This window comes from Bufo bufo, chromosome 8 (genome assembly GCF_905171765.1).
Source record: "Bufo bufo chromosome 8, aBufBuf1.1, whole genome shotgun sequence".
NCBI lineage: Eukaryota > Metazoa > Chordata > Amphibia > Anura > Bufonidae > Bufo > Bufo bufo.
In genome coordinates this window covers 11364736-11433477 of record NC_053396.1, presented here as the reverse complement: position 1 = coordinate 11433477, position 68742 = coordinate 11364736, and the positions used below count along the sequence as shown (strand labels likewise).

At 44.5% G+C, this 68742-nt stretch overlaps 2 protein-coding genes across 2 annotated transcripts; both read left to right on the top strand.

Annotated features, from left to right (window-relative positions):
• The first annotated feature begins 9792 nt into the window (after positions 1–9792).
• On the top strand, positions 9793–16967 carry CDK20 (cyclin dependent kinase 20). The gene is made up of 8 exons (XM_040442564.1): positions 9793–10009; positions 10745–10858; positions 13736–13924; positions 14003–14124; positions 14340–14402; positions 14478–14601; positions 14945–15100; positions 16497–16967. The coding sequence occupies exons 1-8, from the start codon at positions 9845–9847 to the stop codon at positions 16674–16676; spliced, it is 1113 nt and encodes a 370-aa protein (XP_040298498.1). The 5' UTR covers positions 9793–9844; the 3' UTR covers positions 16677–16967.
• Positions 16968–21106: 4139 nt separating this feature from the next.
• On the top strand, positions 21107–53864 carry GATA1 (GATA binding protein 1). Its single transcript, XM_040405751.1, has 6 exons — positions 21107–21239; positions 33432–33619; positions 47861–48211; positions 49491–49636; positions 49948–50073; positions 53084–53864. The coding sequence occupies exons 2-6, from the start codon at positions 33442–33444 to the stop codon at positions 53393–53395; spliced, it is 1113 nt and encodes a 370-aa protein (XP_040261685.1). The 5' UTR covers positions 21107–21239; positions 33432–33441; the 3' UTR covers positions 53396–53864.
• The last annotated feature ends 14878 nt before the right edge of the window (positions 53865–68742 follow it).

Here is a 68742-nt window from a genome sequence, read left to right as displayed (position 1 = left end):
TTACACCCCCCACATCCCCACACCCGCTTCCCTTCTCTGCCCCCTCCTTGCAAACTCCGCAAATTACTCTGCTGGGAGTTTGACTTGTTACGTTTCCCACTAGTTATGCTGCATGTTATAACATGAGTTGATTTTATGGAGGCGATGTGTTTTTGCTGCCTACACCCCAGAAGGGTCGCGATCCTAACCTTCCAGCCGTAGGTAGCTCTTACGATTCTACTTCCCATGTTCAATATTTTACGGTATTTGCAATACCTGGTTTGTTAATATCTTGTTTGTGAAAACTCAACAATAATACTAAATAACAAAATATATTTGATAAAAAAAATAAAAAAATAAATGCCAGTTGCTCCGGGGTTAGCAATATTCACGTAATCTGACCTTAAATTGTCTGCTCGCACTACCCACGTACATAACATCACAGGTGATACATTTGATCACATAAATAACACCCGCACTATTACAGTTAATGTAACTTTTTATGGAGAAACATTCTGTGTGATTTGAGTTGTCAAAATTTGTAGTGGGATAAGCATATCTGCATGTTTGGCAGGGATGACCCCCGCATTTGCTAAACCCCAGATACTTCATCCAGGTATTCTGCTGTATATAATGGTGATGTGGTTTTCCATAGAAACAGCTCTAGACGCATCTCTTAGAAATGCTCCATTAATGGTTAATAACATGCAGTACTGCCAAATGCGAATGGGGCCTTAGAGGGATTCAAAAATTGATGGACCTTTAAAGCGTGTTTGTTTTTCTGTCCTGCTCCCTCCCATTCGGCTCAGACAAGACAAACATTCCTTACTCCTTAATTTCTCTCTCCTTACTTTGTCTGAATTAGGACTTGACAACTGGGAATTTATAAAAGTGCAATCTGCCTGCAGAACCTAAATGAGCAAGAGCAGCGTAAGGCAAATTCTCTACACGGGTATTTCTCCGGGGACTGAGACGGTTCTAAGGGGCAAGGAAGCTTCATGGTCCTCAAACCAGGCTTTTATCTCACTTCATATATAGAGGTTCATCTCCTGTATATAGTGTAAGAAGGTACAAGGAATCATCGTGGATGATAGGTACGTGTCACCCAGGTTCCTGGCCTCGGTGGAGTAAGAGCCGGTTTTTATGTGTCAGCAGCAGTTGCTGTTTGACACCTTGATACTTAGTATGGCTGTAATAGCTGATCCAGGACGGCTCTTACTGGGAGTAGTCAAAGGTCTGGGTGGGTGACTACTCCCCACGTTCCAGGCCGGGTTTTGCCAGGCAAAAAAAAACTGCCAGCACTGCCAGGTGAGGAGGATTACCTCCGTCTGACAGTGGAGTTCAGGTCTGTGTGCTGTGATCTGAGGGCTGTGTTGGGACCTGCAGCTTGAGACAGGCTGGCCGGCTCAGACCCCTGTGAGGGCGAACAAGCCGCCTAACGCCTGCCTGTGGACATGACAAAGCAGAACTTCCAACAGGGTGTGAAGTAACACCCAGGAGAAAAGGTGACTGTTTTGTATATGAACTTTTCATGTGTGTGAACGATCACCAAGCAACTTGTGTTTTTGTTTTGCTTTCACGTGTGAATAAACACTGATGTTTTGAACCAAGAACTCTCTGTGCTGCACCAGCTAATCCTAACTACCAGAGCGAATGACCACAATAATTATATATGTACAGCTGGTATAAGTTATACATCTTCTTGTATATAGTGATATGGAGCATGCTGGTATAACCTGGGTATCTCCTGTATATAATTATATATGTACAGCTGGTATAACCTGGGTATCTCCTGTATATAATTATATATGTACAGCTGGTATAACCTGGGCATCTCCTGTATATAATTATATATGTACAGCTGGTATAACCTGGGTGTCTCCTGTATATAATTATATATGTACAGCTGGTATAACCTGGGCATCTCCTGTATATAATTATATATGTACAGCTGGTATACGTTATACATCTTCTGTATATAGTGATATGGAGCATGCTGGTATAACCTGGGTATCTCCTGTATATAATTATATATGTACAGCTGGTATAAGTTATACGTCGTCTTGTGTATATAGTGATATGGACCATGCTGGTATAACCCGGGCATCTCCTGTATATAATTATATATGTACAGCTGGTATAAGTTATACATCTTCTTGTATATAGTGATATGGAGCATGCTGGTATAACCTGGGTATCTCCTGTATATAATTATATATGTACAGCTGGTATAACCTGGGTATCTCCTGTATATAATTATATATGTACAGCTGGTATAACCTGGGCATCTCCTGTATATAATTATATATGTACAGCTGGTATAACCTGGGCATCTCCTGTATATAATTATATATGTACAGCTGGTATACGTTATACATCTTCTGTATATAGTGATATGGAGCATGCTGGTATAACCTGGGTATCTCCTGTATATAATTATATATGTACAGCTGGTATAAGTTATACGTCGTCTTGTGTATATAGTGATATGGACCATGCTGGTATAACCCGGGCATCTCCTGTATATAATTATATATGTACAGCTGGTATAAGTTATACATCTTCTTGTATATAGTGATATGGACCATGCTGGTATAACCTGGGTATCTCCTGTATATAATTATGTATGTATAGCTGGTATAAGTTATACATCTTCTTGTATATAGTGATATGGACCATGCTGGTATAACCTGGGCATCTCCTGTATATAATTATATATGTATCGATTGGCACATCGGTGATACACCTTGCAGCAGGTTGTCCTATTAAATGTACACACTTTGGGTGATTTTCTTTTTCATAGAGAAGCCGGTGAAGAAAGATTTCACCGCACTTTAAAAACACGTCAAGCCTCCCATGAAAGGCATTTCCTTGTTTGCACTTTAGACTGTGTTAATTGGATGCTTGAAATGTGAGAAATACCTTTTTTGCAATGAATTTATTTTAATCGAGGACTCTTAATGAAGGACAATGACTTGTAGCAGCCGATGAGATCATTGCCTCCTCAGATGTGCTGCCCGGTCCTCACCCTGTGGTTTTAAAAGGAGGAAGGCAGCTTATTAGCTGAATCTATAGATTATCCACCCATAGACTATCTATGGTTTCTGTGGGGTAATCCCAGGTTAGGATGACCTTAACTCCCAAAGGCAAATCTGAATTTATTTTCACCTATCCATTCACGCATCCTATAGCATTTCACACTCAATCACCTATACAGTGCTTTGCTCAGCAGGGGGCCACAGTGAGCACAGGATGGAACATACAGAATACAAAAAAAGATATTTCCTCATGATATATAGTAATTTAGGATAATGCAGTCTATTGTGATTTATTACCGAGAAAGCGTATTATTATTCCTAATATTCGGACGCAGTAATAAATGAGTTAAGTGTTTTGACGTCTGGTTCCTGCCTCCTTCGCACCTTGCCCTGCGTGGGATCTTTGTTAGTGACGCGCATCTTTAAGTGTTCCTAGTCTGTCACCGCTGTTCTGCCATGTCTCTCCGGTCACCAGTTTTGTTTTAGTTTTCTCTCCTTTTATTTTAGGCCATTTCCGGATACAGTGATATCCACTTGGTCTTTTCTGCAATCTTTAGCAACTCCCATTCCGTGCAAGCAGAGGCATAATACCGAAAGTCAGGTAAAGTAATGGAAAATACCCCTGTACCTGGGCAATCCCATAGCAGAAGATACAGATACGTAATTTCATGCTAATCCACCGTGGGACTCATTTGGATGTCCACACCATCAGCCTTAAAGGGGACATAACCCCTTCTTTACCCATTCAGCCCGTACGAGTGGAGTATTTCATGCTCCGATGCTCCCCCTTGCACACTGCTAGGCAGAGGCTTCCACCTAGCAGTAATCCCGGCACAAATGGCCAGTCTTATAGTGCTGCCCTAGGCTGTTTTACAGGCCGTCCATTAGTGCCGGTGGTGTGATTGGGATCACTGCTAGGCGAAAGCCTCTGCCTAGCATTGCCATACAGAGACCCAATACGTCACCGGGTCTAAAGAAAAAGCCCTTGCCCTGCGCGATACAGCGCACGGAAAGGGTGAGCATCGGAGCAAGAAATGCGCCAATGCTCTACTCATACGGGCTGAAGAAGGGGTTATGTCCGGGTTCAGCTCTCAACCCGGACAACCCCTTTAAAAGAGTGCAGGGTCCACCAAAGTACCAGAAAGTATTGATTTGATGCTATCCCATCACCCATATTTTAACTGACGATGACAAGGACAGTCCTAAACCCATATTTACCAACACTGTAGCTGGTAAATTTTGGATATGTAATCCCCATCCTCGGGATGGCTTAAACCCAGCTGGGCATGCCAATTTATGGGTAAGGCTTACATAAGCCCCGCTCATTTTCAGTCTGGAATAGCCCAGCTGTATCTGAAAATTAGGGATAACTTTTATTTCTTGATATTACACTTTATGACACCAGATATTCCTTGCTAAATACGTATGTCCAAAATTCATCCTTTTATTCTACAATTTTCAAATCATTGGCCTCCAAACAACATCATGCATTGGTCACAGCAGGTGATTTCAACATGATACTAGATTCCACCGTAGACAGATCCCGTAGATTTCCCTTGAGGCTACCTGCACACGGGTGTGGGTTGTCTTGCAGAAATTCTGCACGAATTTCCATGCAGATTTTGGCGCGTTTCCACACCAAAAACCCACGTGTGTTACTTGCAGTTTTTGGTGCGGATTTGTTGTTGCTTTGCAGCGGCGCTCACCCTTTGGCATTGAAGAAGCCAAAATACACACAAAGAATTGACAAAATCCACACAGTGGGTCAACTTCGGAATGGAACGAGAAAGCAAAGTGAACGCGAGAGTTGTCTAATCTCGTACACTTTGCTGGTACTGTATTACGCTGCAGGTTTACCGCACAGAAAAACCATGCGTAATCCGCTACGTGTGCAGGCGGCCAACTGTCTCTATGTGATCCATGGCATCTTTTAACTACAACATCCAGACAATACATGTTCTTTTCCGCAGTGCATAATTCCTTTTTGAGAATGGATAACTTTTTAATACCTTCTTCAATGTTTCTTCTAATATCTCAGATTATGCAATCAGTTGACCTGCATTCTAGTTCCAAATTGGACAGGAACTGGCGTTTTCAAACATTCTTTGCAGACTCGGATGACTTTAGACAGTTTTTGACTCAGAAATGTGCCGATTAGGTAGATGACAACCTTGCGCACATAAATGATGTTAGCCTAAAACAATCTGAAAAGTACACTAACGCAATCTTAGTGAGTCACATTTACATTACCTCAGCGCCAACTCTCTCTGGAAGCTAAACATACACATATAGAAGCATGACACATTGGTGGGTCAAGTGCAATGGACTGTAGACTCTACAGGGTGACTTTTGGCCAACCTCGCTACTTTGCTCAATACTTCGGTCTTCCTCCACCACCTCATTTATGTCCACCACAGAGGACATCTCCAAAACTTTCACAAACTATTACTCCGCATTACATATGGCGGCACCTCGTAACTCACAAGAATCTTGGTCTTTCCTACATAAGGTCAACCCTCCCAAATTAAGTTCCGATCAAAAATAATTTCTCTCTGCCCTTATAATCGAAGATGAACTTCTCTTGGTGATTAAAAAGGTAAAACTCCTGGTCCAGATGGTCTGTCTGGGGAACACTTTAAAATTCTTCAACAATCTATTACTCATCCACACTTTTCTTTATACAACACTATATATATATATAGATATAGAGACAGCCTACACATTCATGATTTTTTGTGAATCCTGCACAATCTTCCCAAAGTAGACAAAGAAAGATAAAACTTTAGTGCAAATTTACTACCGACCCATCTCCCTCCTCAATCAAGATTACAAAATATTAACTAAAATAATTGCTAATCGATTGCAAACCTAACTCTTCCCTTCATTGCTCACTTACTTTCAACTGGGTTTCATTCGTAAGAGCTACTCTACACGGGGAATTAGACCCCATAGCGGAAACATGGAAGGCACAATCTAAAGGATGCCCTCAAACTCCGCTTCTAGGCTTAGACATTGATAAAACCTTTGACGCTGTTTCATGACCATACCTTAATATGGATATGTTAGACAGACACTTTGGAGACATCTTCCTACACTTCTGGACTTGCTTTACAGTGAATGGCTTAAATTTGGACCACCATCTCCTTGTTTCGTGGGGTGCCCTCTCTCGCCCTCAGTCTTTAATCTTTCGTTAGAACCTCTACATAGGCTCATACACTCAGACCTTCATTTCCAGGGTATCCGTTTTGGGTCTCAGGAGGTTCGGATGTCCACTTTCACAGAACTCTTTATTTCGAACCCTCGTCAAACACCAGGACAGCTTTGCAGTTAATAACTAAATATGGGACTTACTCTTGCTAGATCTAGAACGTGAGTCAATGATTTTGAAGGAACCCTCAGTTCCCATTTAGGTGGGAGATCATCCCATCAAGTTGGTAAACACATCGCTTAAATACTTGTCACAAGAAATTCACAAAAACTATATACCACTAAGGCTACTTTCACACTGGCGTTTTGGCTTTCCGTTTGTAAGATCCGTTCAGGGCTCTCACAATCGGTCAAAAACGGATCAGTTTTGCCCTAATGCATTCTGAATGGAAAAGGATCCGCTCAGAAGGCATCAGTTTCCCTCCGTTCAGTCACCATTCCGCTCTGGAGGCCGCTTGCAGCGTCTTTATGTCCGCCATGTGGTGCGGAGCAAGACGGATCCGTTCTGACACACAATGTAAGTCAATGGGGACGGAACCGTTTTCTCTGACACAATAGAAAACGTATCCGCCCCCATTGACTTTTTCAATGGTGTTCATGACAGATCCATCATGGCTATAGAAGACATAATACAACCGGATCCGTTCACGACGGATGCAAGCGTTTTTGCAGATCCATGACGAATCCGCAAAAAACGCTAATTTGAAAGTAGCCTAACATAAAAGACCACCTCTGACAACTGACTGCACTAATACTTTCTTATTCAGGTAGAGCAAATTTAAAAATGGTCGCCTTTCCGAAATTACTCTATTTAATGCAGGCTCTTTCGCTATATACACTCCCCTAAAGAATTATTAGGAACACCTGTTCTATTTCTCATTAATGCAATTATCTAGTCAACCAATCACATGGCAGTTGCTTCAATGCATTTAGGGGGGTGCTCCTGGTCAAGACAATCTCCTGAACTCCAAACTGAATGTCAGAATGGGAAAGAAAGGTGATTTAAGCCATTTTGAGCGTGGCTTGGTTGTTGGTGCCAGACGGGTCGGTCTGAGTATTTCACAATCTGCTCAGTTACTGGGATTTTCACGCACAACCATTTCTAGGGTTTACAAAGAATGGTGTGAAAAGGGAAAAACATCCAGTATGCGGCAGTCCTGTGGGCGAAAATGCCTTGTGGATGCTGGAGGTCAGAGGAGAATGGGCCGACTGATTCAAGCTGATAGAAGAGCAACGTGGACTGAAATAACCACTCGTTACAACTGAGGTCTGCAGCAAAGCATTTGTGAAGCCACAACACGCACAACCTTGAGGCGGATGGGCTACAACAGCAGAAGACCCCACCGGGCACCACTCATCTCCACTACAAATAGGAAAAAGAGGCTACAATTTGCACGAGCTCACCAAAATTGGACTGTTGAAGACTGGAAAAATGTTGCCTGGTCTGATGAGTCTCGATTTCTGTTGAGACATTCAAATGGTAGAGTCCGAATTTGGCGTAAACAGAATGAGAACATGTATCCATCCTCTGATGGCTACTTCCAGCAGGATAATGCACCATGTCACAAAGCTCCAATCATTTCACATTGGTTTCTTGAACATGACATTGAGTTCACTGTACTAAAATGGCCCCACAGTCACCAGATCTCAACCCAATAGAGCATCTTTGGGATGTGGTGGAACGGGAGCTTCGTGCCCTGGATGTGCATCCCTCAAATCTCCATCAACTACAAGATGCTATCCTATCAATATGGGCCAACATTTCTAAAGAATGCCATCAGCACCTTGTGGCATCAATGCCACGTAGAATTAAGGCAGTTCTGAAGGCAAAAGGGGGTCCAACACCGTATTAGTATGGGGGCACTAATAATTCTTTAGGTGAGTGTATATTGATATATCGCATTATAAGGAATTTAAGTTGCCAAAAAAAAAAAAAAAAAAAAAAAAAAAAAATTTGGTGGGGTGACAGAAGCCCTTTAAGCCAGCCAGGCCCAGACTAGAGACTGTGAGACAGACAGTGTGTGGCGTGGCCCTACCGATACCGAACAGACTGGACTGAGACTGACTGAGCCAGTTAAATGAAAGTGCAGAACCTCTTTAAAGTTACTGTCAGTGCAGCCTGGATGATCGCAGTGTTTACTACTTTACCGTATAGAGAAATCATGTTCAAATGTGAGCGGTGGGAGGGTGATCTGTGGATGTCATGAGTCATTACACTGTTATAGGGGGGAGGGATCTGTGGATGATACTCTTATAGTGTTATAGGGAGGGGGGGTCTGTGGATGTCATGACACTGTTACGTGGGGGGGGATCTGTAGATGACACGGTTATGGGGGGGGGGGATCTGTGCCACTCTGTGGATGACACTGTTAGGCTCCATTCAGACGTCTGTAACAGCGGCAATGTGCGGGTCCGCATTTTATTTTTTTCGGGAACAGAATTGCGGACCCGGAAGTGCGGGTCCGCATTTCCGTATAAAGCAGCACGTCGTGCTGCCCTATAGAAATGAATGGGTCCGCAATTCCGTTACGCAAGTTTCGGATGTGTGAATGGGGCCTTATAGGGAGAGGGATCCCGGTATGACACTGATATGGGGTGGATCTGTGGATGACACATAGCATAAGATGCTATATACGGCATGTGTCATCCACAGATCCCCAGGCAGCTAGGACATGTTGAAATCTGAGTGATTGGGGTTTTTCTTCCCCGTTGCGGTTTTAGGTATTGGGTAAAGTATCGCAGCATTTGTAAGCGTACTTGTGTAAATGTATCGTTGTTATAGCTGCCCCCCCTACTTTTGTCCTGGGCCCCCCCCCCCCCCCATCCCCCCAAAATTTGAAAGCTAGAGACGCCACTGTGGGTATGTGAACGGAAAAATAAAAAAGTTATGGCTCCGGAAACAAAAATTAAAAAACCTCCGGTATCCTAAGTGTATATTTTCCATGGACACTAAGGGTACTTTCACACTTGCGGCAGGACGGATCCGACATGCTGTTCACCATGTCGGATCCGTCCTGCGGCTATTTCGCCGTGCCCCCGCTCCGTCCCCATTGACTATAATGGGGACGGGGGTAGAGCTCCGGCGCAGCACGGAGAAAGCCACCGGACTAAAAAACCTGACATGCGGTAATTTTAGTCCGGCGGCTTTCGCCGTGCACCGCCGTGCTGCGCCCCCGTCCCCATTATAGTCAATGGGGACGGAGCGGCGGCCCGGCGAAATAGCCGCAGGACGGATCCGACATGGTGAACAGCATGTCGGATCCGTCCTGCCGCAAGTGTGAAACTAGCCTAAGGCTGGTAATATTCACAGGGGCCTCCTGTTGGGGTGCAGTTTGTGGGAGCATGCTTTTCATTGGGCCCCAACTTTCTGAGGTATTTATGAAATGATGTAGTAGGCACCATTTTAGTATTGATATATCATGATGAGAAGCCAATGGCGTCATTGTATTTAATACCAGCAGACTCTGACCAAGAACATGGCACCCCGAGAGGAAGATGGAGGAGCGGACAAAAGCCGCCTCAGCTCCGTCCTGTCAGCGCCGCGGCAGCGCTTTGTTTTTCCCGCCTCCCCACTCTGCACAGGGAAAAGGGGCGTTCCGGCCGCGGTCACGTGATGTTCGATGATCCGCTCTCCTGTTGCCAGGCAACACGTAGAAGCGTTCCGACCTCCTGCTGCTGCACCCTGGGCCCTGTATGTTGGGATCGGGCGGATGGAGCAGTACAGCTTGCTCGGTCGGATCGGAGAAGGGGCTCACGGCATCGTGTTCAAAGCCAAACACATCGAGGTAGGCGGCCATGTCATAGGGAAGGTGAAATGGGGTGTGTCGCCAATTTAAATGGGCCCCCCCAGTCACGTGATAGGGGTATGTATGACATAGTAGGGGGCGCACATACAAATATGGACTGTGGCAGCTGATGATCAAACCACCCTAACATCTTACTGCTAGGCTGAGATAGGGCTTCTTAATGGTACAGGCCCAAAGCCTGCGGCTGCACCACTGACACATTCTGATGACATCACTTCTCCTGATTCCTGCAGTGTTGTCATGGGAACCACTAAATAAATCCACAGGGTAATGGTGAGGCCTTGTGCACTGGAGCATTTTTTGCAATACTGTGCTCACACTGCAACCCCCATTAATTTCTATGCTACCACCGCTACACTGCGATTCTTGGGCACAATCAAGATTGCAGTGCAGCCACAAACAGAGTGTGAACAGGGGGCTGTGTGCGGATATTGATCTACAGAGGTCAGGGATTTGGATCCACACAAGGTCTTCTTTGGATTTGTTTTCTAATGTGTTGTAGTAACTGATATTCACCAGCATGTGGCGCCAGAGCTCCACAGGACCTCAATGGGAGATAAAACACTGCATGCCATCATTGTAAACCCAATATTGTGCAGCAAACAGAGGGTTAATTTCTGAGGGATCTGTTCATACTTCTGTGCTGTCTCTCATGGCGGCTTCTTTTTCATATATTTTGGGTCGTCTGATATTTTACATATCTGATATTCTCAGACCGGGGAAGCTGTTGCCCTTAAGAAAGTGGCCCTGCGGAAACTAGAGGAGGGCATCCCGAACCAGGCCCTGCGGGAGATCAAGGCCCTGCGTGAGATTGAAGACAATCCATACGTGAGTATGAAGATATCAGCAGCATGGTGGCTCAGTGGTTGGCACTGGTGGCTCAGTGGGTTGCACTGGTGCCTTGCAGCTCTGGGGTCCTGGGTTGGAATCCGATCAAGGACAACATCTGCATGGAGTTAGTATGTTCTCCCTGTGTTTGCGTGGGTTTTCTCCGGTTTCCTCCCACACTCCAAAGACAGACTGATAGGGACCTTAGATGGTGAGCCCGTGTGATCACTATGAACCTACTTCTCTGCTCGTCTTATCCACTTCATATCACGCTATTGCTTTCTTCTCTTGTCCTTCTAGTGTTCCTCTTCTGATCTCTAACATTGTCCTTATTTCCTCTCCCATTCGCTTAGTGTTACCTCTGTCACCTCCTTCTTCTGCCCTCTAGTGTTACTTCTGTTGCTTCCTTCTTCTGCCCTCTTGTCTTAGCTCTGTTGCCTTCTTCTGGCCTGTAGTGTTTCCTCAGTTGCCTCCTTCTGCCCTCTAGTTTTATCTATGTTGACTTCTTCTGCCCTCTTGTCTTAGCTCTGTTGCCTTCTTCTGCTCTGTAGTGTTACCTCTGTTGTCCTCCTTCTTCTGACCTCTAGTGTTACTTCTGTTGCCTTTTTCTTCTGCCTTCTAGTGTTAGCTCCGTTGCCTTCTTCTTCTGCCCTGTAGTGTTGGCTCTGTCACCTTCTTTTCTTCTGCCCTTTAGTATTACCTCTGTTGCCTCCATCCCTCTTATCTTAGCTCTGTTGCCTTCTTCTGCCCTCTAGTCTTAGCTCTGTTGCCCCCTTCTTCTCACCTCTGATGTTGATTGTTTCTTTTCCCTCTTCTTTCCCCCTTGTGTCACCTGTCTAGCTTCCTTCTGCTGCCCTCTAGTCTTAGCTCTGTTGCCTTCTTCTTCTTCCCTCTAGTCTTACCTCTGTCACTTCCTCCTTCTTCTGCCCTCTAGTGTTACCTCTGTTGCTTCCTTCTTCTGCCCTCTTGTCTTAGCTCTGTTGCCTTCTTCTGGCCTGTAGTGTTTCCTCAGTTGCCTCCTTCTGCCCTCTAGTTTTATCTATGTTGACTTCTTCTGCCCTCTTGTCTTAGCTCTGTTGCCTTCTTCTGCTCTGTAGTGTTACCTCTGTTGTCCTCCTTCTTCTGACCTCTAGTGTTACTTCTGTTGCCTTTTTCTTCTGCCTTCTAGTGTTAGCTCCGTTGCCTTCTTCTTCTGCCCTGTAGTGTTGGCTCTGTCACCTTCTTTTCTTCTGCCCTTTAGTATTACCTCTGTTGCCTCCATCCCTCTTATCTTAGCTCTGTTGCCTTCTTCTGCCCTCTAGTCTTAGCTCTGTTGCCCCCTTCTTCTCACCTCTGATGTTGATTGTTTCTTTTCCCTCTTCTTTCCCCCTTGTGTCACCTGTCTAGCTTCCTTCTGCTGCCCTCTAGTCTTAGCTCTGTTGCCTTCTTCTTCTTCCCTCTAGTCTTACCTCTGTCACTTCCTCCTTCTTCTGCCCTCTAGTGTTACCTCTGTTGCTTCCTTCTTCTGCCCTCTTGTCTTAGCTCTGTTGCCTTCTTCTGGCCTGTAGTGTTTCCTCAGTTGCTTCCTTCTGCCCTCTAGTTTTATCTATGTTGACTTCTTCTGCCCTCTTGTCTTAGCTCTGTTGCCTTCTTCTGCTCTGTAGTGTTACCTCTGTTGTCCTCCTTCTTCTGACCTCTAGTGTTACTTCTGTTGCCTTCTTCTTCTGCCCTCTAGTCTTAGCTCTGTTGCCCCCTTCTTCTCACCTCTGATGTTGATTGTTTCTTTTCCCTCTTCTTTCCCCCTTGTGTCACCTGTCTAGCTTCCTTCTGCTGCCCTCTAGTCTTAGCTCTGTTGCCTTCCTCTTCTGCCCTCTAGTCTTTCCTCTGTCACCTCCTTCCTCTTCTGCCCTCTAGTCTTTCCTCTGTCACCTCCTTCCTCTTCTGCCCTCTAGTCTTTCCTCTGTCACCTCCTTCCTCTTCTGCCCTCTAGTCTTACCTCTGTCACCTCCTCCTTCTTCTGCCCTCTAGTCTTTCCTCTGTCACCTACTTCCTCTTCTGCCCTCTAGTCTTCCTCTTCTGCCCTCTAGTCTTTCCTCTGTCACCTCCTTCCTCTTCTGCCCTCTAGTCTTTCCTCTGTCACCTCCTTCCTCTTCTGCCCTCTAGTCTTTCCTCTGTCACCTCCTTCCTCTTCTGCCCTCTAGTCTTTCCTCTGTCACCTCCTTCCTCTTCTGCCCTCTAGTCTTTCCTCTGTCACCTCCTTCCTCTTCTGCCCTCTAGTCTTTCCTCTGTCACCTCCTTCCTCTTCTGCCCTCTAGTCTTTCCTCTGTCACCTCCTTCCTCTTCTGCCCTCTAGTCTTAGCTCTGTTGCCTTCTTCTTCTCACCTCTGGTGTTGACTGTTTCTTTTTCAATCTTCTTCCTCCCTTGTGTCACCTGTCTAGCCTCCTTCTTCTGCGCCCTAGTGGTTGTGTCTCTTTACATTCCCTATTCCGATAATATCTGAGTTATTCCTCTACTGCCCCCTACTGTTGGCTTTACTGCCTTCTTCTGCCGCCCCCTAGTCATTGAGTCACACCTTTTGTATGCTTGGTGGTGGCATTATTCCTTTTGTGTCCTGCCCCCTCAGTGTTGGCATCTGAATAATGGCACCATGCTCAGTAGTTTGGGCATATTTCTGTATCTTCACCACTTTCCTTATGATTCATTGGTACCATTGTCATACTGGTAACACCTGAATCGGTCATAGACAGTCCGTGTGTCGTAGGTCCTTACTTCCTTGGTCTTTGCAGTGATCTGCCACCTTTCATGGCTGTGCAGTCCTCATGTAGCTGTGCTTTTATATACTGGAGTCCTTGCCTGGCCGCTGGCGGGATCATTACTTTCCTTCTTTGTATCTGCAGGTAGTTAAACTGAGGGAGGTGTTCCCACATGGCACAGGGTTTGTCCTCGTCTTTGAGTACATGCTCTCGGATCTCTCAGAAGTGATCAGGAACTCTGACCAACCCCTGACCGAGGCGCAGGTCAAGGGCTACATGATGATGTTGTTGAAAGGAGTCAAGTTCTGCCATGAAAATTCCATCATGCATCGGGTAAGTGAACATGACCACCGCTGTACACGCCAATACCTGAGGACTACTCATTCAGCATCCTCTGCTCCATTTTAACAGGATCTCAAACCGGCAAATCTTCTTATCAGCTCCACCGGGCTTCTCAAGATTGCAGACTTTGGCCTGGCACGAGTCTTTTCTAATGACAGGGGGCGTCTGTACAGCCATCAAGTAGCCACCAGGTTGGTTAATCGGCAGTACTCAACCTCTCCAACTGTTGCAAGGCCGCCAGAGCATGCTGGGAGTTGTCATTTTCTTAATAGCTGGAAAAACACAGATGACTCTCCTTTCAGTATTATGGAGCTGTCCCTTTGAAGGAATCTTTTAGGGGTATACAGACCTCTTTTTTTTTTTAGTTCTGGTTTACATTTTATTTGTATCTCCGGGTGACTTGCAGATGGTACCGAGCCCCAGAGCTGCTGTATGGAGCCCGCAAATATGATGAGGGAGTGGATCTATGGTGAGTTCCTTGTGCCTGACTCTGCAAGCAGTAGTAGAAGAAGTACGGGTTTGGTAACACTGTTCTTATCTCTAGGGCCGTGGGCTGCATTTTTGGGGAACTTCTCAACAGCTCGCCCCTCTTCCCTGGAGAAAATGACATTGAACAGCTGTGCTGTGTGCTTCGAACACTGGGGACACCTAATGTAAAGACATGGCCGGTGAGTGGTTTACTGTGGACGCAGCAATGAAAATGAAAGATCCAACCATCAAAGATAAGGGCTTTTCGAGCCCGCTGATTTCCGTCTGTACTGTGTTATGCTTCATTTGCCCTGTGGTGGCGCTGCAGGTTGATCAAATACTTCCTGGCAGGTTCCCTCAGAGATTACAGCTGGTTACCGGGGGTCCCAGTAGCAGGACACCCTGTAATACTCTTCTAACTATGTACCTTTGCCGCCAGTGTAAATCTGATCGTATCTGGTTTAGGTCTCATTTTATAAAGCGGCGTCTATTGCTGATTAGATGATACCGTGAAATCATGTCAGTTCTCTTTTTACACTTCAGGAAATCACAGAACTCCCAGATTATAATAAAATTTCTTTCAAAGAGCACCATCCTCTCCCTCCTGAGTGCATCGTGCCTGACACCTCTCCGGAGGCTCTGCAGCTCCTTATGTGCTTCCTGGTGTATCCGTCCAGCCAGAGGATTCGAGCAGCGGAGGTGAGTCCATGAAAGGCCCCTTTCAGACGAGCGAGTATGCAGCAGCACCCCTCCTGACCTCCTAGCACTGAAGGGGTTGATGCTATGTAACCTTTGGAGGTCTGGAATGTATTGGATAACACTGACATGATGCTGTCAATGTTATCCAATACATTCCAGAACTGTAAGGGTTACATAGCATCATAAATCAATATGCTATGTGACCCCCGTCAGTGCTGGGAGGTCAGGACGGGAGCTGCTGCATACTCACGATGCGAGTCCGATGCATGGAACTAGCTCATCTCAAAGAGGCCTAATACTGACCTTCCCATCAGTCCATAAATCTTACACCGGGCATCCAGCAAATAAAGGGGTATTCCCATCTGGAACATTTATGGCATATCGCTAGGTTATGCCATAAATGTCCGAGAGGTGCCATAAAGAGCCTTTATTCTACAGCACCAATATTTTGCAGCACTGTAAAATAAAAGTTACATGGGTGTCCCATGCGGCTCTGGAGTCGTTGCTCGGCTGTCGAATGACCTCCGATCCTGACTGTTTAACTGTTTTCTATGGTCAGGAGTGACCGTGGCATGATCAATGGGAGCTCCCCCTTCAATTGTGTCACTGGGTTTCCTGGTGACATAATTGGGAACTGGGTGAGGCCAGTGCAGTCAGTCCTGATAACTTAGAAAGGACCCTGGGGCTGTCTGTTCTCTAAGTGCTTCTACAAAAGAAAATACATTATAAATGTAGCAAGAAGAAATAAAATAAGTGATACTTACCTGACTGATCTCCTGCTCTGACGCTTTCAGGTCCATGCTAGTCTCTACTACATGGCCCAAACAGGCCTAGTCATTAAGGGGTTATCCGGGCTACAGATATTGATAACCTATCCTAGGTTATCAATATCAGATTGCTGGGGGTCCGGCATCCTCCGCCATTAGCTGTTTTAGGCAGAGGAGACTATACATTTTCACAGAGCGCCATGCCGGGTACTGCCGCTCAGATCAAGTGAATTGACTCTGAACTGCAGTACACCAGTGCAGGATACTTCATAGTGTATGGAGCCTTCTGCTTCTCTTCCTGTATAGTTTCCATTGCCACAGCTGATGGTGGGGGGTGTCAGACCCCAACCAGTTTGATATTGTTGACCTATCCTTAGGATAGGTCATTGTTAAATGTAGCCGAGACAAAGCTAAAATATCCCAGGCTGGTCAGATTGGGGCCTGACATGGGCAGCTTGAAGCTGACCATCTTACGAATAGTCAGTGAGATGGCTCAGACCGCCCAGTGTTGAGTGTGATCTCCCCTTCTATAGGAGAACCTATATGTGTAAAACCCCAAGATATAGTATACACCGCTGAGGGGGTTTGCTCAGAGGACCCTCTCACATTCACTTCATGTTCTCTTACAGGCTCTTCTCCATCCATATTTCTTTCGGGAGCCTCTTCCTGCTCATCATTCAGAGCTGCCTATTCCCCAACGGGGTGGAAGAAGAAACCGACAACTTCAGATAGAGTTTCATACAGAAGAACCTGTATCTGACAGCCTGCTAGACCCCGGACTCTTGAGTGACTATCTTTATGGTCTCTGACCACAGTTTAGGACTTTCCGGCAGGTTCTGGGTCTTATATTGAAGACTTTATTTTGGGTAGGAGATCCTATACACATAATAGCGGTAGATTACCCCCGAGCAAAGCCAGATCATGGGATTAATGGAGACTCTGACTCGACTGGTCTATGGATCCTACCGCTGTAGTGCACTGGCAGAGACCCTGTATCTGCAGTGGGGTCATGGGTCCGTCCACCCTAGCTCCGCCATGGTCACTTGTACATAGTACTGGACGGTATTTTACAATATAAACTTCTATATATTTATATATCAGGGAGTTGTGGTGTTCTTTAGTGGCTGGGTTCAGTTCCGCACTCTTCTCCCTCTCCATGTGTTGAGGGTTAGTGAGTGGGATGGGGCAGGGATGGGCGCTGCACAGTGGGTTATCTGTGCGCCAGAGATAAGGATTGCTAGTCAGTCACTCTGGGCTCAGGGGTGTGTGGAGAGCCTAATGTCTCAGCACTTTGTGTGACAGCCAAAAACTTGACGGGGACATGGGATGTACAACAGCACTTAACTCTTACCCTGCCAGAGAGCTAGATGCTGAGTTCATCACTTTCCCATTAACCACATGCGAGCTGACAAATGTCTGGCTGTGCACATGTATAACTCTGCAGAGACGTCTCTGAATGCCTCTGAAGAGTCTGCAGCTGCAGAAGAGGGGAGCTGGACTCCCCACAGAGAAGACGGAGATGGTTTATTGCCGTCTCTGTATACAGGGCGCTCTGTGAGGCGTTATACCATTTACCGATGCATGTGATCGCTGGGTACCATGTAGGTGCAGTAGCTGCTGGGTGTGTATTTCCACTGCTTGCCGGAGTTCATTGGGGCACGTTTACGGAGGCCGGCTTTTTACGCCAGTCTTAGTTTCCCCCTCTGCACTGCCGCCATGACGAGGTGTGCGCCTCATCATAAATTAGGTGCATCTGTGGCAGTCTGTGTGCCTGGAGTAAATACTACGCCAGGGCAAAAACTGTCAGACGGCTGGATAGAAAAGGGAACTTGCGACACTTTTTACGTCTAAAGGTCTCGCAAGTCCATTAGTAACTGTGCCCCATTGTATCTGGCATAGCCGGAAAGGACCAAAGCCACCCCAGTTCCCTTAGACTATAATGGGACCGAGTGGGGATCTGGCCTGTTTCCGACATCAGTGCCAGGAATCAAACGGTGCTTGCAGCAGTTTTTGTTTGGCTGAATCCCAGCTTCAATGCCAGAAATAGGCCCGATCCCCCGCTTGGTCCCATTATGGTCTGTGGGCTCCGGCGGTGCAGGTAGTATCCGGCAGGCTGTTCCTCTGCCGGAAGATTTTAATGCTAGCGTGAAACTAGCACAGGGGCTAATATGGAAGCTTCATATACAGGGACAACCAGCAATAAAAACAGAATACCATGTTCTCTAAGGATACGTCTGCACTTATCGGATTGCCTGTCCAAATTTGCTTGCAGAGGAGTATACTAGCAGCTAATCCCATCCACACGCTGCAGCAATTCACCTGTGGTATGGATTTCCAAGTTCTGTAGAGAATTGGTCATGGATTTGTTGTGGCTTTTCAGTTCAATGAGGAAGTCAAAACCTGCAACAAACCCAAGTATTGTGCGTCCTGCCGCGGATCGCCTGCCCATAACCATTTAAATGAGAAAAAAACAAACAGTATGCTCGCCAACCCATGGAGCGCTCATGCCGGCGTCTCCACGGTCAACCGCTGCTTCCTGAAGTCCAGTGATGGCTCATTGACACATGACTGTTACAGGGACGACAGGTCCTCGTTGGAGGCAGAGATTGTCGGAGAGCACCTGACCCATGTAGAAGTACCCTTAGGGCATGTTCTAACAGAGGGAAATAAGCAATGGTCCGCTTTTTAACCCTTTCGTCAATGGCTTCAATTCTAAAGACCCCATGTCCAGTAGTTGATTGACGCCCAAACGTGGCAAGAACGGCAGGTTTCGATCATGTCGGGGGAGAGGAGAATCGAGCGAAATAAATATTTTTGTCCTCCCAGGAGATAAGCATCCATCAGGAAGTGGCTTTCTCACCTCTCCCTATTGACAACACATGCATACTCAACCGAACTGAAATTGTAGGTGTATGATGGGGGTCTGAGTGCTGAGACCCCCCACTGATCTATAGAACGAGAGGCGAGAAGCACACGCATGTCGCGCGCTCTCTCCTGGCTGCACGATGCTGGAGCAAGACAGGCCTGACTTTCTATTGAGTCCATCTTGCTTCCTGAGAGAGCGCGGTATGCGTGTGCTTCTCTCCCCTCATTCTAGAGATCAGTGGGGGTCTTAGCGCTCAGACCTCCACCGCTCTAAACTTTTGACACGTCCCTATCGCATATCAAAAGTCTGTTCAAACCACAGCGCCTCTTTAAGAGATGTTGGTGCCGCTTCACCTCGTAGATAATTATCAGAATGTGTTAGGCTGAGACCACACGGGCAACCATTGGGTATGGCTTGGCCATGTGCGTGCATCAGTATGTCAGTTCCGTAGCCCCGCAAACAAAATAGAACATGTCCTATTCTTGTCCGTTTTAGGCATTTTTACAATGGATCCGCAAAAAAAAAAAAACGGATGGCATACGGATGTCATCCGTTTTTTTTTTTGTTTTTTTTTTGCGGATCTGCAATTTGCGGACCGCAAAACACATACGGTCGTGTGCATGTAGCCCAAGTCTGTATTTTAAATCCCCGGTCAATATTAATGGCTCAGGACAGAACACGGTCCTTTGGTGGTTTATTCCTGGTCACCGCTTATCTCCTTTCCTTCATGGAAGTAATATGCTCTCCTGGCCCGGCTGGGTAACACCTTGCAGATCTAGGGGATGAGTTAGTCTGTGCACCCACTAACTACGGTGTATATTAGGGCGCTATACAAGCTTCAGTTCCCCGAAGCGGCAGCTTTGCAGAGGCTATTTTATAATAGTCCCCTGCCCCACAGCCTGTAGTCTGCTGACGGACGCGCAGGATAACAGCTGTACGTCAGGGAATTGCTGTATAGGCAATAGGTAACATGTCATCCTGACTGTGTAAATGCAATGTTAGATGAAGACCTGCCGCCTGGACTTGTGCAGTAAGCAGGCAATCATTTCTCACTTTTGCCTAAAGCCTTGCAGAACGTACGCGGCCATGGTCACACAGCGGTGCTTAAAGGGCCAGGACACCAAGAGTGCAGCAGCAGTTAGGAGAGGAGCTGTTCACATCATTCACACCTGTGTATCTACTACTGATGCCTGGATAAAGGGGGAAGGGGTTTTTGTGGAACACCACCATAGCCTCTGCTGAGCCTGAAATGGCTGATAACAGAAAACAATAGATTGCATTAAACTGCATGGCAGACATAGATCGGTATGGTAAGAATTGCCGTCATAAGTAGTACAGCCCTGCATCCCCCACCGTAATGGATGGGGGGGGGGGGGTCTCCTGTTTGCACATTTTTCGGTTTAGCAAGGAGAAGGTTAATTGTGATGCAGCAGTAGCAGTGCAGAGCGGCCGGGGCTGTCCTCTGTGGCTAGGCTGGTGGCTGGTCCCTTCTCCTCCCTGTTGGCTGCTCGGAGGTGATAAGATGCTATCTGTTTGTTAAGAGACAAGTTTGGCACAGACTGACATCAGTTACACAGAGGAGGGAGTTGTGGTGATGTGAGGAGGGAGCCGCGGGTGAACTCGCACACAGCTGGACAATAGGGAGAGAGCAGAAGAAGACGGGGCGGCACTGCCAGCCTAATGTGTGCCCCCCGCTGTACCCCCTACCATCACAGCATATCCATAACTCATCGTCCTATATTACTCTTCCCATTATTATATATCCATATACTACTCTTCCCATTATTATACATCCTTAACCTTTGCACTGCTGCATTCCTGTGTATGAGACCCCTCATTGCATCCACAATTGAAGGGGGGGGGGTGTTGAGGATTGACCCCCATAAAGCCCAGCAGCTTAAAAAATGCACTTTCCAAAAAGCATCCAAACTGCTTTTTTTTTTTGCAAAATGTGTGCTATAAGTCCAGCCCTGGGTTAATGGGCAGTCAGCCTGAATTTATATGGAAAATCCCTTAGCGTTTGCTTCATCCATTAGAGGTGATAGTCAGCTCCTCGGACAAATCTACCTGCTCCGTTTCTCATCAGATCTCGCAGAAGTGATAAAACCCATCTCGTCATTCCCAGATAATATTAGTTAACCCCTTCCACACTGCAGAGGAGAATGGCAGAATGTGACCTTCTTTGATGTACCCTCACCATATGCTAATAAATAAATATATATATATATATACTGTATATAATAAATTCAGAGGCCGCCTATGACCCTATATTATTTCGGTGGGTGCCTCCCCACCCTCAAATAGTGGCAAAGGCGGGGCAACGGGAGGGACCTGCTTGTGTCATAGGACTAGTGACTATAAGGGTGTCAGGGAGAGAGGAGGTGTAGTGTCTGCACTATTAGTGACAAGTATTACGCACGGAAAGGATTATCGGTTAAAGGGGTGACGGTACACCGGGGGGGGGGGTGAAGAGAGAAACTTAACGCGTCTTGTTGTCCAGCACGAGGTGAGTTCCTTCACACATCTATACCTAAAAGGAAATCTAGAAGCACGACAGATGTAGCAGTGCTGAAATTGTCATCTCACTTGCTGGGCCCATATGCACTCCATAGCGATATCGCCATGCACTGCCCCTAATGACAAATCCTGCTCTGCTACATCTATAGATATGCAAGATAAGTGGACACTGATGTTACTGCTCCTTCCGTTATAGACCAGCCGCCCAAAAAGTTTCATTCGGAGACCCCTCCCTACAGGTGGAATAATGGAATATCGATATCATTGTCACTTACCCGCCTTAGGACCTTTTCTACTCCACACTGGATCGGTCGGTCCATAGACTACGGATTTGTATGGATTGCACCTGGCCAATTAACCCCTTACACACCGAGCCAGTTGTGTCTATGTAGCCGTATGCAGGAAAGGTTGTATTTCAATATAATGTAATGATAAACTTTCAAAAAATTTATATATATATATTTGTGGGGTGGAATGGCAAGAGAGAAACCCCGCAGTTCTGCAAATTATTTTTGTGGGTTTTTATTACACTGACTGTGCAGCAAAAATGACGCGTTAACTTTATTCTGCGCATCAGTACGATTACAGAGATACCACATTTATATGGTTTTTTTATGTTTTACTACTTTTAAAAAATTTTAAAACTTTTTGGTAAAAAAAAATAAAAAAATCTTTTTTACACAGGCTCATATTTTTTGCAGAGCTGCAGTTTGCATTGGCACTGCTTTGAGTTGCATATGACTTTTTGAAACATTTTTATTCTATTTTTTTTTGGTGGGGGGGGGGGGGATGCATAAAAATATTTTTTTCCCCCAGTGTTCAAATTGTAAGCAGTCTATGACATACCGAGGTCTGGCTTATCCTAGTGATTGGTGGTGAAGGGGGAAAACAGTATAGCAGTAACTGATCTCTTACTAAGGCTACATGCACACGAGCGTTGTGTGTTTTGCGGTCCGCAAATCGTGGATCCGCAAAAGACGGATGGTGTCTGTGTGCGTTCCGCAATCTGTACAGAACTCGGTAATTTTTACAAAGTATCATCTTGACAGAAACTGATATAATAATCTGTTGAGGGTACAACTAAGGCTACTTTCACACTTGCGTTTCTATTTTCCGGTATTGAGATCCGTCATAGGGTCTCAATTAGGGTTGTTTCGATACCATAAAAAAGTACTGCGATACTCGATACCACACAAAAAAAAATAAAACGCCCAAAAAAGCAGCATGCATTCCGCATTTTGTGGAACGTCCGGCCCATAATAGAACAGTCCTATGCTATTTTTTTGGGGGGAAAAAATGGCGAATCGCATAGTTTTCATAAATATTTTTTTTCTGTTACGGTGCTCACCGCATAGGACATTTTTTAAAATATTTTAATAGTTTGGACTTTTCAGACGTGGCGATATGTAATATGTTTATTTCTTTTTGTTTATATATTTTATATGTAAAATTGGGAAAGGGGGTGATTTATACTTAATATTATACATAATATTTTGATGTGTTTTTTTTTTTTTACTTTTTATTTAATAACTATTATCCCCCTTAGGGGCTAGAACCTGGAATCTTTTTATCCCTTGTCCTATTCACCCTGATAGATCTCTAATAGAGTGAATAGGACCTCACACTCTCCCTGCTGCCCTGTGCATAGTGCACACAGCAGCAGGGAGATTACCATGGAGGCCTTCAGTAGCGTCCTGGCTGCCATGGTAACTGATTGGAGCCCCAGGATTACACAGCTGGAGCTCCAATCGGAACTGCCACCAATGAGGAGGGGGGGAGGGGACCCTGTGGCCACTGCCACCAATGATTTTAATATTGGAGAGGTTGAGGGGAGCGCACTGCACCACCAGCGATCACTATTCTGCTGGTGCAGTCACTGTATACATACTTTACATTACTTATCCTGTACTGATCCTGAGTTACATCCTGCATTATACTCCAGAGCTGCACTCACTATTCTGCTGGTGCAGTCACTGTATACATACTTTACATTACTTATCCTGTACTGATCCTGAGTTACATCCTGTATTATACTCCAGAGCTGCACTCACTATTCTGCTGGTGCAGTCATCGTGTACATACATTACTTATCCTGTACTGATCCTGAGTTACATCCTGTATTATACTCCAGAGCTGCACTCACTATTCTGCTGGTGCAGTCACTGTATACATACTTTACATTACTTATCCTGTACTGATCCTGAGTTACATCCTGCATTATACTCCAGAGCTGCACTCACTATTCTGCTGGTGCAGTCACTGTATACATACTTTACATTACTTATCCTGTACTGATCCTGAGTTACATCCTGTATTATACTCCAGAGCTGCACTCACTATTCTGCTGGTGCAGTCATCGTGTACATACATTACTTATCCTGTACTGATCCTGAGTTACATCCTGTATTATACTCCAGAGCTGCACTCGCTATTCTGCTGGTACAGTCACTGTGTACATACATTACTTATACTATACTGATGCTGAGTTACATCCTGTATTATACTCCAGAGCTGCACTCACTATTCTGCTGGTGCAGTCATCGTGTACATACATTACTTATCCTGTACTGATCCTGAGTTACATCCTGTATTATACTCCAGAGCTGCACTCACTATTCTGCTGGTGCAGTCACTGTGTACATACATTACTTATACTATACTGATGCTGAGTTACATCCTGTATTATATTCCAGAGCTGCACTCACTATTCTGCTGGTGCAGTCACTGTGTACATACCGTACATTACTTATCCTGTACTGATCCTGAGTTACATCCTGTATCATACTCCAGAGCTGCACCCACTATTCTGTTGGTGCAGTCACTGTGTACATACATTACTTATCCTGTACTGATCCTGAGTTACATCCTGCATTATACTCCAGAGCTGCACTCACTATTCTGCTGGTGCAGTCACTGTATACATACTTTACATTACTTATCCTGTACTGATCCTGAGTTACATCCTGTATTATACTCCAGAGCTGCACTCACTATTCTGCTGGTGCAGTCATCGTGTACATACATTACTTATCCTGTACTGATCCTGAGTTACATCCTGTATTATACTCCAGAGCTGCACTCGCTATTCTGCTGGTACAGTCACTGTGTACATACATTACTTATACTATACTGATGCTGAGTTACATCCTGTATTATACTCCAGAGCTGCACTCACTATTCTGCTGGTGCAGTCATCGTGTACATACATTACTTATCCTGTACTGATCCTGAGTTACATCCTGTATTATACTCCAGAGCTGCACTCACTATTCTGCTGGTGCAGTCACTGTGTACATACATTACTTATACTATACTGATGCTGAGTTACATCCTGTATTATATTCCAGAGCTGCACTCACTATTCTGCTGGTGCAGTCACTGTGTACATACCGTACATTACTTATCCTGTACTGATCCTGAGTTACATCCTGTATCATACTCCAGAGCTGCACCCACTATTCTGTTGGTGCAGTCACTGTGTACATACATTACATTACTTATCCTGTACTGATCCGGAGTTACATCCTGTATTATACTCCAGAGCTGCACTCACTATTCTGCTGGTGCAGTCACTGTGTACATACATTACTTATCCTGTATTGATCCTGAGTTACATCCTGTATCATACTCCAGAGCTGCACTCACTATTCTGCTGGTGCAGTCACTGTGTACATACATTACTTATCCTGTGCTTATCCTCAGTTACATCCTGTATTATACTCCAGAGCTGCACTCACTATTCTGCTGGTGCAGTCACTGTGTACATACATTACTTATCCTGTACTGATCCTGAGTTACATCCTGCATTATACTCTAGAGCTGCACTCACTATTCTGCTGGTGCAGTCACTGTGTGCATACATTACTTATCCTGTGCTGATCCTCAGTTACATCCTGTATTATACTCCAGAGCTGCACTCACTATTCTGCTGGTGCAGTCACTGTATACATACTTTACATTACTTATCCTGTACTGATCCTGAGTTACATCCTGTATTATACTCCAGAGCTGCACTCACTATTCTGCTGGTGCAGTCATCGTGTACATACATAACTTATCCTGTACTGATCCTGAGTTACATCCTGTATTATACTCCAGAGCTGCACTCGCTATTCTGCTGGTACAGTCACTGTGTACATACATTACTTATACTATACTGATGCTGAGTTACATCCTGTATTATACTCCAGAGCTGCACTCACTATTCTGCTGGTGCAGTCATCGTGTACATACATTACTTATCCTGTACTGATCCTGAGTTACATCCTGTATTATACTCCAGAGCTGCACTCACTATTCTGCTGGTGCAGTCACTGTGTACATACATTACTTATACTATACTGATGCTGAGTTACATCCTGTATTATATTCCAGAGCTGCACTCACTATTCTGCTGGTGCAGTCACTGTGTACATACCGTACATTACTTATCCTGTACTGATGCTGAGTTACATCCTGTATTATACTCCAGAGCTGCACTCACTATTCTGCTGGTGCAGTCACTGTGTACATACATTACTTATACTATACTGATGCTGAGTTACATCCTGTATTATATTCCAGAGCTGCACTCACTATTCTGCTGGTGCAGTCACTGTGTACATACCGTACATTACTTATCCTGTACTGATCCTGAGTTACATCCTGTATCATACTCCAGAGCTGCACCCACTATTCTGTTGGTGCAGTCACTGTGTACATACATTACTTATCCTGTACTGATCCTGAGTTACATCCTGCATTATACTCCAGAGCTGCACTCACTATTCTGCTGGTGCAGTCACTGTATACATACTTTACATTACTTATCCTGTACTGATCCTGAGTTACATCCTGTATTATACTCCAGAGCTGCACTCACTATTCTGCTGGTGCAGTCATCGTGTACATACATTACTTATCCTGTACTGATCCTGAGTTACATCCTGTATTATACTCCAGAGCTGCACTCGCTATTCTGCTGGTACAGTCACTGTGTACATACATTACTTATACTATACTGATGCTGAGTTACATCCTGTATTATACTCCAGAGCTGCACTCACTATTCTGCTGGTGCAGTCATCGTGTACATACATTACTTATCCTGTACTGATCCTGAGTTACATCCTGTATTATACTCCAGAGCTGCACTCACTATTCTGCTGGTGCAGTCACTGTGTACATACATTACTTATACTATACTGATGCTGAGTTACATCCTGTATTATATTCCAGAGCTGCACTCACTATTCTGCTGGTGCAGTCACTGTGTACATACCGTACATTACTTATCCTGTACTGATCCTGAGTTACATCCTGTATCATACTCCAGAGCTGCACCCACTATTCTGTTGGTGCAGTCACTGTGTACATACATTACATTACTTATCCTGTACTGATCCGGAGTTACATCCTGTATTATACTCCAGAGCTGCACTCACTATTCTGCTGGTGCAGTCACTGTGTACATACATTACTTATCCTGTATTGATCCTGAGTTACATCCTGTATCATACTCCAGAGCTGCACTCACTATTCTGCTGGTGCAGTCACTGTGTACATACATTACTTATCCTGTGCTTATCCTCAGTTACATCCTGTATTATACTCCAGAGCTGCACTCACTATTCTGCTGGTGCAGTCACTGTGTACATACATTACTTATCCTGTACTGATCCTGAGTTACATCCTGCATTATACTCTAGAGCTGCACTCACTATTCTGCTGGTGCAGTCACTGTGTGCATACATTACTTATCCTGTGCTGATCCTCAGTTACATCCTGTATTATACTCCAGAGCTGCACTCACTATTCTGCTGGTGCAGTCACTGTATACATACTTTACATTACTTATCCTGTACTGATCCTGAGTTACATCCTGTATTATACTCCAGAGCTGCACTCACTATTCTGCTGGTGCAGTCATCGTGTACATACATAACTTATCCTGTACTGATCCTGAGTTACATCCTGTATTATACTCCAGAGCTGCACTCGCTATTCTGCTGGTACAGTCACTGTGTACATACATTACTTATACTATACTGATGCTGAGTTACATCCTGTATTATACTCCAGAGCTGCACTCACTATTCTGCTGGTGCAGTCATCGTGTACATACATTACTTATCCTGTACTGATCCTGAGTTACATCCTGTATTATACTCCAGAGCTGCACTCACTATTCTGCTGGTGCAGTCACTGTGTACATACATTACTTATACTATACTGATGCTGAGTTACATCCTGTATTATATTCCAGAGCTGCACTCACTATTCTGCTGGTGCAGTCACTGTGTACATACCGTACATTACTTATCCTGTACTGATGCTGAGTTACATCCTGTATTATACTCCAGAGCTGCACTCACTATTCTGCTGGTGCAGTCATCGTGTACATACATTACTTATCCTGTACTGATCCTGAGTTACATCCTGTATTATACTCCAGAGCTGCACTCACTATTCTGCTGGTGCAGTCACTGTGTACATACATTACTTATACTATACTGATGCTGAGTTACATCCTGTATTATATTCCAGAGCTGCACTCACTATTCTGCTGGTGCAGTCACTGTGTACATACCGTACATTACTTATCCTGTACTGATCCTGAGTTACATCCTGTATCATACTCCAGAGCTGCACCCACTATTCTGTTGGTGCAGTCACTGTGTACATACATTACATTACTTATCCTGTACTGATCCGGAGTTACATCCTGTATTATACTCCAGAGCTGCACTCACTATTCTGCTGGTGCAGTCACTGTGTACATACATTACTTATCCTGTATTGATCCTGAGTTACATCCTGTATCATACTCCAGAGCTGCACTCACTATTCTGCTGGTGCAGTCACTGTGTACATACATTACTTATCCTGTACTGATCCTGAGTTACATCCTGCATTATACTCTAGAGCTGCACTCACTATTCTGCTGGTGCAGTCACTGTGTGCATACATTACTTATCCTGTGCTGATCCTCAGTTACATCCTGTATTATACTCCAGAGCTGCACTCACTATTCTGCTTGTGCAGTCACTGTGTACATACATTACTTATCCTGTGCTGATCCTCAGTTACATCCTGTATCATACTCCAGAGCTGCACTCACTATTCTGCTGGTGCAGTCACTGTGTACATACATTACTTATCCTGTACTGATCCTGAGTTACATCCTGCATTATACTCTAGAGCTGCACTCACTATTCTGCTGGTGCAGTCACTGTGTACATACATTACTTATCCTGTACTGGTCCTGAGTTACATCCTGTATTATACTCCAGAGCTGCACTCACTATTCTGCTGGTGCAGTCACTGTGTACATACATTACTTATCCTGTACTGATCCTGAGTTACATCCTCTATTATACTCCAGAGCTGCACTCACTATTCTGCTGGTGGAGTCACTGTGTACATACATTACTTATCCTGTACTGATCCTCAGTTACATCCTGTATTATAGTCCAGGGCTCAGGATCAGTACCGTTGAACATTTTTCCATGGATTTTGGATCATCCAGATGTCTAACCACATTGACCAGGCTTCTTCTATATTTTCTGTTCAAAATGGAGACCTGTGCAATTGTGGAGTTCTGAAGTTTGGTGCACCCTAGTGGTCATTCTCAGGAAGGCTGGGGCTAGGGCGAAATTTGCCAAAGGGTTCTTCTGTTATTTGGGTAAATGGCGCCCTTTATTTGGGGTTGGGGATATTCTGCTTTGGGGCCCGGTACCCCAGTGTATATATCTAATTATCAGGCAGTAACATAAGGCCCGTTTTATATTGATACCGGCCTTGTAATCTTCTTTACTGCCGTGCTTCCAGGACCTTAAAGGTGTGTGTATAGTTGTCTCCTATCGAAAGCACAGGTAAAAAGTGTCCGGTTGATGAGGGTCTGACCACTAGGACCTCCGCCGATTATGAGAACGGGGGTCCCGAGTACCCCGAATGAATGGAGTGGCGGTCGAGCATGCCCACTACTGTTCCATTTATCTCTATCAGGTTGCCGGAGATCGCTAAGCGCTGTAATTGGCTATAGAGAATGAATAGAGTGGAGGTGTGCATGCTCAACCATCACCCATTCATTTGGGGAACTCGGGACCCTAATCTTTTAATGGGTGGGGGTCCTATGGAGAGGGAATACGTTTATATTTTAGGACAACCCCTTTAAAAGGGTTGTCCACGAGTTTTATTTAAATCTCTGTTCTGGTCCCTCGGCCTCCACACGGACAGGGTCACTTGCATTGCTGCAGCCAATGAGTGCATTCTGTGGTGACGTGTCCTCAAGAAGCAAACACTACTGGGTCATGTGCCGATTGGGGACACATAACCACTGGGTCAGTCACGGCGCATGTGACAGACGGGGACTGTAAGTTCAGTGATGGTGAAGGTGCCGCAGAGCCTTAAAAATCTGCACAAAAGAAAAACTGCCTCAAAATTGCATGTTTAATTTCAGCCTTATACACACGTGGACAGGAAGCTTTTTTCCTCTGTGCTGCTCTGGATTATCCCAGGTTTTGTCCACGGTCCTTTATTGCTAGAAGACGTGCAGTTTTTGAGGACACGGTGTGTGACTGACGTGCGCCAGTGAGTGGGGTTCCGATTAATATGCCCCCCCCCCCCCCCCCGCAGTATACGCCATGGGAGTAATACGTCTTCCAATAATCATTTTATTCTGGTTTCAGATGGGAATTAGTTGTTTTCAGTTTTATGAAGTTTAACCCTTTCCCCAAAACGTTTCAGTTGAATTCCTTAGAAATTTGAGGTTTTGTAGAAATGATCCCTTCTCACTTCCCTTTTGAAATGATGCCCGTAGTTTGTGAAATTTCTTTCTAACAACGGCTTTGGTGCTTCGCCAACCTGAATGTGAACACCCGGGGCCAGAGTGGGATCTAGACAGGACAGTGTCTGACTGAACACCTCCAACGCTATATCTAGGATTCCTGGTGGTCCGATTGACCTATGATCTAGAGCGGGGTTCCCCCCAACTCCAGTCCTCAAGGCCCTCCTACCGGTCATGATGTGAGAATATCCCACAGAATGAATACCTGCGGTAAATCCTGATGTATTGAAAATAATTATATCACCTGCTGAATACTAAGGAAATCCTAAAAACCTGACCGTTAGGTGGGCCTCGAGGCCTGGAGTTGAGGGACACTGATCTAGAACCTGTGGCACTCCAGGTGTTGCAAAACTACAAATTCCAGCATGCCTTGCTACAGGCTGGAGACCACCGATCTAGAACCTTCTGAGCATGTGGTATGGTACCCCCTGGGGGTACTTGCGCTCTCTGAATGCTGTAGGTTAGCTAAACCCTCCTATATCAGCCGACCAACTCCAGCTGCTGTGAAACTACAGCTCCCAGCATGCACACTTGCTTGGCTGTTTTTTTTTTTAACTCCCACAGAAGTAAAAGGAGTATTCTGGGAGTTGTAGTTTCAGAACAGCTGGAGTGCCGGCGGTGGCTGATCCCTGATCTAATGTTTATGGGGGCCTCCGACTGTCCCCTGGCGGCAGAAATCAGGGGAGATAAGGACTGGGCTGTTGGATTTCAACATACCTGATCATTATATATTTCAGGGAGGTAATTCAAAAGTTTTTCCTCCCCTCCCCAGTTATCTCGGCCACTACGGGCACTACAAGGGGCTACCATTAGGGTACTTTGACACTTGCGTTTTTCTTTTCCGGCATAGAGTTACGTCCTAGGGGCTCTATACCGGGAAATTACTGATCAGTTTTATCCCCATGCATTGTGAATGGAGAGCGATCCGTTCAGGATGTTTTCAGTTCAGTCTTTTTGACTGATCAGGCAAAAGATAAAACCGCAGCATGCTACAGTTTTATCTCTGGCCAAAAAAACTTGCCTGAATGACGGATTTTTTTCCATAGGAATGTATTGGTGCCGGATCCGTCCTTCCAGTCTGCGCATAAAAAGGTGAAAAAAATAAATGCCGGATCCGTTTTGCCGGATGACACAGGAAAGACGGATCCGGCATTTCAATACATTTTTCAGACTGATCAGGCATTTTTCAGACTGATCAGGATCCTGATCAGTCTTACAAATGCCATCAGTTGGTATACGTTTTGCCTGATCCGGCAGGCAGTTCCGGCGACGGAACTGCCTGCCGGATCACTCTGCCGCAAGTGTGAAAGTAGTCATTCTCACTCATGGAGCTCTGAGGAACCTTCAGGAGCTAAAGAGTGGAAGGGATTATACCAACCAATCAGAGATCAGTTTATACTTTCTAAAACGGTCCGGGAATCTGAAATGTGGATTGGGATTGGTTGTCTGAGGCCGCTCTACATTTTAGCAATTCTCCAGTCATCCCCGTCGGCCTCGGGCCACTCGTCCTCCATCTTTGCTCCGTGCAGAAGGGATGTAAGCGCCCTAGGAATAATATACTCTAATCTGTGTGTACATCTGGCAACTGACATATGACGCGAGGACTGACCAGTATTTTGACACTGCTCTCAAGATCTCGGGTTGATAAGTTTGTTTTAAGGAAACAAGATCTGACTTCCTGTAACGGAAGAAATTTTTGTTTTTTTATCGTACTTTCAGAGAGTAAAACTTCTTATTCTTTGTTTCATACTGTACGTGACGGGCGATACTCACCGACGGTGTAAAGTGCGGGCAGAGACCCCGGCGAAGTGACATATGAATCATTACATCTGGATAAAATAAAGGTCATTTCCACCGACAGATAGGGAAAAAATTCACTCACTGTTAGTCGTATCTGTTCCTGGAAAGGCTGGGTGAGAATATGGCCGCTGCTGTGACATATCGCCGTGGTTGATTATTAGATTACAAGGCAGATTTACTTCTCAGGAGCCTGGGAAAGCTGGGTGGAGATCACTGTGTGAGCTGTCATGGAGAAACATATGGATAAGGTTATTATAGGGCAGAGGTCAGCAACCTTCAACGCTCCAGCTGTTGTAAAACTACAATTCCCAGCATGCTCAATTCATTTCTATGGGAGTTCGGAGAAGAGCAGAGGAAGTATGCATGCTGGGAGTTGTAGTTTCACAACAGCTGGAGTTCCGAAGGTTGCCTACCCCTGTTATCATAGATCTGAGAAAGATACAGCAGTGACCTCCCACAATTCCATTCACTACAGCACTCGCATACCTGTGTTCATCCAGTACCACCTGGTGCATGTGACAGTTACAGAACAGGTAGATAATAAGTCGACATGTCAGTGCAGATGATATACATGCCCTTCATGATCTATGGGAGGTTGGGTGACCCACCCCATGGGCATTGTAATGGTGGCCATCAGTGGTTGTCACTCAGCATCTGTGTGGCGCCAGGTCTGTGTAAGCTGCTGCAGGGTTCAGTACCTTGGACAGCAGGCGCACTGCTCCATCTTTGGAGTCCTAAACTCAGACTAAGGGCTCATGCACACTAACGTCTTTTTGGTCCGCATCCGATCTGCATTTTATGCGGGTCGGATGCAGACCCATTAACTTCAATGGGCCACAAAAGATGCGGACAGCGCTCCATGTGTTGTCCGCATCTGTAAGTCCGTTCCGTGGCCCTGCAAAAAAAATAAAATAAATAGAACATGTCCTATTCTTGTCTATTTTCCGGAATAAGGATAGGACAGTTCTATAGAGGGCAGGACATTCTGTTCCGCAAAATGCGGAAAACACACGGGTGGTATCCGTGTTTTGCACGTGTGCCTGATCCCTAAGCAACAGACCACAGATGGGATTCTTTGCCACTAGGCTCCCCAAATTAAGATATGCAGACACCCATACACCAGTGACAAGTCAGGTGAGGAGGTACAATCGGACAGCCCTTATGGGTGTGCACTGCATATATCCCCTGCTGTGCATTTGTCTGTAGTTATATTTTTGTCCACACGTGGCAATGTAATTACAATGATATTATCACCACTAGGGGGCAGTATAACAACCATTACATTTTTGTTCACAGGGGGCAGTATTATAGAAGTGATGGTGTAGAGAAATTCTACTGAGGTTGTCACGACAGTGACTGAAAGGGTTTGAAAAGCGACAACTACTTTTGCAGGCCAGAAATGAGTTTAAGGCAGTTGTCACTTCCCTGCCCCTCTCCTCTTGCAAGCTCTATACTCTGTAGAGGCTAGCGATGGAGCAGAAAGACTTCTTCTTCATGGCTGATGGCAGGAAGGTGAATGATGACTTACCACATGTGTATTGTGTTGTAACCCAGGTGCCCAGTAATGGAGTTTACATCTCTGTCCGGGAGCCAGGAGCCTGTCACCCAGTATTCAGATTCCACCATCACTCAAAGCAACGAGGAGCATGATTTCTTCTACAACCTGGGCAGCGACAGTAACCCGTCTCAGTATGGTGGAGCTGTCCCCAGCCGTGAGGTGACCGCTTTCCGTCATTCGTCAGGTAGGTGGATTTCATCTCTTTTATAGCCCAGCCGCCATTCACTATTCCTTCTTGTCTATAGGGGGCAGTATATATATATATATATATATATATATATATATATATATATACAGTACAGACCAAAAGTTTGGACACATCTTCTCATTCAAAGAGTTTTCTTTATTTTCAGGACTATGAAGGCATCAAAACTATGAATTAACACATGTGGAAATATATACATAACAAACAAGTGTGAAACAACTGAAAATATGTCATATTCTAGGTTCTTCAAAGTAGCCACCTTTTGCTTTGATTACTGATTTGCACACTCTTGGCATTCTCTTGATGAGCTTCAAGAGGTAGTCCCCTGAAATGGTTTTCACTTCATAGGTGTGCCCTGTCAGGTCTAATAAGTGGGATTTCTTGCCTTATAAATGGGGTTGGGACCATCAGTTGCGTTGAGGAGAAGTCAGGTGGATACACAGCTGATAGTCCTACTGAATAGACTGTTAGAATTTGTATTATGGCAAGAAAAAAGCAGCTAAGTAAAGAAAAACGAGTGGCCATCATTACTTTAAGAAATGAAGGTCAGTCAGTCAGCCGAAAAATTGAGAAAACTTTGAAAGTAAGGGCTATTTGACCATGAAGGAGAGTGATGGGGTGCTGCGCCAGATGACCTGGCCTCCACAGTCACCGGACCTGAACCCAATCGAGATGGTTTGGGGTGAGCTGGACCGCAGAGTGAAGGCAAAAGGGCCAACAAGTGCTAAGCATCTCTGGGAACACCTTCAAGACTGTTGGAAGACCATTTCAGGGGACTACCTTTTGAAGCTCATCAAGAGAATGCCAAGAGTGTGCAAAGCAGTAATCAAAGCAAAAGGTGGCTACTTTGAAGAACCTAGAATATGACATATTTTCAGTTGTTTCACACTTGTTTGTTATGTATATAATTCCACATGTGTTAATTCATAGTTTTGATGCCTTCATAGTCATGAAAATAAAGAAAACTCTTTGAATGAGAAGGTGTGTCCAAACTTTTGGTCTGTACTGTATATATACAGTATACTGTCCTCTTCCGTGTCAATTACTTTACAGTTTAGTGTCCTCTGCGAAAATTGATATTTTACTATGCAAGCCTTTTACAAGATCATTAATAAATATATTGAAGAGAATAGAGCCCAGTACTGACCCCTGAGGTACTCCACTAGTGACAGTGACCCCTCCAATACTGACCCCTGAGGTACTCCACTAGTGACAGTGACCCCTCCAGTACTGACCCCTGAGGTACTCCACCAGTGACAGTGACCCCTCCAGTACTGACCCCTGAGGTACCCCACTAGTGACAGTGACCCCTCCAGTACTGACCCCTGAGGTACTCCACTAGTGACAGTGACCCAATCTGAGTGTGTACCACTAATACCCACCCTCTGTTTTCTATCACTCAGCCAGTTACTTACCCACATACAGACGTTTTCTCCCAGTCCGAGCATTCTCATTTTATATACTAACCTTTTATGCGGTACAGTGTCAAATGCTTTGGAGAAGTCCAGATACACGACATCCATTGATTCGCCGCTGTCAAGTCTAGAACTTACCTCCTCATAGAAACTGATTAGTTTGACATGACCGATCCCTCACGAAGCCATGCTGATATGGCGTTATTTGCTTATTTCCGTTGAGATGCTCTAAGATAGCATCTCTCAGAAAACCTTCAAACAGTTTACCCACAACAGATGTTAAACTTACCGGCCTATAGTTTCCAGGCTCTGTTTTTGGACCCTTTTTGAATATTGGCGCCACATTTGTCATGCGCCAATCCTGTGGAACACTCCCTGTCAGTATAGAGTCCGCAAATATCAGAAAAAAGGGTCTGGCTTTGACATTACTTAATTCCCTTAGGATACGGGGGTGTATGCCATCCGGTCCTGGCGATTTGTCTATTTTAATCTTTTTAAGACGCCGCTGTACTTCTTCCTGGGTCAGACAGGATACTTTTAATGGGGAATTTACTTTTACATTCAGCATTTCTTCTGACAGTTTATTTTCCTCAGTGAATACATTGGAGAAAACAATATTTAACTGCTTTGCTTTCTCCTCGTCGCTCTCTGCGACTCCCCCCCCTCCTTATTACTCTTTAAAGGGCCGACACCTTCAGATTTATACTTTTTAACATTTATATAATTGAAGAACATTTTGGGGTTAGTTTTACTCTCTTTGGCAATTAATCTCTCGGTCTCTAGTTTGGCCGCTTTTATTAGTTTTTTACATGTTCTATTTTTTTCCTTATAGTTTTCCAGTGCTTCCTCGCTACCCTCCTGTTTTAGTGATTTATATGCTTTCTTTTTGTCATTCATTGCTTTATTTACAGTTCTATTTATCCACATTGGTTTCTTTTTGTTCCTTAACCTTTTATTCCCATACGGTATGTACCTCTCACAATGAGATTTTACGATGCTTTTAAAGATATCCCATTTTGTGGCTGTATTTTGATTTTTGAGGACTTTGTCCCAGTTAGTTACGCCTATGGCCTCTCTTAGTTGGCTAAATTTAGCTTTTTCGAAGTTTGGTATTTTTGTTCCTCCCTGTAGAAACGCTCTTTTGAATGATAATTGGAAGGTTATTACTTTATGGTCACTATTTCCCAGGTGTCCCCCGACCTGCACGTCTGTTGTTCTGTCAGGTCTATTGGTTAATACTAAGTCCAGTATGGCCGTCCCTCTAGTCGGGTCCTGAACTGGTTGGGAGAGGTAATTGTCTTTGGTTATTGCCAAGAACCTGTTTCCTTTAGGAGATGTACAGGTTCAGTTTCCCAGTCTATATCTGGGTAGTTGAAGTCCCCCATAATAACCACCTCATTATGATTTTTTGTTACGTATATAGACCGGAGGAGGATCAGTTACGGTCATCAATTAGCAACACCTGGAGGGTTAACCCTGACTCTCCTGTAGAGTAACAAGAATAACATAAGACACTGACAATATTACAAGAGATGTAAACAGCTACATAAAATAATGCACAGAGCAACGAGGAAGAAAACTATAATTAATAATGCAGGATGATATCTTATTTTCTATTTAGGTATTACGAATCCAATCCACCTTTAAATTAAAAGCGTTGGCTCACCTCTCATATTGGTAGCATAAACCAACATCAGGTTTGGGTTCCACCTCTGGAACCCACATCTATCTTTAGAACGGGACCCCCAAAGTGAACAAGGGCACACCACGCAAGAGCGGCCACCCTCCAATTACTTCTACATGATAGCCAAGCACTGGTGAAATAAACCAGCACTGGTGAACTCCCATTTACTTCTATAGAACTCCCATAGAAGTGAATGGAGAGCACACCGCGCATGGGTGGTGCGCCCTCATTCACTTCGAGGGTCCAATTCTAGAGATAGGTGCGGGTCCCGCACCTATCTGACGTTGGTGGCATATCCTAGCCATATGCCACCAATGTATGAGATGTGCCAACCTCTTTAATTTCTGCATGTAATACCAGCTCTCTTCTCCACTAACGAGCAGGCGATTGCCGGGAAGGAACGCCTACCTCCCAGACACTTGCCTGCCTCATCGCATAATGTAATACAGCCCTATTAGTCTAGATTTGTTGCCCACCAGGATTGGTAAGAATACGCGTAATGATCAAACCTCCCATCTGTAGTTTGTTTCCACTCCCCATACTTTGGAGTTTCAGGATGTTTGTCATATTATTAAGAAGTATTTGCCCGTTTCACATCTGTTAACCAGGGTTTGTAGATGTCGTACAGCGCAAGCCACGCCAGAGCCAAAATGTTGGGACAACTATTGTCCCCCAGTTTGTTCAGGGATCAAAAAAAGCTATAGTGTGAACAGGACCCGGCTCGGATCTATAGGCACATATAAATGCGGACATACCGGATGTACCTGTTACAGTGTAACAAAGGTATCATTCCTCATCCAACGGTTCAAAGCAAAAAAATGAAACGCCGAATCAACTGTAAGGGCTCATTCAGACGGCTGTAGTTCTGGGTCTGCAAAATTGTGGAACGGGTCCAGACCCATTCATTTCAATGGGGCCGCAAAAGATGCGGACAGCACACCGTGTACTGTCCCCATCTGTAGTTCTGTTCCATGGCCCCGCAAATAATATAGAGCATGTCCTATTCTTGTCCACAATCCCAGACAAGATTAGGCGTTTCTATATAGCGCTGGCCCTGTGCGGTCCGCAAAATCTCCACATTCATTGCTGTGCTAAATCTCAAGGGAGTGACCTTTCTGCTGCAGCTAAGGGTACTTTCACACTAGTGTTTTTGTTTTCCGGTATTGAGTTCCATCCTCGGGGCTCAATACCGGAAGAAAAACTGATCAGTTTTATCCAAATGCATTGTGAATGGAGAGCAAATCCGTTCAAGATGTCTTCAGTTCAGTTCCTCTTCAGTTTTTTGGCCGGAGAAAATACCGCAGCATGCTGTAGTTTTCTCTCCGGCCAAAAATCCTAAACACATGCCGGATCAAATTTCCATTGAAATGCAAGTGTTCCGGCAAAACGGATCCGGCTTTGCAGTCTGCGCATGTGCAGACCTTTAAAAATAAGAAAAATAAATAAATACCAGATCAGTTTTTCCGGTTGAGAACCGGACAGACGGATCCGGTATTGCAATGCATTTGTGAGACTTCTGGCAAAACCAGAAGATGTGAGACAAAGTGCCTGTGTCTTCCAGACACCTCCAGCATTTGTCATCTTGTCTCATACCTCTTATAAACATTTGCTTCGGAGTCAGATACCACTGGGTAAGGACTTTGTATGTGTGCTCCTGTATCCTGGTGCACCTAGAGAAACCATGTGGATGCGCATGATATCAGTTTCATTCAGCTCTACCTCTAGTTCAGCAGCCCAATGCCTCAGGTATTGCGGTGTTCCAGGGGAGCGGGGATTCACCAATGACAAGTAGCATAGGGAAATAAGTTTGCGTGGAATGGACTCCGATGTCAAGAGTTTCTCAAACCAAGACTGGGTAGGTCTGTGTCTATTACTCTTTATTAGTGGTTTAGAGACTGAGTTAAGCTCAATCAGTTCCAGAAAATTACACGATTTTATAAGGTTGTGTAACGGGTGTTGGTCAGAGAGATCTCCAGAGGTCGCCCCTAGGAATTCCTCTGTCTTAAACTTACGTAGTTTAAGCCAAGTCTTAGCTGTTTGTTTGGTATTTGGGCGAGAAGCGAAGGGGAGAAGGTCCGCTGGCATAGAGGGGGAAGGGTTATTCAGGAGATTCAGTTTGCCATTCAACTGTTGAATTACTGAGGCGGTTCCCCTAAGTAGAACTTGCGACCTGAGATTAGAAGTAGTAAGACCCCAGAGACCAGCCCTCTGAACAGGTGAGAGTTGGGCAAGTTCTAAATCGCTTCCCCAAGTTTGGTATTTAGTGGCATGTAATTGAATCCATCTTTTTAGATGAATCGCCTGATAGTAAAGGTGTGCGTCTGGTAACCCAAACCCCCCCCGTGTTCCTCCTCTGTATCAGCCTATTGTGGGCTAACCTAGCGGACTTCCCACCCCACAGGAACGTTCTAAATAACCTCCTAACCTGGCAAAAGAAGGACATAGGGAGAAAGACGGGCAGCATCTGAAGCACATAGAGGAGTCTGGGCATGATGAAGGCCTTCAGAAGATTCTTTCTGCCCATCCATGAGACATATGGGATTTTAAGAGAATGAAGCTGACTCTGTATATCGTTTAATAGGGGTTTTAAGTTCAAAATAAAAATTTGGTCTAGATTAGCCGGTAACTTAATCCCCAAATAGGAAAGGTGAGATCCCTGCCAAATGAACGGGGTTGTGCCCTTTAAAAAGGAAATCATTTTGCTTGGCGCTGAGACGTTCATCGCCTCTGATTTCGTATAATTAACTTTAAAGTTAGAAATCCTCCCATATAATTCGAAAAGGGATAGAAGATGCGGAAAGGCCTCGACAGGGTTTGGGAGCATAACCAGAAGGTCATCCGCATAAGCGGCATTTATAAACTCAGCAGAGCTACCCTTAACTTTGAGGCCCCTTATACCCGGATGTTCTCGTATAGCTTGCAATAATGTCTCCATTACCATGACATATAGTGTAGGTGACAGTGGGCAGCCCTGACGAGTCCCGTTTGTAATCGGGAATGGTTGAGATAATGTACCATTCACTCTTATGCGGGCACTAGGTTCATGGTAGAGGGACATGATGGCGGTTTGGAATTTCTCTGGAACGCCAAATTTATGTAGGGTTTTCCTCATATAGCTCCAACTCACCCTGTCAAAGGCCTTTTCCGCATCCACACCCAAAAGGACCAGTGAGGTCTTTTTTTTCTTAGCCAATTGCATCGCTGAGAGTACTCTACAAGAGTTCTGATTGCCCTCTCGTCCAGGCACAAACCCGGCTTGGTCAGCGTGAATTAGTTTCGGCAGGAGGGGTGCAAGGCGGGTAGCTAACAATTTGGCCCATAATTTAATATCGACGTTGAGGAGTGAAATCGGCCTATAACTGCCGCATTGGTTATGGTCCTTTCCTGCTTTTGGAAGAATTGTGACCGTCGCCTCTAGGGATTGTCTGTGGAGAGTGGAACCATTTAAAAGGGAGTTACACCAAGCGGCCATACGAGGGGTTAAATTAGTTGATAGCTTTTTATAATACCCCACCGAGAACCCATCAGGCCCAGGACATTTCCCCATTGGCATAGAACTCAGTATATTTGCTATTTCTTCTATTGTGATTGGGGCAAGGAGCTGTTCCCTATCTTTGGTCTCCAGTTTGGGTAAATTGAGATTCAGCAGGAACTTATCAGCCACCTCTTCTATGTTTGCTTCTGTGTCTCCGTCTGGGCATCGGAGACCATAAAGCTGGCTATAGAACTTTTGGAATTCTTTCGCAATATCTGAAGTTTTATGTAATAGCCTACCATCTTTACTTTTAATTCCAGGTATATAGGAAGCGTCTTTTTTCTGTTTAAGAAGCGAAGCCATAAGCCTCGTCCCCTTGTCCCCATGAGCGTAGAAACGGAACTGGGCATACTGGTAAGATTTGGCCTGGTGATAGTTAAGGTGATCCTTAAATTTTTTTCCTAGTTAGTGTTAGTTCTTGTTGGGCCTCTAAAGTTTTACATTTCTTGTGTAGAGATTCTAAAGCCGAAATCTTCTCTAGCAATGAATGGAAGGTTTTTTGTCTTTCTTTTTTTTTCCGACTACCCAGGGCAATCAGCTCCCCTCTGATGACCGCCTTGTGTGTCTCCCAGACAGTAGTGACAGAAACGTCATCCGTGGTGTTCTCCTTGAAGAAGTGTTGTAGCTTGGCTTCCATGTCTCTCATTCCCTCCACATCATCCAGCAGAGTTTCATTTAATCTCCATTGTCGAGATTGCTGAGGCAATTCAGAGAACACCACGGATGTCGTGACAGGAGCGTGGTCCGATACTGTCATAGGATCAATGGTGGAGTTATTCACCAGGTCAGCATGGTTACTAGAGATAAAAATATAGTCTAGCCTGGAATAGACCTTGTGCGGAGCTGAGAAGAATGTATAATCCAGATCAGTGGGATGAGTCAGGCGCCAAGTGTCTATTAATTGGGCCCCTGCTAAGTGCTTATTAATCCTGCCAATAGCCGCTTGAGTCAATTGGGAGGAATGGTCTGAAGCGTCTACCAGTGGGTTTAGGGCAACGTTGAGATCGCCCCCTACCAGCCATATGCCTTCTGCAAATGAGGTGTTAGTTTAGACAGTGTAGCCTTCAACCATAGGCCCTGCCCCCAGTTAGGACTATACAGACTCGCCAGTGTCACTAGTACGGTCCCTATCTTGCCCTTTACAAACATGAAGCGTCCCTCTGGATCAGTCAGAGATGCAATAAGGGAGAAGGGAACCCTCTTGGATATGGCAATCCCCGGACCCCTGGACGCCTTAGCATGGCTGCTGATGAACCAGTGCTGAAAGTAGGACTGGGAGAGTTTAGGAACATGTCCTAACTTAAGGTGCAGCTCTTGAAAAAAACAGACATCTGTGCGTCGCTTCTTTAGAAGTCTGATCACCTGTGAGCGTTTTTGGGGGGTGTTAAAACCCCGTACGTTAAATTAATTGCAATTAACTGAAGCCATCAGTATAGTGATGTACGCATATGTGTGCAGTCAATGACATATGTGAGCATGGATAGGAAAACAGGGGAAACATAACAAGGTGTGTAACCCAAAAAAGCCTTGCCTTGGACAAGGACCTTTGAACCCTTTTGCCAAAAACTTGCAATCACAAGCAAGACATGCATTTTAAAAAACAAAAGGAGTTCAAAGGAAGTGAGAGAACTCCATGCGGGAGCACAGGAACCACCGGTGGCAAGGTGGGAGCAGGCCGACATACTCAGTGTCAGACAGTACTACTCCTGGAGCCACAAATCAGGATTCCATACCCCTACAAAGTGTGCCGAAATTATACCTATGTAAACACAACGACTCTCCTAACCGCATATAAGAGTCTGAATGTACATAGAAGGGAATCACAATATACTGTGCGCAACTTCTGTGTGCAAACATGAGAGCATGCATTACTTAATTGACCTCCATGAAAATCGCCTTATATAACCTCAAGTGAATGCTGCCTAGCACCTGTCTTACAGAGATCACTGCTATCCCCCATCATAAAGGCGCTCCCCGAACATTAACTTAGAAGCCTCCATTTAGACAGTCCACATACGACCTGTGGAAAATGTTCAGGTGATTCTTTGCTTAGCCCCTGGACCTTTTCTTGGTGGCACCTTAGACCATCTGGAACTGTCGGGGAGGTCTGGAAGCGGGACACCAGTGTCCGCCGAGGGCAGCCATGATGAAATATCTTGTGGCGTAGTATTGAGCAGCTCCCACGCCGCCGGCAGATCACTGGGGGTCCTAATCGTGCACCTCTTGCCTTCCTTAGAGAACGTAATGCCAAAGGGAAATAGCCACTTGAATGGAATCTTGCTCAGCCGCAGTATCTCGGTGACAGGGCGCAGGGCTCTTCTTTTACTTAAGGTTGAGGGCGCGAGATCTTGGAACCGCAGGATCTTGGTTCCATCATACTTTAGCTCCCCTTTCTCTCTGGCTGCCTTAAAAATCGCAGCGGTATCTACATAACGTAGAAGTCCACATACCACATCACGAGGGGGGTCTCCATCTCTGGGTTTAGGGCGCAGGGAGCGATGAATGCGCTCAATTGTGATTGCAGAAGCACCTTCAGGGCCCAGCAGAGAAGCGAAAATGGCGGACGCTGCTTCAGGTAACTCTTCATGCGACACCGCTTCTGGCAGCCCTCCGAAGATCAGGAGAACAGAAGCAGGCGCAAGAATGTGCGCTTCAATCAGGGCGTAGGCGCGATCTAGGGAAGACAGGTAAGCAGAGCAGTTATCGCCGATTGTGCGGGCGTAATCCAGAATGGCCCCTTGCGTATTTTCGAGCCTCTCTACTCTATGGCCGATATGTTTAATGTCCCCTTTTATTTCAGTGAGCTCCTGCATCACAGGCTGTAACGCTGACAAAAGCGCCTGTTGTAGGAACCTCTTTGAAATAGGCTCCAGAGCTTCAGCCTGCGATCCCTGGGAGCCCTCAGTAGACGGGCTGTCTGCTCTTTCTGCTTCATCAATGCCTTCATCAGGGTCGCCATCTTAGGTCGCTCTGCTGCCGGAGCTGCAGACCTTTTATTGAAATATTTCTCCATTTCAGAGGGCCCCCGATCTTGCTTGAGGGGTTCAGGTCTGTTTAGGCAAATATTTGCCGATTTAGAAACATAGAAACATAGAATGTGTCGGCAGATAAGAACCATTTGGCCCATCTAGTCTGCCCAATATACTGAATACTATGGATAGCCCCCGGCCCTATCTTATATGAAGGATGGCCTTATGCCTATCCCATGCATGCTTAAACCCCTTCACTGTATTTGCAGCTACCACTTCTGCAGGAAGGCTATTCCATGCATCCACTACTCTCTCAGTAAAGTAATACTTCCTTATATTACTTTTAAACCTTTGCCCCTCTAATTTAAAACTGTGTCCTCTTGTGGTAGTTTTTCTTCTTTTAAATATGCTCTCCTCCTTTACCGAGTTGATTCCCTTTATGTATTTAAAAGTTTCTATCATATCCCCTCTGTCTCTTCATATCCCCTCTGATTTTTCCCATGTTTGTGCGGTTAGGGCGCGAAATATACCACTTTGTGAGGCAATGGAGAGGAGAGCTCTCTTCACATGCGGCCGGTCAGGACGACGGTCAAGCTCCGCCCTTATAGTAGTTATATTCTTGTACATGAGAGCAGTATTATAGTAGTTATATTCTTGTACATAGGAGACAGTATTATAGTAGTTATATTCTTGTACATAGGAGACAGTATTATAGTAGATATATTCTTGTACATAGGAGGCAGTATTATAGTAGTTATATTCTTGTACATAGGAGGCAGTATTATAGTAGTTATATTACTGTACATAGGAGCAGTATTATAGTAGTTATATTCTTGTACATAGGAGCAGTATTATAGTAGTTATATTCCTGTACATAGGAGCAGTATTATAGTAGTTATATTCTTGTACATAGGAGGCAGTATTATAGTAGTTATATTCTTGTACATAGGAGCAGTATTATAGTAGTTATATTCTTGTACATAGGAGCAGTATTATAGTAGTTATATTCTTGTACATAGGAGGCAGTATTATAGTAGTTATATTCTTGTACATAGGAGCAGTATTATAGTAGTTATATTCTTGTACATAGGAGGCAGTATTATAGTAGTTATATTCTTGTACATAGGAGCAGTATTATAGTAGTTATATTCTTGTACATAGGAGCAGTATTATAGTAGTTATATTCCTGTACATAGGAGCAGTATTATAGTAGTTATATTCTTGTACATAGGAGCAGTATTATAGTAGTTATATTCCTGTACATAGGAGCAGTATTATAGTAGTTATATTCTTGTACATAGGAGCAGTATTATAGTAGTTATATTCTTGTACATAGGAGGCAGTATTATAGTAGTTATATTCTTGTACATAGGAGCAGTATTATAGTAGTTATATTCTTGTAAATAGGTGCAGTATTATAGTAGTTATATTCTTGTAAATAGGTGCAGTATTATAGTAGTTATATTCTTGTACATAGGAGGCAGTATTATAGTAGTTATATTCTTGTACATAGGAGCAGTATTATAGTAGTTATATTCTTGTACATAGGAGCAGTATTATAGTAGTTATATTCTTGTACATAGGAGGCAGTATTATAGTAGTTATATTCTTGTACATAGGAGCAGTATTATAGTAGTTATATTCTTGTAAATAGGTGCAGTATTATAGTAGTTATATTCTTGTAAATAGGTGCAGTATTATAGTAGTTATATTCTTGTACATAGGAGCAGTATTATAGTAGTTATATTCTTGTACATAGGAGCAGTATTATAGTAGTTATATTCTTGTACATAGGAGCAGTATTATAGTAGTTATATTCTTGTACATAGGAGCAGTATTATAGTAGTTATATTCTTGTACATAGGAGGTAGTATTATAGAAGTTATATTATTGTACATAGGAGGCAGTATAATAGTAGTTATATTCCTGTACATAGGAGGCAGTATTATAGTAGTTATATTCTTGTACATAGGAGCAGTATTATAGTAGTTATATTCTTGTACATAGGAGGCAGTATAATAGTAGTTATATTCTTGTACATAGGAGCAGTATTATAGTAGTTATATTCTTGTACATAGGAGCAGTATTATAGTAGTTATATTCTTGTACATAGGAGCAGTATTATAGTAGTTATATTCTTGTACATAGGAGCAGTATTATAGTAGTTATATTCTTGTACATAGGAGCAGTATTATAGTAGTTATATTCTTGTACATAGGAGCAGTATTATAGTAGTTATATTCTTGTACATAGGAGCAGTATTATAGTAGTTATATTCATGTACATAGGAGCAGTATTATAGTAGTTATATTCTTGTACATAGGAGGCAGTATTATAGTAGTTATATTCTTGTACATAGGAGCGGTATTATAGTAGTTATATTCTTGTACATAGGAGCGGTATTATAGTAGTTATATTCTTGTACATAGGAGGCAGTATTATAGTAGTTATATTCTTGTACATAGGAGCGGTATTATAGTAGTTATATTCTTGTACATAGGATGCAGTATTATAGTAGTTATATTCTTGTACATAGCAGCAGTATTATAGTAGTTATATTCTTGTACATAAGAGCAGTATTATAGTAGTTATATTCTTGTACATAGGAGCAGTATTATAGTAGTTATATTCTTGTACATAGGAGGCAGTATTATAGTAGTTATATTCTTGTACATAGGAGGCAGTATTATAGTAGTTATATTCTTGTACATAGGAGCAGTATTATAGTAGTTATATTCTTGTACATAGGAGGCAGTATTATAGTAGTTATATTCTTGTACATAGGAGCAGTATTATAGTAGTTATATTCTTGTACATAGGAGCAGTATTATAGTAGTTATATTCCTGTACATAGGAGCAGTATTATAGTAGTTATATTCTTGTACATAGCAGTATTATAGTAGTTATATTCCTGTACATAGGAGCAGTATTATAGTAGTTATATTCTTGTACATAGGAGCAGTATTATAGTAGTTATATTCTTGTACATAGGAGGCAGTATTATAGTAGTTATATTCTTGTACATAGGAGCAGTATTATAGTAGTTATATTCTTGTAAATAGGTGCAGTATTATAGTAGTTATATTCTTGTAAATAGGTGCAGTATTATAGTAGTTATATTCTTGTACATAGGAGGCAGTATTATAGTAGTTATATTCTTGTACATAGGAGCAGTATTATAGTAGTTATATTCTTGTACATAGGAGCAGTATTATAGTAGTTATATTCTTGTACATAGGAGGCAGTATTATAGTAGTTATATTCTTGTACATAGGAGCAGTATTATAGTAGTTATATTCTTGTAAATAGGTGCAGTATTATAGTAGTTATATTCTTGTAAATAGGTGCAGTATTATAGTAGTTATATTCTTGTACATAGGAGCAGTATTATAGTAGTTATATTCTTGTACATAGGAGCAGTATTATAGTAGTTATATTCTTGTACATAGGAGCAGTATTATAGTAGTTATATTCTTGTACATAGGAGCAGTATTATAGTAGTTATATTCTTGTACATAGGAGGTAGTATTATAGAAGTTATATTATTGTACATAGGAGGCAGTATAATAGTAGTTATATTCCTGTACATAGGAGGCAGTATTATAGTAGTTATATTCTTGTACATAGGAGCAGTATTATAGTAGTTATATTCTTGTACATAGGAGGCAGTATAATAGTAGTTATATTCTTGTACATAGGAGCAGTATTATAGTAGTTATATTCTTGTACATAGGAGCAGTATTATAGTAGTTATATTCTTGTACATAGGAGCAGTATTATAGTAGTTATATTCTTGTACATAGGAGCAGTATTATAGTAGTTATATTCTTGTACATAGGAGCAGTATTATAGTAGTTATATTCTTGTACATAGGAGCAGTATTATAGTAGTTATATTCCTGTACATAGGAGGCAGTATTATAGTAGTTATATTCCTGTACATAGGAGCAGTATTATAGTAGTTATATTCATGTACATAGGAGCAGTATTATAGTAGTTATATTCTTGTACATAGGAGGCAGTATTATAGTAGTTATATTCTTGTACATCGGAGCGGTATTATAGTAGTTATATTCTTGTACATAGGAGCGGTATTATAGTAGTTATATTCTTGTACATAGGAGGCAGTATTATAGTAGTTATATTCTTGTACATAGGAGCGGTATTATAGTAGTTATATTCTTGTACATAGGATGCAGTATTATAGTAGTTATATTCTTGTACATAGCAGCAGTATTATAGTAGTTATATTCTTGTACATAAGAGCAGTATTATAGTAGTTATATTCTTGTACATAGGAGCAGTATTATAGTAGTTATATTCTTGTACATAGGAGGCAGTATTATAGTAGTTATATTCTTGTACATAGGAGGCAGTATTATAGTAGTTATATTCTTGTACATAGGAGCAGTATTATAGTAGTTATATTCTTGTACATAGGAGGCAGTATTATAGTAGTTATATTCTTGTACATAGGAGCAGTATTATAGTAGTTATATTCTTGTACATAGGAGGCAGTATTATAGATATATTTATGCACATAGGGGGCAGTATTTTAAAGGTGAAGACTGAAAAAAAACATGGAAAATACACTTTGGATTTTTTTTCTTTTTTGCAGTGCAACAAACCTATCCTCACTGGGCTGACAGTTCTGGATTTCCCCACAATCTGACCACCTATGGAAAAACGTATAGTACGTTACCACTGTACACATCGACAGCTTCTCCTTTAGGACCCCTTACCTCTCCCCCATTGTATTCTCCTGTACCATTGCTACTGGGTCCAGCACCATCAGCAGAACATGATGGGAGCCCTAAATTTCTTGAGACATTAAAGACGGAGAGAATGAGCCCGTTGACCGGTGACCTTGTGTCATTGGATTCACGAAGTCCGAACAGTGAAGTTATGTCTCAGATGGGATATTTCGGGTCTCCACAGGACTTCAGTAACAGTCTCTTCCAACCATCAGGTATTTTATTACTCATCCTACAACTTTTAGATTTAGCCAAAGAATGAGGACACAGAGTATGGAGGACGGTGCATTAATGGAGTAATGGGAAGTAATAGCTTACCGAGGTTTACACAGTGCAATAATAGGAGGTAGGACATTGACACTGGATTACCGTATATACTCGAGTATAAGCCGACCCGAATATAAGCCGAGGCCCCTAATTTTACCCCCAAAAAATGGGAAAAATTATTGACTCGAGTATAAGACTAGGGTGGGAAATGCAGCTATAATGCAGAGTGTATGTGTATATAATGCATATATACACACATCTGCAAGAGGGTGACTCAGATTGATGGGAGTCTGACTCTGACTCCCTGTATTTAATGCAGAGTGTGTGCATTATATACACACACACTCTGCATTAAATACAGGGAGGGGAGGCTGTGCAGGGGCCGGTACTTACTGCCGGTGTAAATCTCGCGGTCTGCTCCCAGTGTAAATCTCGCGGCCCGCGTGTCTTGCGAGATTTACACTGGGAGCTTAAAGGGACACTGACAGGCCTTCTGAGCATAATTAGCTCTTTATATGCCCCCCTAGGTCTTATAATAAGTTTCCAATTCATATAAGTATTATCCCTGTGCGCATTGTAAAACGTTAAAAATAATCTTTATAATCACCTGTCCTTTCTGCCCAAGGGGCGTTATTTGTGCCCAGCCGCGTCCCAACTGCCGGTTCCTTAGACACGCCCATCTTATTAGTATTCACTTCGCTGGGCGGTATTTTCCTGTCCCCGACATTCGGAGATCCTGCGCATGCGCCCGGCACCCTCGTTTGCCACCCTCACATTGCGCCAAGTGAATACTAATGAGATGGGCGTGTCTAAGGATCCAGGCAATGTAAGTTGCCATAATACAGACCTAGACTCGAGTATAAGACGAGGGGGCTTTTTGAGCACAAAAATATGTGCCAAAAAACTCGTCTTATACTCGAGTATATACGGTATTTAATGGTGGCTATAGTGGGGGCGACAGAAGATATAGACATGGATATATATTATACAGATTATAGATATGGAGAAAGTGAAGAACAGATTATGGGGGAGCAGGGTGTTCTAATGGCACTGGGGATGATACAGAATTACAGATGTTGGAGTGTAGTAATTGCATTGGAAGCAATAGGATAGGTATTGGGTTTCTCTGGTGGCGATGTCACACTACAGGTATGGGGGTAGCAGCTTGATGGTTATCAGAGATTGTCTTCTGCCTTTCATGTGTACTTTTCCCTATATGTCCACTAGAAGATCGAGAGTGTGTGAATTGTGGAGCCACGGTGACCCCGCTGTGGAGACGGGATATCAGCGGCCATTATCTGTGTAATGCCTGCGGCCTCTACCACAAGATGAACGGGCAAAACCGTCCACTGATCCGACCAAAGAAACGTCTGGTAAGGAACACTGAGCGGGCTCAACCCATGAATACAATTCAGGCCATAGACTGATATTTCTTGACTTGATGTTCCACTTTTTATATGTCTTAAGAGAGTTAGAAAACAGCCCGAGTCTGGGGAAGGCTGAAACGTTGTCTGTAACATAATGGACGTCTATCATTATGATTCTTGTACCTTTTGTCAAGCCCCCGGGCTCAGTCTGTTTGAGTAGTCATGACATTTGTGGTAAAGGACCATTCTTCTCAGTAATACTTGCAAAATATCCCAAAGGTATCTCCAACCATCTTGATCTTATCTCTACTTTGCAGATTGTCAGCAAGAGGGCTGGGACCCAATGTAGCAACTGTCACACAAGCACCACCACCCTGTGGAGAAGGAACGCGAGTGGTGACCCCGTCTGCAACGCCTGCGGCCTGTATTTTAAGTTGCACAATGTAAGAACCTGACATACTGTAGGTCCGAATTTTAACTCTATTATTGATTTTGTTCGGCTGGAGGGCGGTGTAAGGGCGGCCACACACTCCAGGCAGAGGGTGGTGTAAGGATGGCCACACACTCCAGAAGGGGGGCGGTGTAAGGACGGCCACACACTCCAGACGGAGGGCGGTGTAAGGACGGCCACACACTCCAGACGGAGGGCGGTGTAAGGACGGCCACACACTCCAGACGGAGGGCGGTGTAAGGACGGCCACACACTCCAGGCAGAGGGCGGTGTAAGGATGGCCACACACTCCAGGCAGAGGGCGGTGTAAGGACGGCCACACACTCCAGAAGGAGGGCGGTGTAAGGATGGCCACACACTCCAGACGGAGGGCGGTGTAAGGACGGCCACACACTCCAGAAGGAGGGCGGTGTAAGGATGGCCACACACTCCAGACGGAGGGCGGTGTAAGGACGGCCACACACTCCAGAAGGAGGGCGGTGTAAGGACGGCCACACACTCCAGGCAGAGGGTGGTGTAAGGACGGCTAAGTATTTACAATTGGTCACTAGGACCAGTGATTGTCTCTAGGTTGACACGTGTTGTGTAAATTTAACATTTATTGTTTATCCATTAAAAATACACTAATTAGAACTAACACACATTTAAAACTATCAGCTGTGTCTGCATTATAGCTGGTACGTCTATTTGTGGCTGTAAAGGCACTGGAAATGCAGTCTATACCATAGGCTACCTAGCTGACTCCACTATCTGAGTGCTGGATCTCCAGACTGTATTTTGTGTGCACCGTTAGTCTCACGGTGCACTACCTACAGGTAGTGGCAGCTCTACTCGCGTTCACCATATGCTCATTAAATGATCCTTACTGGACTTGCAAAATAACAAGGAATCAGTTGGCTAAAATGTTACATATATCACTCTCTGCCCCCCGACATGTTTCGCCAAACACTTGGCGTCTTCAGGGGTATGGGCAGGTTCACTGCCCATACCCCTGAAGACGCCAAGTGTTTGGCGAAACATGTCGGGGGGCAGAGAGTGATATATGTAACATTTTAGCCAGCTGATGCCTTGCAAAATAACAAGTCCAGTAAGGATCATTTAATGAGCATATGGTGAACGCGAGTAGAGCTGCCACTACCTGTAGGTAGTGCACCGTGAGACTAACGGTGCACACAAAATACAGTCTGGAGATCCAGCACTCAGATAGTGGAGTCAGCTAGGTAGCCTATGGTATAGACTGCATTTCCAGTGCCTTTACAGCCACAAATAGACGTACCAGCTATAATGCAGACACAGCTGATAGTTTTAAATGTGTGTTAGTTCTAATTAGTGTATTTTTAATGGATAAACAATAAATGTAAAATTTTAGATACGCTTACAACACGTGTCAACCTAGAGACAATCACTGGTCCTAGTGACCAATTGTAAATACTTAGTTTCTTATGTCTCAACACGTGTGAGTGGGTCAAATGTAAATTCACCGAGTGTAAGGACGGCCACATACTCCAGAAGGAGGGCGGTGTAAGGACGGCCACACACACTCCAGAAGGAGGGCGGTGTAAGGACGGCCACACACACTCCAGAAGGAGGGCGGTGTAAGGACGGCCACACACACTCCAGAAGGAGGGCGGTGTAAGGACGGCCACACACACTCCAGAAGGAGGGCGGTGTAAGGACGGCCACACACACTCCAGAAGGAGGGCGGTGTAAGGACGGCCACACACACTCCAGAAGGAGGGCGGTGTAAGGACGGCCACACACACTCCAGAAGGAGGGCGGTGTAAGGACGGCCACACACACTCCAGAAGGAGGGCGGTGTAAGGACGGCCACACACACTCCAGACGGAGGGCGGTGTAAGGACGGCCACATACTCCAGGCAGAGGGCGGTGTAAGGACGGCCACACACACTCCAGAAGGAGGGCGGTGTAAGGACGGCCACACACTCCAGAAGGAGGGCGGTGTAAGGACGGCCACACACACTCCAGAAGGAGGGCGGTGTAAGGACGGCCACACACACTCCAGAAGGAGGGCGGTGTAAGGACGGCCACACACACTCCAGAAGGAGGGCGGTGTAAGGATGGCCACACACACTCCAGAAGGAGGGCGGTGTAAGGACGGTCACACACACTCCAGAAGGAGGGCGGTGTAAGGACGGCCACACACTCCAGACGGAGGGCGGTGTAAGGACGGCCACACACTCCAGACAGAGGGCGGTGTAAGGACGGCCACACACTCCAGAAGGAGGGCGGTGTAAGGACGGCCACACACTCCAGAAGGAGGGCGGTGTAAGGACGGCCACACACTCCAGAAGGAGGGCGGTGTAAGGACGCCCACACACTCCAGAAGGAGGGCGGTGTAAGGACGCCCACACACTCCAGAAGGAGGGCGGTGTAAGGACGGCCACACACTCCAGAAGGAGGGCGGTGTAAGGACAGCCACACACTCCAGATGGAAGGCAGTCACTCCATTCACATCTACAGGGCTAACGGAAATAGCCGAACCAGTGCTCAGCTATTTTGGCAGTCCAATAGAAGTGAATGGAGGGTGGCCGCGCATGCACCCACTTTCCTTCACTTTGCGGTCGCCGTTCTAGAAATAGGTGCAGGTCCCAGATGTGGGATCCGCACCAATCAGACATTGATGGCATATCCTTGCAGTATGCCACCAATGTTTGAGATGACACAACCCCTTTAATATGTATGGCCAGCTTAAAGGAAAGCTATGTGACCACAAAACTAACCAGTGTTAGAGGTCCCGAAGGGGTTGCCACCAAGCTGATAAACATTTTACTATTCAGGGGTCTCAGAAGGCGTGATTAAAACTTTTGTAGAGGCTATTACTGTGGCCATATTGGAGGTCTGATAAAATTAAGAAATGTCTAGATAGAATTTTTAACGAGAGGACAACTGCTGATTTCTGGGTTTAATGGGAGAGTGGTTTTAATTTCAGGGGGCTTCTCTGTTTCTCTGTCTAGTATTACCACCACAATTTTCTATCTCAGGTGAACCGCCCCTTAACCATGAAGAAGGAGGGAATCCAAACACGTAACCGGAAAGTGAGCAGCAAGTCCAAGAAGAAGAAGCCGCAGACCTCGGATGGTCTCTTTGACCCTCTCCAGAACGGCCTGGAAGATCAAGCCATATACCCGTTTAGACCCATCTTTCTGACTGGCCAGATACCTTCTATGGGACACTTAATGCCTTGTTCGCCTCCTCCTCATCACCTGATTAGTCCTCCAAGGATCCCTCACTCACCTCCACATGTCACTTATACACCCCATATGTTATCGGGGGTCTCGTCTGCTCTCGGCTAAACAGCAGGGCATCTCCTACAGCTTCTTCTACGTGTGGACCAAGGATGAGCAGGGTCTGTCGGGTTTCTCATTTATACACAACTTTTTTCGAGCCATCTTCACCTATAATGGTATCCTCCCTCATGCACCCCACTACCTCGTCCCCCTGGAGCCTGCAGAAGAAAACAGACATTTTACCATTTATCAGCCGCGTGCTCTCTGTATATGTATTTTATAAAACAGTATATTACAAAAGAGGAGTGATTATAGGGTGTATTATGATGTGACTGTGGGGGGGGGGGGGGGGGGGGCTGAGATAGAGACAGAGGGCCGGACACTGCCCCGGGTTACAGAGACTTCTCCCTCGAGATGTCTTATTTTTATTCCCAGAATGCACAATAAAATATGTCTCTTGTGATTTCTCATCCTCCCCATCACAGTTTGGTCCTGAGGACTGGTGTAATGAAATGGGGGTTTGTGCTCAGCAGACAGTATCACACATGCTGGGATTAGATACACCAGCTCAGCAGACAGTATCACACATAAAAGGCGTCAGAACAGAAGGTATTACACATGGTAGGCTTAGATACATCGGTTCAGCAAATAGTATCACGTGAGAGGTTTAGATACACCAACACAACAGTGTAACACATGAAAGGCTTAGATACATCGGTTCAGCAGACAGTATCACACATAAGAGGCTTAGCCATTACTTTAACCTCAGCAGCAAAGAAAGAGTCCTGACATTTAGGGACGTGCTGGGATTAGGGTCCATTCACACGTCCGCAAAATGGGTCCGCATCCGTTCCGCAATTTTGCGGAACAGGTGCGGACCCATTAATTTTCAATGGGGCCGGAATGTGCTGTCCGAATTTGCGGATCCGCACTTCCGTTCCGCAAAAAAATAGAACATGTCCTATACTTGTCCGCAATTGTGGACAAGAATAGGCATTTTCTATGAGAGTGCCGGCGATGTGCGGTCCGCAAAACACATACGGACGTGTGAATGGACCCTCATACAGCTAGCAGTGTGTGACCCCAGAACACAACCATTTGATGAAGTTCAGTATTATTTGGGCTAAGGAGGAGATTTATCAAAACTGGTGTAAAGTAGAACTGGCTTAAGTTGCCCAGAGCAACCAATCAGATTCCAACTTTCATTTTCCAAAGGAGCTTTGAAAAATCAAAGGTGGAATCTGATTGGTTGCTCTGGTTTCTTTACACTAGTTTTGATAAATCTCCCTCACACATTCTAAGTAGTTACATAGCTGGAACATATCTCAGAATTCCAATAATCTGGCATGTTTGGTACTGCCGGTGTTGGAAGATTCAGAATACAAAAGGCACCGACCTGCTGCTGGCGAGAAGGCAGCTCTCAATCACCAGACAATTCCCTTGTGTTAGATGCCAGATTACCAGGGACTCCCGACAGATGGATTAATGGAATGTAAGCGTGCAATGAAGAAGGGAAGCTATGTATAGCAGTGTACAGTTCAGAGGGGTTCAAACCCAACATGTCTGCCCTTAGTGCGCACCCATGGGAGGCATGGGGGTCAGTCACTGGATTGCTGGTGGATCCACCACCTATACACTCCTCAACGTTGAAATTGAAGCACCAAGGACAAGCCGTAAGGTTATGTAAATCAAGAAAGTAGTAGGTGTCCTAAGATCTGCAGATTGTGAAATTTTCCAGCACCTAGCTCCAATCTGTGACAAATGGGAGTGGCATAGAAAGCCACGTGAAACCTCAAAAATCTGATCAAGTCGTGTGAGATGATTGTGCGATGCCTCCCGTTTATCGATGTGCTAGTGATCGCCACTTGTCCCAAACTGAGAGGAACAGAATCACTTTATGTGGTAATAACTTTGGAACGCTTTTACTTATCCAAGCCATTCTGAGATTGTTTTCTCGTGACACATTGTACTTCATGACAGTGGTAAATTTGAGTCGATATATTTCACCTTTATTTATAAAATAATCCCAAATTTACAAAACATTTAAAAAAAAATCGCAATTTTCAAAATTTCAATTTCTCTGCTTTTAAAACAGAAAGTGATACCCCATAAAATATTTATTACTTAACATTCCTCATATGTCTACTTTATGTTGGCATCACTTTGTAAATGTCGTTTTATTTTTTTAGGACGTTAGAAGGCTTAGAATTTTAGAAGCAATTCTGAAAATTTCCAAAACCCACTTTTTAAGGACCAGTTTAGGTCTGAAGTCACTTTGTGGGGCTTACATAGTGGAAACCCCCCATAAATGACCTCATTGTAGAAACTACACCCCTCAAGTTACACAACACTGATTTTACAAACGTTGTTAACCCTTTAGGTGTTCCACAAGAATTAAAGGAAAATGGAGATGACATTTCTAAATTTCACTTTTTTGGCAGATTTTACATTTTAATCCATTTTTTTCTTTAACACATTGAGGGTTAACAGCCAAACAAAACTCAATATTTATTACCCTGATTCAGAGGTTTACAGAAACACCCCATATGTGGTCGTAAACTGATGTAAGGGCACACGGCAGAGGGCAGAAGAAAAGGAGCGCCGTATGGTTTTTGGAAGGCAGATTTTGGAGCGCCGTATGGTTTTTGGAAGGCAGATTTTGCTGAACTGGTTTTTAGATGCCATGTTCCATTTGAAGCCCCCTTGATGCACCCTTACAGTAGAAACTCCCAAAAAGTGACCCCATTTTGGAAACTAGGGGATAAGGTGCCAGTTTTATTGGTACTATTTGGGGTACATATGATTTTGAATTGCTCTATATTACGTTTTTTGTGAGGCAAGGTAACCAAAAAATGGCTGTTTTGGCACTGTTTTTATTTTTTACAACATTCATCTGACATCTCTATTTTTGTAGAGCAGGTTGTTACGGACGCAATGATATCAAATATGTCTACTTTGTTTCAGTTTTACATAGTAAAGCATTTTTGAAAAATAAATTATGTTTTTGTGTCTCCATTTTCTGAGCGCCATATTTTTTTTATTTTTCTGCCGATCGTCTCTTGCAGGGGCTCGTTTTTTGCAGGAAGAGTTGATGTTTTTATTGGTACCATTTTTGGGTACATATGATTTTTTTGATCATTATTTCACTTTATGGGACAAGGTGACCAAAAAATTGGTTGTTTTAGCACAGTTTTTATTTATTTTTACAGCGTTCACCTGAGGGGTTAGGTCATGTGACATAATTATAGAGCAGATCGTTACGGATGTGGCAATACCTAATATGTATACTTTTCTTATTTATTTAAGTTTTACACAATAATAGCATATTTTTTTATCAAATCTTTATTTAAGATTTTTTCTTTTGTAAATAAAGCAATAGAAAGACATTGTACAAATAAACAATGAAGAGAAAACACAGAACATATCCTTGATCTGATACAGAGTATACATAGTGCATGATTGAGTACATATAGAGACAATGAAAAAACACACTAATTGCTCGTGTCTGACAATTCCACCCCTACGCTAAAAGGTGAGCCTAAGCAGTATTTAGTGAGGTCATACGTTTTTAACGACGACCTAATGGTCCAAGTCACACATGAATCAATCAGGCTACAAAGCTACTTTACCAGTTATACAACGGTACATTAAGTGCAGTACAGCGTAACTAGCCACACTAACATTTCCTATAACAACCAGCACCATTATCAAATAAGTGCTAATTTTGTGAGGAACCTTTAACCTGGGTGTGATTATCACACCACTTCAGCCATGGATTCCACACCAACAGATACTTATCATGGGACAGAGACTCCCAACTAGACAGCTCCTCCAGCTGACATATCTCCTGTACTTTGTCAATCCAATCAACCAATTGTGGTGCTTTGCTGGTGATCCAGAGCATAGGGACTATGAGGCTATCAGGGAGTGCTTTGCGAGCACAAACTTGACATTGGGCAAATTAAGCAAAGCCATTAAAGGAGTAAGTGGCGAGGAGGAGGGGCAAATCTCCTGTATGCAAGAATTGTGAATAATGTAGAGGTGACCATGGAATATGTGGGAAGCTAGTTCGGAGCCATTGAAGAGAAGGGACCTCACGTTGTTTCAAGAGATCGCCTACTGCAACCCTGCCTAGCGCCGCCCATAGACCCAGGTCATCCTGGAAGCCCTTGGTTAGTAAGTATGGTAAATAACATATAGGAGTAAACGGGGACAAACATTGAGAGGGGTATATGTGTGCTGACACTTTAGACCATGTGACCAGAACGCCATTGAGAGGGTCAAGTTTGCCCAAACCTTTGCTACCTTTAACTACCGCCTTAGGATCCCATAAGCCTGCTAGACCCCTTGGACCTAGTAACTTCCTGGCTATCTGGCATCCCAACTTGCAGATCTTAGGGTTGCTGAGTTCAGAGTGTAATCTTAGTTGAATTGCTCTGTAATAAGTAGCCGCGTCTGGGAGTCCGAAGCCGCCTCTAAATCTAGGTTTAGCCAAAACCTTATATGCAAGTCTAGGACTGCTCTTTCCCCATACGAAGGAGGAGAAAAGGCTGCGGACTTGTGCCAGGAAAGATTGAGGAAGGGGAATGGGCAGGGTCTGCAAAGTATATAGTAGTTTGGGCAAAATATAAGTTTTTAGTAAATTTTTCCTCCCTATCCAGGATAGGTAAGGGATCTTAATATCTGCGAGTTGTTGTCTAATACTGGATAGTAACGGCGAATAGTTCTGGGAAAACAGCTGGTTAGGGTCTTTTGTCACCTTAATGCCTAAGTAACTAATGTGGGAGTCATGCCATTGAAAGGGGAAATCTTTCTTAAAGGGAACCTGTCATGTGGCTATTTGATTATAATCTAACTAATTATATACAATCATTAACTACTAAAAAGTACCTTAGATGTCTTCACTTACTGGTGGGACAGATGGTTACCTCATAATATACACACAAAGATGCCGCATGCTAATGAGCTGATTTGAGTCCAGCGTGATGTCATTGAGTCCAGCGTATATTTAATTCAGAGCTATAGCCACTCCCCTGCCCACCTGCTGCTGATTCCTATGGAAAATAACTGTCAATCAGCAGCAGGTAGGCGGGAAGAGTCAGGAGTTCATGAATATTCATGACTCATCATTATCAGCTGGAGCTTTTCAATACAAGATGTTGGCAGATTGACTGGGTCAATTAAAGAAAGTGACCCAGCATTTTGCTAAGAGAATCAGTCACTTATTTATGTTGCCCTTAGTTAGGACACCATAAAACTGATGACAGGTTCCCTTTAAGTCTCTCTGTTAACGAGCGGGCAATGTTAATGCCTACGGCTGTGCATGTAGAGAGGTTAATTTTAAAATTGGACAGGGATCCAAATATGTCTAATTGTTTCAGGAGGGCTGGGAGCGCTTCCTCTGGTCTTAAATATTAGCATGTCGTCCGCGAACGCGGCTACAGTATGGACCTCATTCCCCACTGTTAGCCCTTGGATTGCAGAATCTTGTCTCAAAGCTTGGATGAACGTCTCCAAGCAAAGTATAAACAATGTGGGCGAGAGCGGGCATCCCTGCCGCGTCCCATTTGTTATACTAAAGGTAGGTGATAGTATTCCGTTTACTTGGACTTTTGCGGAGGGGCTAGAATACAGAGACAGCACCGCATTAAACTGCGAGGGGAGGCCGAATTTCAACAGGGTGGCTTTCATATAATTCCAAGCCACCCTATCGAACGCCTTTTCAGCGTCAGTGCTGAGAAACGCAAGCTTCTTCCCATACTTCAAGGCGAATTGCTGAGCTTGTAGAACTCGAAACGTGCTGTCCCTGCACTCCCTGCCCCCCACAAAACCAGATTGCTCTGGAGATATAATCCCTGGTAATAAAGGGGAAAGTCTGCTGCCTAAAAGTTTCGCCCACAGTTTCACGTCCGCGTTTAATAGCGAAATCGGTCTGAAGCTGGAAGGGACCTCTAGGTCTTTGCCCGGTTTCGGCAGCACAATAATATGTGCCTCCAATGCCTGTTTAGTCAGGGGGGTACCATTCAACAGTGAGTTGAAAAAGGCAACAAGTTGTGGGCCTAGAACTGGGAGAAAACGTTTATAGTAAGCCACCGTGAGACCGTCTGGACCAGGGCTCTTACGTGACGGTGTAGTTTTAAGGACCCTTTTTTACCTCATCTAAGGTTATAGGGGCCAACAGGGTTAGTTTAGAAGATTCCGTAAGAACTGGTAGATTCAACCGCTGTAAAAACTTCCCTATTTCCTCCTCCCTTGCCAGCACTACGTCCCCATGTTCCCCATGCCTAAGATTATACAGAGCGTGATAATAATCGCTGAATATTTTTGATATCTTTTGAGTGTCTGTTGTGAGAGACCCATCTTGTGATCTCATATGCTTGATAAAGACTTGGTCATCTCGTTTTTTGATGAGTGCTGACATGATCGTACCTCCTCTATTTCCGTGGACATAATGTTTGTGTTTTACTCTCAGATAAGCCCTAGACGCTTTCATGTTTAACAGCCCCTTAAGTTCTTGTCTTAGGATTTTAAGTTCTTCTAAATCCCTCAATGCGAGTGACTTTTTATGAGACGCTTCAAGTGTGGCAATACGGGATAGCAGATCCGACATTTTCCTCATTCAGCTTTTTTTTTATGTGGGAACCCAGCGCTATGAACTCCCCCCGTATCACCGCTTTATGCGCCTCCCATACTATGGCCCTAGATGATGTGGAGTCGACATTCAGGGTAAAGTACTCTTGCAACTTTTGTGATATGGATTCCACTTGTTTCTGTGAATCAAGGAGGGTGTGATTCAATCTCCAGGTCCATTCTCTACCACACAAGTCAGGGAAACTGATGACAACGGAGACCGGCGCATGGTCAGATACCGTGATATTATGAACCACAGAGGATTGAACCGCTGGTAAGTATCTATCAGAGATGAAGAAATAATCCAACCTCTGGTAGGATTTATGAGGATTTGAGTAGAACGTATAGTCTCGTCTATCACCATGCCCCGATCTCCAGACATCACTGAGGTGAAGAGCTCAAAGATGCGATTGGGCCGACTTGAGAGCGCGAAATGAGATGGACGATTTCTGGGTTGAAGACTCAAACAGGGGGTTTAGGGTGAGGTTGAGGTCCCCCCCTACTAAAAGGACGCCTGTGGCAAAGGCACTGATTTTGTTAAGCACATCTTTTAACCAGCCGACCGTTTTTACATTTGGCGCATACACATTGCATATAGTGACCGTCAGATGGCCTATTTCTCCCATCAATAGAAGATATCTTCCCTCCGGGTCTTTTAACTCTGAGTGTAACGTAAAGGGAATACCTCGCTTGAATCCGATGCCGACTCCTCTTGCTGCTGAGCTATTAGAAGTAGCATGATACCATAGGTTAAAAGGGGAGTTACTTCGGTTAGGCACGCAGGAGTTAGAAAAGTGGGTCTCTTGAAGGAGGGCTATATCAACTGCAATTTTTTTAAGGACTTGAAAAATTCTGCTGCGTTTCATGGGATTATTACATCCATGTACGTTAAAGGTGGAAAAGCTTAACGTTAATGGGGCCATTGGTATTGTCTATAGGACCCCGAGCTAAAGCCATACATCTGACCAGACATAACAAATCAAACAAAACCTTAAAGCAAATGAACATAACTAAAAGGTAATTTCCGATGTATTCAGAGTTTTGTGCTGGGGGGGGGGGGGGAGTAAGTACGCACGCTAGTAGCATGTGTATCCCGACCAGCCCAGAACCCCACTATCCCAGCCTCGTCATAAGATAAGATAGACTGGTACCACCTTTACAACACACTTGATGGGTGGTAGATAAAGCTCTTAATCGGCTTAAAGCTATAGGTGAAGTGAACCTAAATGCATGGCTAGCAGAAAACAACTATAAAATTGTGCAACTAGGAAAAACTGCTATTATGGGTGGCTTATTGACTCTAAGGAGGGAGTCAAAGCAAACGAGCGTTGCTAGTATAAAAAAATCTGGTATGCCTTTGGACCAGGTCTTCTTGTACTTCCCGGATCTCTGAGGTTTCGGCTTCATCCATTTCGATACCGATGGTAGCGGTGGTAAGTCCTCCATAGATGGGATAGGCAGCCATGAAGAGATCTCCAATGGTGACTGTTGAAGCGCTTCCCAAACTGGCGGAAGGTCTTCAGGTGTGCGGACGGTTATGCGACGGTTCGCCGATGTAATCAGAATCCCAAAGGGAAAAAGCCATCTGTAAGGGAACTTGGAGGAGCGGAGGAGATCGGTGAGTGGTTTCAGAAGCCTTCTTTTTTGCAGGGTAGAAGCAGCTAAGTCCTGGTATAACTGGACATTAACCCCTTGAAACTTCACTTCACCTTCCTTCCTTGCAGCCTGTAAGATTAGCTCGGTATCCCTGTAGCTCAGGATGCCGCAAATAATATCTCTTGGCTTATCACGGGATACCGGTTTCGGTTTCAAGGCCCGATGCACTCTTTCAACTGTGACATGGACCGCTTGTTCCGGACCCAAAAGCATATGGAAGAGGGAGTCCATGACCTGAAACAGATCTTCCTTATCTTCTGCCTCTGGCAGACCCCGGATCCTGATATTTCTTCGCCTGTTTCTGTTCTCCTGGTCCTCCATTTGCAGCAGGAGGATATTCATCGCTCTGGCGTGGGAGTACAAGGAGTCTTTTACTGCCAAGTTGAAGGTAAGTATGGCGTCTTGAGACTGCTCGAGGGTTTCGACCCGGTCTCCAATGTGGTGAATGTTAGTTTTTATGGACGCCAGATCTGCAGCCAACGGAGCTCTCTGTAGCGCTCCTTCCAGAAACTCTCTGGTGAGGTCAGATCGTTCATCTCCGTGCTGTAGGCTACCGGCCCCTATGGCCTCCTAATCTTTCCATGCCTGGGAGACTACGGTGTCGACCGGTGCCGCGCCATGATGTTTCGGCGCCATCTTAGAGGACCGGGCTGGCGGCTGAGAGGCCGACTTACTGAGGAATTTCTCCATGTCTGACCTCGAATTTGGGTCTTCTTTATGCCCAGGAGTGGCTTGTGTGCAATCCTTCGGCTGAATCTTCATGCCGGTCGTAGGGTAGTGCTTAGAAAGAGGCTGAGATAGGTTCTGGTGGCGAGAGCTCTGCTAACAAGCAGCCGCCATCGAGCTCGGTCAGGCCACGCCCCAATAATAGCATTTTAAAAAAAAAAAAAAAAAGATGTTTTAGTGTCTCCATAGTCTGAGAGCCATAGATTTTTTATTTTTTTTGGACCGATTGTCTTAGGTAGGGTCTCATTTTTTGCAGGATGAGGTGGCTTGATTGGTACTATTTTGGGGGGCATACGCCTTTTTGATCGCTTGGTGTTGCACTTTATGTGATGTAAGGTGACAGAAAATGGCTTTTTTGGCACTGTTTTTATTTTTATTTTTTTACGGTGTTCACCTGAGGGGTTAGGTCATGTGATATTTTTGTAGAGCTGTTTGTTACGGATGCGGTGGTACCTAATATGTCTACTTTTTTTTATTTATTTCACTTTAACATAATAGCAGTTTTGAAGCAAAAAAATTATGTTTAAATGTCTCCATGTTCTGAGAGCTATAGTTTTTTTTATTTTTTGACCGATTGTTTTAGGTAGGGTCTCATTTTTTGCAGGATGAGGTGACGGTTTGATTGGTACTATTTTGGGGGGGCATACGCCTTTTTGATCACTTGGTGTTGCAATTTTTATAATGTAAGGTGACAAAAAATGGCTTTTTTTGGCACTGTTTTTATTTTAATTTTTTTATGGTGTTTATCGGACGGGGTGGATCATGTGATATATTTATAGAGCCGATCGTTACGGACGCGGCAATACCAAATATGTCTATTTTATTTTTATTTTTTCTATTTTTAACTTGTTTTTTTTTTATTACTTAATTGGGGATTTTTTATTTTATTTTTACATGTAAAACATTTTTTTATTTTTTTGTTTTATTTTTTTTATTCTTTATTTAACACTTTGCGTCCCCCATAAGGTCATACAAGACCTCTGGGGGACATTTAACATCACTTTTTTTTTTTTCCACCATTGATTTCTCCTGTAACTGGGGCTGACATAGTAGCCCCAGTTACAGGGGGAATACACCCCCCCCCCCCCAGAGAGGCTGTACAGCGTCAGTGCAGGGCTGATCGTGGTCTATGGAAGACCTGACAGCTCCTGCACTCTCCCGGCCCCGGCGGTCACATGACTAACGGGACGCATAGCGCTTCCTGATCTGTATACACAGCACTCGCTGAGCGCTGTGTATACAGCGATCTAGAAGGCAGGGACACCTGGGAACTGTCCCTGCCTTCTCTCTGGGTTGCCCTGCTGTCACTGACAGCGGGCCCCCCAAATAACGTGCAGATGCCATCTTTGAATGGGATGTTCCAGAACGTCCATTCAGATATAAACATCCACCCATAGGACGTTTATATCCTCCTATGGGCGGATGTGAAGTGGTTAAAAACAATTTTCCTAAGGCCTCATGCACACGACCGTTGTGTGCATCCGTGGCCGTTGTGCCGTTTTCCGTTTTTTTTCGCTGACCCATTGACTTTCAATGGGTCCGTGGAAAAATCGGAAAATGCACCGTTTTGCAGCCGCATCCGTGATCCGTGTTTCCTGTCTGTCAAAAAAATATGACCTGTCCTATTTTTTTAACGGACAACGGTTCACAGACCCATTCAAGTCAATGGGTCCGTGAAGGAACACGGATGCACACAAGATTGGCATCCGCGTCAGTGATCTGAGGCCGTAGGTTACTTTCATACAGACGGATTCGAAGATCCGTCTGCATAAAAGCTTTTTCAGAGATGAGTTTTCACTTCGTGAAAACTCAGATCCGACAGTATATTCTAACACAGAGGCGTTCCCATAGTGATGGGGACGCTTCTAGTTAGAATATACTACGAACTGTGTACATGACTGCCCCCTGCTGCCTGGCAGCACCCGATCTCTTACAGGGGGCTGTGATCCGCACAATTAACCCCTCAGGTGCTGCACCTGAGGGGTTAATTGTGCATATCATAGCCCCCTATAAGAGATCAGGGGCTGCCAGGCAGCAGGGGGCAGACCCCCCTCCCTCCCCAGTTTGAATATCATTGGTGGCCAGTGTGCGCCCCCCCCTATTGTAATATCATTGGTGGCCAGTGTGTGGCCTCCCCCGCCCCCCTCCCTCTATTGTAATACGATTGGTGGCCAGTGTGCGGCCTCCCCCGCCCCCCCCCCCCCCTCTATTGTAATATCATTGGTGGCCAGTGTGCGGCCTCCCCCGCCCCCCCCTCCCTCTATTGTAATATCATTGGTGGCCAGTGTGCGGCCCCCCCACTATTGTATTAATATCATTGATGGTCAGTGTGCGGCCTCCCCTCTCCCCCCCCCCCCCGATCATTGGTGGCAGCGGAGAGTTCCGATCAGAGTCCCAGTTTAATCGCTCTGGGGCTCCGATCGGTAACCATGGCAACCAGGACGCTACTGCAGGCCTGGTTGCCATGGTTACTTAGCAATATTACAATATTAGAAGCATCATACTTACCTGCTGGCTGCTGCGCTGTCTGTGACCGGCCGGGAGCTCCTCCTACTGGTAAGTTACAGATCATTAAGCAATGCGCCGCACAGACCTGTCACTTACCAGTAGGAGGAGCTCCCGGCCGGTCACAGACAGCGCAGCAGGTAAGTATGATGCTTCTAATATTGTAATATTGCTAAATAACCATGGCAACCAGGCCTGCAGTAGCGTCCTGGTTGCCATGGTTACCGATTGGAGCCCCAGAGCGATTAAACTGGGACTCCGATCGGAACTCTCCGCTGCCACCAATGATCGGGAGGGGGGGGAGAGGGGAGGCTGCACACTGGCCACCAATGATATTAATACAATAGAGGGGGGGCCGGGGGGGGGCGCACACTGGCCACCAATGATATTCAAACTGGGGAGGGAGGGGGGTCTGCCCCCTGCTGCCTGGCAGCCCCTGATCTCTTACAGGGGGCTATGATACGCACAATTAACCCCTTCAGGTGCGGCACCTGAAGGGTTAATTGTGCTGATCACAGCCCCCTGTAAAAGATCGGGTGCTGCCAGGCAGCAGGGGGCAGTCATGTACACAGTTCGTCGTATATTCTAACTAGAAGCGTCCCCATCACTATGGGAACGCCTCTGTGTTAGAATATACTGTCGGATCTGAGTTTTGATGTAACTCAAATCCAATGGTATATTCTAACATAGAGGCGTTCCCATGGTGATGGGGACGCTTCAAGTTAAAATATACCATCGGATTGGAGAAAACTCAGATCCTATGGTATATTAACTCCTGACTTTACATTGAAAGTCAATGGGGGACGGATCCGTTTGAAATTGCACCATATTGTGTCAACGTCAAACGGATCCGTCCCCATTGACTTGCATTGTAATTCAGGACGGATCCGTTTGGCTCCGCACGGCCATGTCTGTGGATCCTCCAAAAATCAAGGAAGACCCACAGACGAAAAAACGGTCACGGATCACGGACCAACGGAACCCCGTTTTGCGGACCGTGAAAAAATACGGTCGTGTGCATGAGGCCTAAAACGGAGAACTATATAACAGCCTGTTAAAGACAAATTCTAAAAACACTGTAGTCACTGAACCAGTTCCCATGCCTAGGCCGAAATGTCAGAACTGGTCAACGCTGCGAGTCCTGTTGGTTGGGAGAACGATGAACTGGAAGGACAGCAAGAGGTGCAGAGAGAAGAACCTGTGCCCAGATGGATCGTCTGAACAATGGAGCGTAGCGATTCATTCTGTACTGTAAGTGAAATTGGGAGCCACATCCCGAGCCTAGGGCGGAAAACAGTGTCTACACAAACCATCAGAAGGCATCTGTATAACACTGGGCTACAAGCTGGCCGTCCAGCTACAGGTGTCCACTGACCTCACACCACCACCCTCAAAGGCTATCATGGTGCCCAGAAAGAAGGCAATGCAGGCTGGAATGGAAGTCTGCTCTCTTCAGTGATGAGTGCCGCTTTTGTCTCGGATGCAATAATAGCTGGAGATTGGTCTGGAGACCATGTGGGCAACGCCACGAAGAGGTCCTCACAAGAGATTGTCCCACCGGTCCTACTCCTGGGTTTATGGTGTGGGGTGGAATAATGTACGGCAGTCGGAGCCCCTCTAGTCTTCATTTCAGGTACTAACAGCTCAGCATTTCATGGAGTTGATTGTAGAACCAGTGGTATGGCCGTTTCTCCAAAGTGTCCCAGGAGCCATTTTTCAACAGGAAAACATCAGGCCGCATATTGCTTATGCTACTGTCTGGCCTAAACATGCTACCATAGCCTGCAACGTCTCCTGACTTGTCTCCCATTGAGCACATCTGGGACGTCATTGCTCTGCATTTGCAAAGGGAGCTGCCAGCACCTGATCTTGATGATTTGTGTGCCCAAGAGCATTCAGCATGGCAGAACATTCCCGAGACAACCATTAATAGCCTCACTGATGGCTTGCCAAGGCATGGAAGTGCTTGTATTTATGAATAAATCGTGACTTTTTCAATATTATTTTTTCATTTTTTTTCCTTAGAATTTGCATATCATTGCCATGTCTATCCATCCTGTGATTTTCATAATTCCACAACTTTCTTCTTGGTGTTGCAATTTCAATGTTGAGGAGTGTATATCATGTATACGGTAAGCTTTACTGACAGCAGCTTGATGGTCCAATTTCAACAATTTCGTGTATAATGGACGGCAGCTGAGACACGAGAAAATGATCCGACCAGTTGGGTTGTAACCCTTCCCATACTAAAATATGCACTTGCCCAAACTGATTGCACATGTTTATGGAGGGTTGTGGAACACTATACACTTGACTAGGAACAAGCCTTCCCATTGAAATGAATGGGACGGCTTGTAATTACACCTGCTCACCACTGCGCTGTCGTCGGCGAGCAGGTAAACAAACAAGGGAAGGCTGGAATGGAGGTCTGCCCTCTTTTTGCTAATTTTTAATTTTAATCAATGTTTTCTGCAACACAGCAATGGTTAACAGCAAAGCAACCCTCAATATTTATTACCCTGATTCTGCAAATTACAGAGACAACCCAAATGTGGTTGTAAACTACTGTATGGGCACACCGCAGGGCTCAGAAGGGAAAGAGCAACATATGGCTTTTGGAGGGCAGATTTTACTAGAATGGTTTTTGGGTGCCATTTGAACAGACTGCAAGGTACCCCTATGGTGGAAACCCCCAAGAAGGGACTCTATTTTGGAAACTCCATCCCTCAAAGAATTTATTGTGGGGTATACTGCGTGTTTTGACCACACAGGCATTTCATAGACTTTAAAAACACTTGATTGTGAAAATTTAAAAAAAATGTTGGTGAGTAAAATGTTGCCTTAGCCCCAGATTTTTCATTTTAACCAGGGGTAACAGGAGAAAAAGCACCCCATAATTTGTTACCCATTTTCTCCTGAACAAACTGCTGTTTGGGTACACTGTGGGGGTCAGAAGAGAAAGAGCACCATGTGCATGTGAGGCCTAGTTTGGTGATTTATACAGAGCTGGCTGACAACTGCAGAGTCTCTGGAATAGAAAAAGTAACCCCCAGAAATTGACCCCATTTTAGAAACCCCACCGCTTCACAGAATTTTTCAACGGGAGTAATGAGCATTTGATCCTTCAGGAGTTTTGCAAAAATTAATTCACTGCAGATGGTGCAAAATTAAAATAGTAATATTTACACAGATATGCCATTTCAGTGCCCGATATGCAAGCGTTATAGATGCACCAACAATAAAAATGACGTTATCTCTATTCTGCTGGTCAGTATGATTACAGAGATGTACAGTACAGACCAAAAGTTTGGACACACCTTCTCATTCAAAGAGTTTTCTTTATTTTCATGACTATGAAAATTGTAGATTCACACTGAAGGCATCAAAACTATGAATTAACACATGTGGAATTATATACATAACAAACAAGTGTGAAACAACTGAAAATATGTCATATTCTAGGAGGTTCTTCAAAGTAGCCACCTTTTGCTTTGATTACTGCTTTGCACACTCTTGGCATTCTCTTGATGAGCTTCAAGAGGTAGTCCCCTGAAATAGTCTTCACTTCACAGGTGTGCCCTGTCAGGTTTAATAAGTGGGATTTCTTGCCTTATAAATGGGGTTGGGACCATCAGTTGCGTTGAGGAGAAGTCAGGTGGATAGACAGCTGATAGTCCTACTGAATAGACTGTTAGAATTTGTATTATGGCAAGAAAAAAGCAGCTAAGTAAAGAAAAACGAGTGGCCATCATTACTTTAAGAAATGAAGGTCAGTCAGTCAGCCGAAAAATTGGGAAAACTTTGAAAGTAAGGGCTATTTGACCATGAAGGAGAGTGATGGGGTGCTGCGCCAGATGACCTGGCCTCCACATTCACCGGACCTGAACCCAATCGAG

Coding starts and splice junctions, on each gene's coding strand:
- CDK20 (XM_040442564.1), top strand. CDS start 9,845: ATGATCCGCTCTCCTGTTGCCAGGCAACACGTAGAAGCGTTCCGACCT. Junction 10,010..10,744: donor TCAAAGCCAAACACATCGAG/GTAGGCGGCCAT, acceptor TGATATTCTCAG/ACCGGGGAAGCTGTTGCCCT. Junction 14,403..14,477: donor GATGAGGGAGTGGATCTATG/GTGAGTTCCTTG, acceptor TCTTATCTCTAG/GGCCGTGGGCTGCATTTTTG.
- GATA1 (XM_040405751.1), top strand. CDS start 33,442: ATGGAGTTTACATCTCTGTCCGGGAGCCAGGAGCCTGTCACCCAGTAT. Junction 48,212..49,490: donor CAGTCTCTTCCAACCATCAG/GTATTTTATTAC, acceptor TATGTCCACTAG/AAGATCGAGAGTGTGTGAAT. Junction 49,637..49,947: donor TCCGACCAAAGAAACGTCTG/GTAAGGAACACT, acceptor TCTACTTTGCAG/ATTGTCAGCAAGAGGGCTGG.